Genomic DNA, 72,089 nt, shown 5'->3' with positions numbered 1-72,089 from the left:
GCGCGTTTTGGACCTTCTGGCATCCTAGACAGCTCTTGGTTATTTCTTCGATATCTCCATCAATACCAGGCCACCACACAAACGCTCTGGCTAGGTTCTTCATTTTCACTCCACCCAGATGCCCCTCGTGAAGCTCCTTTAGTACTTTCTGCTGGAGTTTGGGTGGAATCACCACTCTAGATCCACACATCAAGGTTCCTCGGCACACTGACAGCTGTTTTCTTCTGTGCGAAAATGCTGGCAGCATTGGTTCGCCATGTACTGGCCATCCCTCCACCGTTAAATCGTAGACTCGTGAGAGAGTCGGGTCATTTCTTGTTTCCTTTTCGATCATGGAATTTGTTACTGGTAGACATTCCATTATGGTTGAGTGGAACATCTCCACTGGGTCCACTGTAGTCGCCTCTTCTTCCACTGGCAACGGTAGGCGCGATAACCTATCAGCATTTCCATGCTGTTTGGACCTTTTGTATTCGATGTCATATTGGTGTGCCCCTAGTAGAACGGACCACCTCTGTAGCCTTTGTGCTGTCATCGTGGAAACGGCCTTGTTAGGCTTGAATATGGACACCAACGGCTGGTGGTCTGTCAGCAATGTAAACTTCTTGCCCTGCAGGTAATGATTGAATTTCTTTACTCCCCACACAAGGCTGAGAGCCTCCCTATCTATCTGAGCATAATTTCGCTCAGCGGAGGTCAATGATCGGGACGCAAATGCGACTGGCCTTTCCGAGCCATTTGGTAACTTGTGTGAGAGTACAGCTCCAATACCATAAGGGGAAGCATCACAAGCTAGACGAAGCGGTAGCGTTGGGTTGAAGTGAGCCAGCACTTCCTCAGAGGTAATCAACGCCTTGCTTCTGCGAAAGGCCTTCTTACAGTCCTCACTCCACTTCCATGGTACTTCTTTCCGCAACAGAGCATTCAGCGGATGCAGCACCGTGGATAGATTTGGCAGAAACTTATGGTAATAATTAATCAACCCCAGAAACGACCTCAACTGTGCTACATTTTCCGGAGCGGGGGCCTTCACGACCGCTTCGATCTTGTCAGGTGACTTGTGCAGCCCCTCTTGGTCAATGACATGACCGCAGTACGAGATCCGTTTCTGGAAGAACTCACATTTCTGGCGATTAACTCGAAGGCCATATTCCTTCAACCTGGTGAGCACCAGTTTCAAATTTGTGAGGTGTTCCTCCTCGTCTTCTCCCGTAATCAGGATATCGTCCAAGTAACACTGAGTGCTTGGAATACCCTGTAAGACCTGCTCCATGGCCCTCTGCCAAATTGCTGGAGCCGAAGCTACTCCAAAAACCAGTCTATTATATCGATACAAGCCTCTGTGTGTGTTGATTGTGAGATACTGGCGTGACTCTTCCTCGACCTCCATCTGTAAATATGCTTGTGCCAGGTCTATCTTGGTGAAGTGTTTCCCGCCAGACAATGAAGCAAAGATATCCTCAATCCGCGGAAGCGGGTATTGTACCGTGTGAAGCACCGGATTAACTGTGATCTTGAAGTCTCCGCAGATGCGGACCTTCCCCGGTCCCCCTGGCTTGTTACTTGATGAAGACTTCATGACGGGAACAATGGGTGTGGCCCACTCACTCCAGTCCACCTTCGACAGTACCCCTGCACGTTCAAGCTCTTCCAGTTCTGCCTCCACAGCAGGTCGTATTGCGTAAGGTACCGATCTGGCTTTGAAAAATTTTGGGCTTGCATGTTCTGCAATCTTGATTTTTGCCTTAATTCCTCTCAGTGTTCCCAGTCCCTGCTGGAATACCTCTTTAGCCTCGTCCAATATTCTGGACAACCGTTCAGGTTTGACATCTTTCTTTCCGAAATCTACCGTCATTGTGTTTAGTGAGTGCCAGTCTATCTTTATTTTCCTGATCCACTCCCATCCCAGAAGTGGTGGACCTCCCTCGGGTAGTACATATAAGTCCATTCCTTGGTGATCTTTGCCCTTGTGTCTCACCTTGACTTTTATCTTTCCGATGGGGTATACTTTATACCCCGTGTATGTCTGTAATACTATCTCCGTATCCCGTAGGGGAATATGTTTGAATAACTTTTTGTAATCTTGTTTATTCATGACCGTCAACGCCGATCCGGTGTCCACTTCCATCTTCACTTGGACTTTTGCAATCTGCAGTGTGACCCAGATAGTTTGTCGGTCAGCTTCTTTACTCACATTGTGAATCCTCAGACTACCCAGTTCCTTGCTGTTGGGGTCTGAATCCGAATTCAGTTCATCTGGACTCTTCACAGTCACCTTATGTACCTTTCTGTACTTCTTCTGCGGTGACTTATTGTTGCTGGTCTTCTTTCCTGACCGGCATACTTTAGCTATGTGACCAAGTTTGCCACATTTTCTACATTCCTGGTTTTTAAACCAGCATTGGTTCTGGTCGTGTGTTGTCTTCCCACAACGGTAACATTTCGTTGTACCCGAAGTCATTTGATCCACACTGAGTACCGCTGTCTTCAGCTGCATTTCCGCCATGCCTCTCGCTGCGGCTTCGTGCGATGCTGCAATAAGGACAGCCTTATCAAGTGTAAGATCGTTCTCTTCGAGCAGTCGCTTTTGTGTTCCTTCCTTCGACATCCCGCACACGAACTTGTCTCTCAGTGCCTCTGTCAGATTTACCCCAAACTGACAGTATTTTGCTAGCCTACGCAGTTCAACCAGGTACTCCGCGTTGCTTTCCTCCTTTAGTTGCGTTCTCCCGTAAAATTTAGCTCGTTCCGCTAACATCAGCGGTGTGGGGTTCACATGATCCTTCAGGACAGCAACAATATTAGCGAAAGACTGATCCGCCGGTTTAGCTGGTGATAGAAGATGCTTCAATAACCCGTATGTCTTCGCACCCATTGAGTTTAGTAAGGTTAGAGCTTTATCATAATTTGCTATCTTATTGACCTTACAATATATCTCGATGCGTTCTACATACGTGGTCCAATCTTCCACATCAGAATCGAATTCGTTGATGTTGCCACGCTTAGGCATCTTCACAATCTTCCTGAGAAACAACAACGAAATTTTTCTTTAACTTTTTTTTTTCCAAAAATGGCGGTTTCCCGCGCTTGTCTTCTTCCCCGCCCACTTTCAAAATGGCGGTTTCCCGCTCCTGTCTTCTTCTCCGCCTACTGGCGGGAGGGGTAAGCTTTTCCCTCGGGCGACGACCGCTGGCTTTCGGGGTTCGCAGCCTGCGCGCCGGCTTCAGTGCGTTCTTTGTTCCCTTTTCTCGGCAGGGCAACCGGCGCTGGGGACAACCCGTTGACGGCGAACAGTTCCAGCCGCTGGCTGAATCTCCTCAATCTCCCTCGCTCGGCTCTGTCTCTCCCGCTCGCTCGGGCTCTGTCTCTCCCTCAGCGGCTTCCAATCGCGCCTCCCCCGGCTGCGGCTGAGTTCTCCGCGGTTTCTTATTTTTATTTCTTCCCGTGCCTTACGATCCTGGTCGCAGTGCCTCGCGGCCTCGGTAGCTGCCCGGCCTTTTGCCGGTCGCGGTCAAGCTGTCTCACGACGCTGTTGCGTCTCCCAGCCCGCTTGTAGCCCGGTCTCTCTCACCGGCTGCGTTCCTGCTGGTAGCCCGGTCTCTCACACCGGCTGCGTTCCCGCTTGCACCGCGGCTTCCGTGCCCCACGCTGCCCCAGTCTCAGCGCCTCTGGGCCCGACTTCTGTCCGGCTCCTTTCCCCCCCGACCGTGGTCGAGTTCACCGCCCTTCCTCCGTTCTTTTTTTTTCTTTTCCCCCTACTCACAGTCAATGTGGCCAACTTGCTTCTCGTGGCTGATCGGCTCACTCACCACCGTGGCAGAAGGGACGATCACTGCCTGTTGCTGATGGAAGGCTTCGTGTCTGAATTCTTCCTTCTTCCTTGCTCTGCAGACTCGAGTCTTCTCTCAGCAGAATGACGAGGGCGGGTGCCTCCTCTCGACGCTCGTTAACTGCTTCGGATGTATCGCTGCCGCAGGGTAAGATCGAACTCATCGCCACTGTAAAGTCTGTGGGTTATATGGTGAATTAATACACAGACTACAAGAGTAACTTTAACAGGACTTTACTATTCGAAGGTCAGGGCGAATCTGCCCAATAAATCCTTACACAGCACTTATATACCGGTGTGGTCACCACCGGTATTACAGTATACAGTAGCCAAGATAAAGTAGTGCAACCCTTAAAATAGTTCTCTTAAAGGTGGAACGTTACATACACTACAAGGGAGTGCTCACTGTCAGAGGAGATGTTAAACCGAGGCTCCGTCTGCTCTCTCAGGTGGGTGTAAAAGATCCCATGGCCCTATTTCGAAGAAGAGCTGGGGAGTTATCCCCGGTGTCCTGACCAATACTTAACCCACAACCAACAAAACAAAAACAGATTATTTGGTCATTATCACATGGCTATTTGTGGGACCTTGCTGTGCGCAAATTGGCTGCCACGTTTCCCACATTGCGACAGTGACTCCACTTCAAATAATACTTCATTGGCTATAAAGCACTTTGAGTCGTCTGGTGGTTGTGAAAGGTGCTGTATAAACTACGACGGCAAATGTGTTTAAAGATATGTTAAAAACAGCAAAAATAAACAAAAAGATATTAATGAAAATTCAACATTTTTTAATGGAGGGAATACTATGGTGCAGTAATTGCTTTGAGCTGTTATTCTCAATTGTTTTTTCCTGTCCTGGGTACTTTTTGTTTTTATTAATTCCCATTATATCTTTTCCCCTATTTACACTTTGTTTTGCTCTAGCACCCTGGTTGCACTGCAGTGTTTGGCTTTGAATTGATCCCATAATGAAGCTGGCAGTATAAATCCTGCCAGGACAGCTGGCATGAAAATATACTATTGTAGTGGTAGCTTTATTCCTGGTTTTGGCTTGAAACCACATCAAGTAAAATGTTGCGTCAGTAAACACAACCCAGCAGGCATGTGCTTTTTGAGGAATTCACATTTAAAATGAAATGCAGAAATTGTAGCATCCTGGAAACTATCAGGCATTATGTTCCCATCTGAGGTTTTTCTACAAAGGATTTCATCCAGTGTTGGAAGTTATGCAATGATAATGGGATCTATTTAAGGCCACTGATATAAACTCCAAGGAATGATTAATATTTCTTGTAAAATTCAGTGTTTCATAGATATACTTCTAAAAATCAAATTTATAAATTAAAATCTAAGCAGGCCTTTGCTTTGATTCTGTTCTGTATATAAACTCCTCGTCTGTAATAGAGATTTACTGAATACCCATCTTAAAAAAAAATCCATCATGGAAAAATTTACGGCCATTAATGAAGTTGCATTCTTAGTGTTTGCCAATTATGCTGAAGGTCTCTCTTGGTTGTAGCCTAAGATATACGGTCTGTTGGAGTGGTATTTGCTGGTCAGTCAGAGAGATATAGAACGCTCTCTGCTCATCTTTATTATTTCCAGCAAGGACGACGACAACTTGCATTTATATAGCACTTTAACGTAGAAAAATACCCCAAAGTGCTTCACAGAGGAGTAATCAAAAAAGTGGACGTTGAGCCAAGAATGAGATTTTAGGAGTGCTCAAAACCCTTGCGTGCTGGAGTTTAAGCTGGGGGTCTTAAAGGAGGAGAGGGAGGTGAAAGGGTTTAGGGAGGGAATTCCAGAGCGTGGGGTCTAGGCAGCAGAAGGCATGGTTACCAAAGGTGTGTAGGGATGAGAGCACAAAATCTGATTGTCCTCTGAGCAATGAGACTGGACAAAGATAGCATGAATGGACTACCCGTTAGTTCTAATCCTTTACTGATTATTGCCCCAGCTTGTTTCCATCAACCCTGTCCTTGCTGTCCTATATTGACTCCCAGTCTTTCAATGTGTCAAATTTAAAATTCTCATCCTCTTGTTTAAATCCCTTTACAGCCTCACCCCTCTGTATTATCCTGAAGTCCCCACCATCAGAGATACCAGTCTTCAGCCAATTCAATTTATTCCACATGACATGAAGAAATGGCTGAGTGCACGGGACACAGCGAATGTTGCAGGCCCTGACAACATCCCAGCTGTAGTGCTGAAGACCTGTGTTACAGAAATGGCCATGCATCTAGCTAAGGTGTTCCAGTACAGCTACAACACTGGCATCTACCTGATGATGTGTAAAATTGCCTAACTTTGTCCTGTCCTGTCCACAAAAAGCAGGACAAATCCAACCCAGCCAATTACTACCATATCAGCCTACTCCCAATCATTAGCAAAGTAATGTCATCAACAGTGCTATCAAGCGGCACTTACTCACCAATAACTTGCTCACTGATGCTCAGTTTGGGTTCCACCAGGACCACTTAGCCGTAGACCTCATTACAGCTTTAGACACAAGCTGAATTCCACAAGTGAGGTGAGAGTGGCTGCCCTTGATATTCAAACAAGTGTGGCACCAAGGAGCTCCAGTAAAACTGAAGTCGATGAGGATCAGGGGGAAAACTCTTCACTGGCTGACTGGTTGGAGCCACACCTGGTACAAAGGAAGATGGTTTTAGCTGTTGGAGGTCAATCATCTTCGTCCCCTACATCACTGCAGAAGTTCCTCAGAGCAGCATCCGAGGCTCAAATATCTTCAGCTGCTTCATCAATGACCTTCCCGCCATCATAAGTGTTAGATCCGTGTGTTAATGGAGACACGGAATGCAGGAGTTGATTTAACAAGTGTTTACTGAACAAAGTCTGGAGGTGAACTAACAACACAAGACGCTACACAGGCTTATATACCCGAGTGGTCACTACTGGTACTACAGTATACAGGGGCTTCAAAAACATAGTTCCTCTTAAAGGTACATACACTACAATTCCTCCCCTTTTAGATAAATAGTACATAACATTTTAAGTAATCATTAAATAACATTTTTACAAGAACAATAATATACACATTTGCTGAAGTTAATCAATTACAAATTCAGTCTCTCTGGAGGCTTCCTGACTCGGTCCAGATAACGCCTCGGTGGTGTAGTAGGTTCTTTTGGCAAGGTCGATTCGGCTTCAATGCTAGTGTCGGGTTCATCTGGTTCCAGTATCACCGGATCGGAGGTAGATACTATGGGTATCTCTGCTTCATCACTAGGCGTATAGAGTTGTGGTGTAGGTTGTCCTTTTTCGGATGACTCTATGATCTGGTCAGCATGGCGCCTTATTATGCTTTCTCCAATGTCCACGGTATACATCAGCGGTCCTAGTCGTGTGCAAATAGTTCCAGGTTGCCATTTCTCGGTACGGTAGTCCCGGGCCAAAACTGGTTGACCTATCTGGAAGGTTCTAGTTGGCCTTTCATTCATGCTTTGAAATTGACGGTTCTCTACGTCCCTTCTGACATTTGGCTTGACCAAATCCAGCCGGCATCTTAGTCTTCTATTGAAAAACATCATGGCGGGGGTTTGGTTTGTAACCACATGTGTTGCATTCCTGTATGCAAACAAGAAGTTATCTACCTTATGTTGTAGATTTATGTCTTCATTACCCATGGCCTTTATGGCCTTCTTGAAGGTCTGGACAAACCTTTCAGCCAATCCATTGGTGGCGGGATGGTATGGGGCGGACGTGTAGTGCTTAACCCCATTGTTTTTTAAGAACTTCCTGAATTCTTCGGATACAAATTGCGGTCCATTATCAGAACAGATCTGTTCAGGCAGCCCATTCCTGGTGAATATGGTCCTTAATACTGTGATGGTTTTTTCCGTGGTGGTGGAGGACATCTTTATTACCTCCGGCCACTTGGAGTGTGCATCCACCGCGATTAAGAACATTGAGTCCATAAATGGACCAGCAAAGTCGATATGTACCCTTTGCCATGGAGATGAGGGCCACTCCCATGGATGTAGAGGGGCTTGTGGTGGGGCGTTTTGGACCTTCTGGCATCCTAGACAGCTCTTGGTCATTTCTTCGATGTCTCCATCGATACCTGGCCACAACACAAACGCTCTGGCTAAGTTCTTCATTTTCACTCCACCCAGATGCCCCTCGTGAAGCTCCTTTAGCACTCTATCCTTGAGTTTGGGTGGAATCACCACTCTGGATCCACACATCAAGGTTCCTTGGCACACTGACAGCTGTTCTCTTCTTTGCGAGAATGCTGGCAACAGTGGTTCGCCATGTGCTGGCCATCCCTTCACCGTTAAATCGTAGACTCGTGAGAGAGTCGGGTCATTTCGCGTTTCCTTTTCAATGGTAGAATTTGTCACCGGTAGACATTCCACTATGGTCGAGTGGAATATCTCCACTGGGTCCACTGTAGGCGCCTCTTCCACTGTTGGCAATGGTAGGCGCGATAACCCGTCAGCATTCCCATGCTGTTTTGTTCCTTTGTACTCTGTCATATTGGTGTGCCCCTAGGAAAAGGGACCACCTCTGTAGCCTTTGCGCTGTCATAATGGGAACGCCCTTTTTAGGGTTGAATATGGAGACGAGGGGTTGATGGTCAGTCAACAAGGTAAACTTTTGTCCGTGTAGGTAATGGTTGAATTTCTTCACCCCCCACACCAGGCTGAGTGCCTCCCTGTCGATCTGGGCATAGTTACGCTCAGCTGAATTCAATGAGCGTGACGCAAAAGCTATCGGCCGCTCCGAGCCATCAGGGAATCTATGCGATAATACCGCTCCCACGCCGTAAGGGGATGCATCGCACGCCAGTTTGATTGGCAGTGATGGGTTGTAATGAGCCAACACTTCCCTGGACGTGATCAAGCCTTTGCATTTATGGAAGGCACGTTTACAGTCTTCGCTCCATTTCCAAACTACTCCCGTTTGTAGCAGTGCGTTAAGCGGGTGCAGAACCGTCGACAAGTTTGGTAAAAATTTATGATAGTAATTTACTAATCCCAGGAACGACCTTAATTGTGAGACACTTTCAGGCGCTGGGGCCTTTACGACCGCTTCAATTTTTTCAGGTGACTTATGCAACCCTTCTTCGTTAATGACGTGGCCACAATATGATATTTGTTTCTGGAAAAATTCGCATTTGGGGCGATTTGCTCGTAGGCCCCGTTCTCTCAGCCTCGTGAGCACCTGCTCCAAGTTGGCAAGGTGCTCGTTGTCGTTTTCTCCTGTTACAAGGATGTCGTCTAGGTAGCATTGAGTCCCCGGAATCCCTTGCAGGACTTGCTCCATAGCTCTTTGCCAGATAGCTGGAGCTGATGCTACTCCGAAAACCAGTCGATTGTACTGGTACAGGCCTTTGTGTGTGTTTATCGTGAGATGCTTTTTAGAGGCCTCCTCAACCTCCATCTGTAGATATGCCTGTGCTAAGTCAATTTTGGTGAAACGTTTCCCTCCGGATAGTGAGGCGAAAATATCTTCTATCCTCGGAAGAGGATACTGTACTGTGTGAAGAACTGGGTTTATAGTCACCTTGAAGTCCCCACAGATGCGAACTTTTCTCTGTTCTTCAGATTTATCATTATTCAACGTTTTCTTCATGACCGGGACGATGGGTGTTGCCCACTCGCTCCAATCTACCTTGGATAACACGCCTGCTTTTTCCAAATTCTCCAGCTCTGCCTCGACGGCTGGACGAATTGCGTATGGCACCGGCCTTGCCTTAAAAAACTTGGGAATTGCCGCATCTTCCACTTTTATTGAGGCAGTGGCGCCTTTCAGGGTTCCTAGTTCCTGTTGAAACACTTCTTTGGCGTTAGCCAAGATTTCTTTTAATCGTCCAGGTATGACGTCATCATCGTTTTTTTTCTTACTGGTCACCGTCAGTGCCTGAATGGAGTGCCAGTCTAAATGTATCTTTCTGATCCATTCACGTCCCAACAACGGTGGACCACCATCTTGCAGAACGTATAAATACAACTTCTGTATTTCCTTGCCGTTGTATACAACAGGCACCCTTATTTTCCCTCTGGGGTATACTTTCTGCCCCGTATATGTCTTCAAGACAATGGATGTGTCTTTCAAAGGTATATGCGAAAATAGCCGCTCGTAATCCCGTCGACTTATGACGGTCAGAGCTGATCCTGTATCTAGCTCCATTTTGACTGGGGACCTCGCTATCGTGAGGGTAACCCAAATGGTCTGGTAATCTTCTTTGGCAATTACATTATGTAATTTGAGACAGCTTAGTCTCTTGTTTCCGGAGTCGCTATCGCTCTTCTGGTCTTCGGAGCTACTGTCCGTCATCATTTGTACCTTTCTGTACTTTTCCTTATTGACCTTTTTACTGTCAGCAGATTTCTTTCCAGATCTGCATACACGTGCAATGTGTTCCATCTTTCCGCATTGCCTGCATGCTTTGTCCTTGAACCAGCAGTCCTTCTGGTCATGGGTGGATCTGCCGCAGCGATAACATCTCTCGAAACCCCATGTCATTTCATGGGTGCCGAAGTCCTGTGGCTTTTGCTGTATCTCTGCAGCTCCTCTTGCTGCTGCTTCGTATGATACAGCCACACTGAAAGCCTTGTCCAGTGTCAAATCTTTCTCAGAAAGTAGTCTTTTCTGTGTTCCTTCGCTTAGGAGACTGCAGATGAATTTGTCTCGTAGAGAATCTGCCAGTCCTGCCCTGAATTGGCAGTGCTTTGACAACTTTCATAATTCGGTGAGGTAATCAGCGTTACTTTCATTCTTGTGCTGATTCCTCCAGAAGAATTTGAATCGTTCCACTATCAGCAGCGGTGTTGGGTTTAAGTGCTCCTGTAAGGTATCAACAATCTCCTTAAAATTCTTGTCCATCAGTTTGGCTGGAGTGATCAAGTTTCGTAACAGCCCGTATGTCCTTGTGCCCATCAGATTTAGAAGTACCGATGCCTTTTTATCATCCGCTCCTTCATTCGCCTTGCAATATACCTCCACTCTTTCCACATATGTGGTCCAATCTTCTATATCACTATCGAAAGCAGTAATATTGCCAGTCTTCAGCATCTTGAAAATCTAAAATGGCGCTTCCCGCGCTTTTCTTTCTTCCCCGCCGAGTTAAGATGGCGCCTCCCGCGCTTTTCCGCCGCTGCCGCTGCTGCCAACGCTGTTGCTGGCGATTATGGCGACGCACTATGGTCTTTGCGCCTCCCCAATCGCTGCTGCCAACGCTGTTCTCCGCGGTTCCCGTTGCGACCTGCAGCTTTTCGCGGTATTTCTATTTTTTTTATATATCACTTCAATAGTTTCTCCGTTACTTGGAGAACCGTTCCCGTCGTGGAGCGGACCCTCTGGGGCTTTCCCCTCCCTCTGCTCGGTCTGAACGCCGACTTGCTTTGCAGCACCGGCCGCGCCCTGAGTGCTCCACCCTCTCTCTCTCTTTGCTTCTGCTTCCCGACTCGCTGCCCGGCCCCGTTGCAGAGCCACCCAATCGAGCTCTAGCCCGCCGCAGCCCAGGAAGGATCAGTGCACTACCTGCCACCAGCCCGTTTAGCTGGGGAAACCACAGACTGGAGACCAAGCCTGGCCCTCGTTTTCGAGTTTCTTCGAGTTATTTTTTTTTTTCTTGCTTCTGGCTTCGACCTTCATCTGAGGAATCGATCCCTTTGAGGTGCTGCCGAATTGCAGGTAAGTTTGTTTCTTACTCGTCGCCACTGTTAGATCCGTGTGTTAATGGAGACACGGAATGCAGGAGTTGATTTAACAAGTGTTTACTGAACAAAGTCTGGAGGTGAACTAACAACACAAGACGCTACACAGGCTTATATACCCGAGTGGTCACTACTGGTACTACAGTTTACAGGGGCTTCAAAAACATAGTTCCTCTTAAAGGTACATACACTACAATAAGGTCAGAAGTGGGCTATTCAGCTCCATTTGTAATTCCTCAGATAGTGAAGCAGTACATGACCATCAGAATTTGGGGTGATAAGCGGCAAGTGCCAGGCGATGACCATCTCCAGCAAGAGAGAATCCAACCACCTCCCCGTGACATTCAATGGCACTATCATCACTGAATCCCCCGTCAACAACCTGGGGGGTCACAATTGACCAGAATTGCACTTAAATACTGTGGCTACTTGAGCAGGTCAGAGGCTGGATATTCTGTGGTGAGTGGCTCGCCTCTTGACTCCCCAAAGGCTCTGCACCACCTACAAAGCACATGTCAGGAGTGTGATGGAATACTCTCCACTCGCCTGGATCGATGCAGCTGCAACAATACTCAGGAAGTTGGACACCATCCAGGACAAAACGGCCCACTTGATCGCCACCTCATCCAGCACCCTAAACATTCACCCTCTCCACCACCGGTGCACCATAGCCGCAGAGTGTACTATCTATAGAATGCATTGCAGCAACTCGCCAAAGCTGCTTCAGGAGCACCTCCAAAACCTGCGACCCCTATCACCAAGAAGGACAAGGGCAGCAGGTGCATGGGAACACCATCACCTCCAAATTTCCCCTCTCAGTCACAAACCATTCTAACTTGGGCATATATCGCCATTCCTTCCTTGTTGCTGGGTCACTATCTGGAACCCCCCAGCTAACAGCATCGTAGGAACACCTTCACCACACAGACTGCAGCGGTTCAAGAAGGCCCACCACCACTTGTTAGCGCAACTAAAGATGGGCAATAAATGCTGGCCTTGTCATTGACGTCCATGTCACGAAAATTAATTAAAAAAAAGAGTGAACAGGGAAAGACTATTTCCTCTGGTTGGGGAGTTGGTGATGAGGAGTGATCATTAAGATTCAGGAAAGCCATTAATGGAGCATGGAATGTTTTACTACAGGGAGTGTTTCAATCAGAGATCATTACATATTTTAAGAGAAAATTGGCTAAATATTTGAAGCAGAAGAAGATACAGAGTTATGAGGCGACTGCGGGGTAGTGTGATTAAAAGAACTTGCATTTAGATAGTGACTTTCGTGATATCGCAAAGCACTTCACAGCCAATGAAGCACATTTGAATTGTAGTCATTGCTGTAATGTAGGGAAACACAGCAGCCAGTTTGTACACGGTAAACAGTAATGCAATATGAGACCAGATAATCTGTTTTAGTGATGTTGGTTGAGAGATAAATGTTTGCGAGGACAACTCTCCTGCTCGCCTTGAAATTGTGGTATGGGATCCTTTGCAACCACTTGAGGGGGCATCGGTTTAACAACTCAACTGAAAGACGGCAACTCCAACAGTACAGTACTCCCTCAGTACTAAAGTGTCAACCTAGATTATATGTTCAAGTCTCTGACGTGGAGCTTGAATCCACAAAAAGACCAAGTCAGAGGCAAGAGTGCTACCACAGAGCCAAGGCTGACTCTAGTTTAGAATTGCTCTAACAAGGAGCCTACACAGACACGATGGGCTGAATGGCCTCCTTCTGTGTTGTAAACTTCGATGGGTTTTTGTAACAATCTGGCTGTCTCCGTGGTCATTTTTGTTTCTGATGTTAGCCCACAAATGACCAGATTTATTGAATTTAATGTCACCACTTGCCATAGTGTCAGGATTTGAACTCCCAACCTCTGAATTGCTAGTCCAGTATTGTAACACCGACAATACAGTATTGTGTTATAGCGACGAAGCCTAAAGATTTTAAGGACTGCATTCCTTTTGTTAAAGGTAGAGGAGTCCTTTTTCCTGGTAACAATGTTGTTTGTGACAACCATGATAGGAAGTCAGATACCCAAAAACCTCAGCTAGTAAAAGCTTGTAAACAACATTGGCATCTTCTTCATGAGAAGAATTGTTCAGTCTCAGTAAAAAACAGCTGGTGCAGGTAATGGGAATATCCATCGTGAGTTATTGTCTGAAGGTAGGGTCAAGGCAAGCTGCTTGGACAGTGCAGAAGAATATTCGTTTTCCTCAACCGAGGATTCCCCTCTACTATGGTTGACATGGCCCTCGACCGTGTCCGTTCTATTTCCCGCACTTCTGCTCTCACCCCTTTCCCTCCCTTCCAGAACTGTGATAGGGTTCCCCTTGTCCTCACCTTTCACCCCACCAGCCTCCACATTCAACAGACCATCCTCCGCCATTTCCACCACCTCCAGCGTGCTCCCACCACCAAACACATCTTCCCCTCCCCTCCCCTTTCAGCATTCCGAAGGGACCGCTCTCTCTGCAACACCCTGGTCCACTCCTCAATGACCCCCAAAAGTCCCTCCCCTCCCCTCCTCACGACACCTTCCCGTGCAAGTGCAGGAGATGCAATTTCTGACCTTTTACCTCCTCCCTTCCCACTGTCCAGGCCCCAAACACTCCTTTCAAGTGAAATAGCGATTTACTTGTACTTCTTGTAATTTAGTATACTGTATTCACTGCTCATGATGCGGACTCCTCTACATTGGGGAGACCAAATGCAGATTGGGTGACCACTTTGCAGAACAGCTCCGTTCAGTCCATAAGGGTGACCCCGAGCTTCCGGTCGCTTGTCACTTTAATTCTCCGCTCCACTTCCACTCTGACCTCGGCCTCTTACACTGTTCCAATGACGCTCAATGTAAGCTCGAGGAACAGCACCTCATCTTTCGATTAGGCACTTTACAGCCTTCTGGACTCAACAATGAGTTCAACAATTTCAGACTATAACACCGGCCCCTACTTTTTCAGGCGGCAGCTGTTGATGATTCTACCATCCCCATTTGTAACATTTCACCACTCCTGCCTTTCACCTTATCACAGATTAAAATCTGTTACATCTCCAACTTTTTCCAGTTCTGACGAATGGTCACAGACCTGAAACATTGGGCTGAATTTTGTCAATGGGGAGCTTTTGGAGGCGGGACTCCCACTTGTCAGGTTTTAGTCCCGCCTCCATCGACTTGTGGCCAGCCCTCGCTATTTTCCCTTGATTGACCTTGTTAAGCCCGCCCAGCCGACTTAGCAGGCCAATTAAGGGAAAGCTGGTTACAGGTGATGTCAACGAGTGACGTTTCATCTGTCGAGAGCTTTTGACAGATGAAATGTCAGCGTTTGACGGCTCTGTGAAGCTGTCAAACACTGACAATCTGTCTTCTAAGTTGAGCCCTTCCACTCAGGCTCAGTTAGAGAGCTCTCCAGACCAGAAAGCAGAGGCTGCAGCTTTTGACAGTTCAGCGGCCATTCTGCTTTCTGTGCCGGTGAGCTGAGGGACTCCCGAGACCTGAAGGGAGGAAGCCTGTAGGAAGAAGTAAAGGTAAGTAAAACTTATTAAAACACTTTACACTCACCTCACACACTCACCTCTCCAGACTTGCGCCCATCACTCACCTGCACACCGGACATCTCGGCCCCTCCGACCCCCGCAGACCGACGGCCCGCCTCGCTGACCCTGCCGTGGTTCAGAGCCGTCGGGAAGCCCACACTTCAGGGCTGAAAATAAGGATTCTCAAAAAACCTGCCTGTTAACTACCTGTTAACAGGCAGTTAATTGGCACTAATCACCTTCCTGCCTCGAGGAGACTGCTCCCAGCGCGGGTCGGCTACCCGCTGTAGTGATCAATAGCATGTCATTCTATAGTGGACACTAGGTGGAGCCGTAGAGCTGTATATAGCTGTATGTATAAGACTACACTACCCAGCTATATATTATATTAAGACTACATTACCCATGAGGCTAGGCTACCCACAAGGCAGCAGTCAAGATGGAAGCCTCTACAAGATGCTGTACAATTCCACATGTGCTCAATAAAAGTAGCTAGCAAAAGCTAGCTGTGTTCATAATAAGTGTCTATTTATTAATGAACATAACATGGTACCAGGGTGGTGAAGATCTGCTGAAAATTGTGAAAAGCGACATGGAGAATTTGAAGACACCAGAGCGTTTGAAACCCACAGAAAAAATTGACTACAATTGGCAGACTTTTAAACAGCAATTCGAACTCTACATTGCAGCCATCGGATTCGGTACGAAGCCAGACGCAAGGAAGATAGCGTTGCTGCTTACGGTTGCAGGCCCACAGGCGATAGAGGTATTTAATACATTTGTATTTAATCCAGCGGAGAACAGAGACAAATTAGACGATGTGCTACAGAAATTTGATGCACATTGTTCTCCCAAAAAGAATGAGATGTATGAAAGATACATCTTCCGTTCTCGGACACAGCAACAAAATGAGACTTTTGATAGCTTTATAACTGATCTGAAACTGAAAGCACAGACATGTAATTTCTCTGAGCTCAAAGCAGCCATGATTCATGACCAGATTGTGTTTGGTATTCATGATAAAAATGTCAGGGAACGTCTGTTGAGAGAAACCGAACTAAATTTGGAAAATGCGGTGAAAATATGCCAAGCCAGCGAGCTAGCTCGAAAGCACGCGCAGACTTTCAGTGAAATCAATAATGAAAAGCAATCGAAGGATGAAATTTTTAATTGTAAACGCTGTGGTTACAAACACCAGTTAAGACAATGCCCAGTGTTTGGAAAAATGTGCACAAAGTGTAATGGAAAGAATCACTTTGCCAAACAATGCTTTTCAAAAGTACAAACTAAGAAAGGACAACGAGTTAATGTAATTGAGGACACTGATTTAAGTGAGACATTTTTTGTAGGAATGGTGTCATGTGACAATATCAAAAAGGATACAGAAAATGTGCAGCCCTCAGAAATGGACAATGCTGAACATAAAGTTAATGCAGTAAAAGAGGACAAATGGATGATCCCACTACAGGTAAATGGAGCATTAGTTACCTTGAAACTAGACACTGGGGTAAAAGCAAACTTAATCAGTATGAGTGACATTAACAATATGAAAGAAAAGCCCAAAATACAGAAAAAGTCAGTACTACTGAAGGACTATAATGGACAGAAAATAGATAGCTTAGGTGTATGCAGACTTAAAGTGACAGTCAAAGACAAAGTGCATCATCTCATGTTTTCTGTTGTGGCTGAAAGGCTTGATTCACTACTGGGTGACAAAGCTTGTGAGGACTTAGAACTGGTCAAAAGAGTCTACCGTATAAACTGTGCCATAAGCAGACCAGATGACTCAGTGGATTCTGTAGTGAATAATTTCCAGGATGTGTTCAAAGGATTTGGAGTTCTACCATTCACTTACAAGATCCAGCTAAAGCAGGATGCTCAGCCAGTGGTACATGCTCCACAAAGAGTTCCAGCACCCCTGCGTGACCGGTTCAAGAATGAACTGGACAGAATGACCACACTAGGAGTCATCAGGAAAGTCGAAGAGCCAACAGACTGGGTTAGCTCCATGGTATGTGTAAAGAAAAAGAACAATGATCTAAGAATATGCATGGATCCAAAGGACTTAAATGCAAACATAAAACGTGAACACTACCAGATTCCCAAGTGAGAAGAAATCACCAGTGAAATGTCAGGTGCCAGATACTTTACAAAGCTCGATGCCTCACAAGGATTTTGGCAACTAAAACTGGATGAAGAGAGCACCAAATACTGTACCTTCAACACACCATTTGGCAGGTATTGTTTCCTCAGAATGCCTTTTGGGATAATATCTGCACCTGAAATCTTTCATAGAGCGATGGAACACATAATTGAAGGTCTGGAAGGAGTTCGGGTCTATGTTGATGACATCATCATCTGGGGCTCCACACTGAAAGAACACAATGAGAGACTGACTAAAGTGCTACAGAGCATACGCCGGAATGGACTGAAGCTCAACAAAGCCAAGTGTCAGTTTGGCGTCCAGGAAGTCACTTTCCTAGGAGATAATCTATCTGGTAAAGGAATAGAGCCAGATATGGAAAAAGTAAACGCCATACTCAAAATGCCCCGACCCACTGACAAAAAAGGAGTGCTACGCATCATGGGGATGATAAACTTCATTGGAAAGTTCATTCCTAACTTGTCAGCCAAGACAGCCTGTCTGCGAGACCTGCTACATAAAACAAATGAGTTCGCATGGACAGAAAGACATGAACAAGAGTGGATAAACCTCAAAACAGTGCTGACAACCACACCTGTACTCACCTTCTTTGACCCAACCAAAAGAATCAAAGTGTCAACGGATGCATCAAAAGATGGCCTAGGTGCGGTCTTGCTACAAGCAGAGGGTGAAGATTGGAAGCCTGTTGCCTATGCCTCCAGGTCTATGACTGACTCCGAGTGTCGATACGCCCAGATTGAAAAGGAATGTCTAGGCTTGGTAGTTGAACTAGAAAAGTTTCATGGCTACATATATGGACTTCCCACCTTCACAGTTGAGACAGACCACAGCCCTCTGGTTGCCATCATAAAAAAAAACCTGAATGAGATGTCTCCAAGGATTCAACGACTCATGATGAAGCTGCAAAGATATGACTTTGAACTGATCTACACACCAGGCAAATACATAGTGTTAGCAGATGCACTATCCCGAGCACCCACAATGAGTCATGGGAGCTCTACTGAAGAAGACGTGGATGTTCATGTGAGTATGGTCACTGCTGCGCTGCCCGTGTCAGACACAAAATCAAAGCAAATAGCAGAAGAAACAGTAAAAGATACAGTATTACAAACAGTAATAGAGAACATTCATCATGGTTGACCAAAAGGTTCCTGTCCAAAATATTTTCACATAAGGTCAGAATTGAGTGTCGCAAGTGGACTATTACTAAAACAGAACAGAATAGTCATTCCACAGGCTCGACGTCAAGACATGCTCAAAAGGATTCATGAGGGACAGCTCGGAATTGAAAAATGCAAAAGGAGAGCAAGAGACACTGTTTATTGGCCTGGCATAAATAAGTACATTGAGAACATGATAGGCAAATGTGAGACATGTCAGAAACACCAAAACAAACAAGCAAAGGAACCAATGATAGTAGCTGACATACCAACAGCAGCATGGCAAAAGGTTGGTATGGACCTTTTTCATTTAAATGGTAAAGACTATCTAATAGTGATTGACTACTATTCTAACTATCCTGAGATGGCGCTGCTCTCAAGCACCACAGCAAGCAGTGTCATAATGCATGTGAAATCCATCTTCGCCAGACATGGAATTCCCAGGATTGCCATTAGCGACAATGGTCCGTGCTTCAACTGTAAGGAGTGGCAACAGTTTGCAGCACATTATGACTTTCAGCACATCACATCCAGTCCTTTGTATGCTCAGTCAAATGGTAAGGCAGAGAAAGGTGTTCAAGTTCTCAAGCAGCTACTGAAGAAAGTGACAGAAAGCAAGTCTGATCCTTATCTCGCCCTGCTGAGCTACCGAGCCTCACCTTTAGACTGTGGTTCTTCACCTGCTGAACTACTAATGGGTCGCAAGTTGCGCACCACGCTACCCTGCTGTGCAAAAGAACAGCAAAGTGAGGAACTGAGACAGAGACTTCAACTGTTAAAGCTGAATCAGAAATCATACTATGACAAGTCATCCAAAACTCTAAAACCATTGACAAAGGATGACGTTGTCAGGATTGAGGATCCAGATGCATGGAACAGGAAAGCTACAGTCCTTGAGGAAGTAGGGCCAAGGTCATACACTGTGAGAACTGAGGAAGGACAGATTCTCAGGAGGAACCGCCGTTCCCTCCTAAAAACACAAGAGACTATTCAAGACCAGATTGATGACAATGCTGCAACTGCATCTTGTCATTCACTGCCAGAACAATCTCATGAAGACACATCAGACTTACCCGTGTTGAGAAGATCCACACGTGAAGTAAAAGAGCCTGATAGACTTAATCTTTGAGTACAATGTAAAGCTTTGAAAATGTGTTGACTGTTTTGAAAATGTTTATGTTTATAGAGCACTAACAAAAGTGTTACTGATATTATCTTTATTGTTTTCTTGAAAGTTGATTGATATTGATTTTGTTAAACCTCAAAGAAAGGGGGATGTAGTGATCAATAGCATGTAATTCTATAGTGGACACTAGGTGGAGCCGTAGAGCTGTATATAGCTGTATGTATAAGACTACACTACCCAGCTATATATTATATTAAGACTACATTACCCATGAGGCTAGGCTACCCACAAGGCAGCAGTCAAGATGGAAGCCTCTACAAGATGCTGTACAAGTCCACATGTGCTCAATAAAAGTAGCTAGCAAAAGCTAGCTGTGTTCATAATAAGAATGGCTATTTATTAATGAGCATAACACCCGCCTCCTGGGAAGATGGCTTGGGGGTGGGATGGGTACCCACCCCCTAGATTCTGCCATTTTCCCAGCAGTCCTGCCTCTCCCAGGGCTGGCAAAATCACCCCCATTAACTCTGTTTTTCCTCTCTCCACGGATGCTGCCTGGCCTGCTGAGTGTTTCCAGCATTTTCTGTTGTTATTTCAGAAGAGTCTCTGCCTCGTATCTGATCCATTCTGTACTCGATCTGGGAATGTTGGACACTGAAACTGGGTGCAAGAAGTGAAACAAGTTCCCTTGCCTGAACAGTGACGTTTCTCTAGGACAAAATTCACCACAAATTACTATTGTATTTGTTAGAAATGACTAAATATCGATTTTTTAAAATAGATCCAACAGTAGTCATTCTTAAACAGAAAATGCATCTAGGCCTGGACTCATACTATGTGTGTATACTTACTGAGAGATCCTTGCACATTTTTCAAAATGTGAATTCATTTACTTATAATTAAACAAGTATCTGATCATCATACAGCCACAAATAGATTCCTGAAGTCTTTAATAGGACCCATGGTACCTCAGCTGCCTATTAGGAGCAGAAAGGGGAGGGAAATATCTGGAATGGTTTCCAAGCTGGTTCCAGTAGTAGCTATATTTAAACAATAATTAGCAGTACCAGCACACTACAGGGGAAGCATGGAAACCGGACTATCTTAATGATGAAACCATCATGTTGAACTGTTGGCCAATTCGCTTCAAGGAGCAACAGTTAACCATTCGTGTAATTAACTTTAGCAGTAATTAGACTGCTCTAGTATCTTAAATAAACCAATTCCCTTTTGTAAGAGTAAGATTCTGCATGGTATTTTTAATCACTGTACACAAAGTAACTGTGTACGCCATCTACTGGTGAAACTTGCAGCAAAAGCAGCACATGCATACTAGATCCCATTCTTGGAAATTCACTGTGCAGGTTTTATGACCGATTTCAAGGTCCTGCTCCAAAACTGATATCAACGAGTAATCTTTGTAATTTTTGTGCCAAAACAGAACATTAATAGCTGGGCTGGAATTAAAACCAGCTTTTAGAAAGTCACTGGAGCTCTTTCTAAGGTCAGTGAGTAGCCCCAAGTGAGGATGACTGTCTGTGACACTGATTTAACGGATAAGGACCAAGATTGTAAAAGTTTGTAACAGGGCAGAGTCTTCTTGTTCTCTATTCACATTACACACTCCTTTTGCTGCGGTGGGTTTTCGCAGATTATACATGCAAAAAAGCTTGGCAACACTCGCCTGGTCCCATCTACCCAGCGTAACTTTACTGCTTACAGAGGTTAATAATAAACAGAGGACATTTATCTGTTGGGATAGACCCAGGAAGAGATCAGCCTTACCCTATGGTTTTACTGTGTAAACCATAACACTGTTAATTAACAAACCACTGATTAACATTAAGCAACCTTCATGGAGCAAAGAATATCAAGATTAAAATTTTCAAAAACTAAGGGTACTGTAGAAATTAAAAAAAAACACGTTTGTTCAAGATATTTTTTCTTTAATAAACTCTGAGCTGTCCTTGGCAAACAGATGTCTGAATGTCAGGGGGGTTCGTCATTACCACGAGTAATAAAACTTCTGCCTGGGTCATGTCAAGACAAAGTGTGCTTGCAGTTTTTTTTCCCTACAAATTAGATTATACTGATTTCGTTTGGTTCCAATTGTTACTGCTCCTCCTCCTCTGAAGATGCTGGGGTGAGGCACCTTTTGGTATGATCTTTCTGAAACACTTCAACACCTACCCAGGCTGCACGGATCTCGTATCTCGAGCAAACGTCCGAATTAAAATTGCATTCACTCTCCAGGCACGCAAAGCGTAAAGGGGTGGGTTCCACACAGCACGTCACCAGCACAGACTTACTGGATAGGCTATGGAGCGGAAGAAACATGGAAGGGAAACCACAGCAACATCTCTCCTCCTCGCCTCCTCCGCCGCCGCCGCTCTATCTCATGTCCTGGAAAGCCTGCAACTTCTGCATGGCTTTCTTTTTTGCCCTTGCCGCTTACGTGCAGGTAGGTTTCCTGCTACCCGCTTGTGGTCTGGTATTAGCGGGACGGCAAAGTTCAGCCTCGATTCGACTTCCAGTGCATTGAGAGAAGGGCAACATGCCAAGGTCCAACTTTGGGTCCCGATTGTATCACTTAAATGGTGCTCCAGATTTTTGGGACTGATATTCTCATTTTCACAGTAATTAACAACAGTGTTTGAAAAACTCAGCCAGGCTGGTTTGTGCTTCTGTGTCCACTTTGTTCAGTCCAAGTTATTTACCATCGTCCTCAGTTAAAGATCATCTCAACTCCCTTCATAGGTCCATTACCAGTAGGCATCAAGATAATGGCAAAATGAGAGCATTAACATTTGAAATTAAAAGTTTGGAGACACAAAGATAACCGATCCACTTTGTAAGAAATGGATTTAAAGAGATGCTTGTCTTCAAGAAAAATTGGCAAATCTTTGGGGAAGAGCCCTTGTCATTTTTATCATGTTGGCAGCAGCATGAGAGGGGGCTGCGCAATGTTTTAGACTGGCAGAATTACTGAAGGTCCAAGGGGCTCTAAGATTGCCCCTGCATGTTCCCTTTCACTGCAGTTACCTATCTGTATAGGAAGGATTCTACCCTCTGAATGTTCAGCTCGTTTATAACCATCAGCTCACTTCCCTGGCAAATGTCACTATGTCTTCATTTTAAAGCAGTTCACCATTGAAGCAACATTTTTTTATTTGTATGTGGGATGTGGGTGTTGCTGGCAAGGCCAGCATTTATTGCCCATCCCTAATTGTCCTTGAGATGGTGGTGGTGAGCCGCCTTCTTGAACCGCTGCAGTCCATGTGGTGAAGGTGCTCCCACAGTGTTGTTAGGGAGGGAGTTCCAGGATTTTGAACCAGTGACAATGAAGGATCGGCGATACACTTCTAAGTCAGGATGGTGTGTGACTTGGAGGGGAACTTGGAGGTGGCGGTGTTCCCATGCACATGCTGCCCTTATATACTTCTAGGTGGAAGAGGTCGTGGGTTTGGGAGGTGCCTCCGAAGAAGCCTTGGCGAGTTGCTGCAGTGCATCTTGTAGATGGTACACACTGCAGCCACGGTACGCCGGTGGTGGAGGGAGTGAATGTTTAAAGTGGTGGATGGGGGGCCAATCAAGCGGGCTGCTTTGTCCTGAATGGAGTCGAGCTTCTTGAGTGTTGTTGGAGCTGCACTCATCCAGGCAAGTGGAGAGTATTCCATCACACTCCTCACTTGTGCCTTGTAGATGGTGGAAAGGTTTTGGAGAGTCAGGAGTGAGACACTCGCCACAGAATACCTAGCCTCTGACCTGCTCTTGTTGCCACAGTATTTATGTGGCTGGTCCAGTTAAGTTTCTGGTCAATGGTGACCCCCAGGATGTTGATGGTGGGGGATTCGGCGATGGTAATACTGTTGAATGTCAAGGGGCGGTGGTTAGACTCTCGCTTGTTGGAGATAGTCATTGCCTGGCACTTCTGTGGCGCGAATGTTACCTGCCACTTATTAGCCAAAGCCTGAACGTCGTCCAGGTCTTGTTGCATGTGGGCATGGACTGCGTCATTATCTGAGGAGTTGTGAATGGCGCTGAACACTGCAGTCATCAGCGAACATCCCTATTTCTGACCTTATGCTGGAGGGAAGGTCATTGATGAATCAGCTGAAGATGGTTGGGCCTAGGACACTGCCCTGAGGAACTCCTGCAGTGATGTCCTGGGACTGTGATGATTGACCTTCAACCACCACAACCATCTTACTTTGTGCTAGGTATGACTCCAGCCAGTGGAGCGTTTTCCCCCCGATTCCCATTGACTTCAGTTTTACTAGAGCTCCTTGATGCCACACTCGGTCAAATGCTGCCTTGATGTCAAGGGCAGTCACTCTCACCTCACCTCTGGAATTCAGCTCCTTTGTCCATGTTTGGTCCAAAAAGTCAAGTTTCAGGGTGACTCCAGGACGACTAAGGCTATCCTCCTGATATCTCTGGTATCCAATGATGCCAGATAACACCGGTATAATAAGGTGCATCAACAATCACCAAGTTCACCGTTGACGTTATTTTATTACCATTTTAATTACAATCTCCTTTTCTTATTTTGTCTCTTTCTATTCTTTATTTCTGAGGAAATGTGGTGATCATGAGCCTCTTGAACATCCTCTATTATAATCGCTCCACCATTGGTGGCTGTGCTTTCAGCTGCCGAGGCCCTAAACTCTGGAATTCCCTGCATAAACCACTCCGCCTCTCTACCTCTCTTTCCTCCTTTACGACACTCCTTCAAACCTACCTCTTTGACCGAGCTTTTAGTCATCTGTCCTAATATCTCCTTATGTGTCTTGGTGTCAAATTCTTTCTGACAACGCTTCTGTGAAGCACCTTGGGATGTTTTACCATGTTAAAGGCACTATATAAATGCAAGTTGTCATATAGGAATAAAATCTCGTGGTGAAATCTGGAGCCATTGTAGATTAGTGTAGCAGGCAACAGAAAAAGCAGCACATCAACTGCTTAATGTTCCTGTTATTTTTATACAAAAAACTACAACTAACATTCAAAATCAAAATTATATAGCTAACGCATTAAACAATAGTAATTCTACCATCAACATCTTGTGTTAAGTGATCTCAGCTGGAGAAGCAGTTGTCGTGCTACAGTTGGCCTCAGCAACTCTGAGTGTGGTGGGAGGGGAGAGGAGGGAATGGGCTGGGGTTCTGTCTCCTACTCCCTATTCCAAGAACTACTGCTGCAAAGTGCTGAAACCCTCATCCATGCTTTTGTTACCTTCACACTCGACTATTCCAAAGCTCTCCTGGCCGGCCTCTCACTTTCCACCCTCGATAAACTTAATCTCATCCAAAACTCTACTGCCCATATTCCAACTCGCACTAAGTCCCACTCACCCATCACCCCTGTGCTCGCTGACCTGCATTGCCTCAGATTTAAAATTCTCATTCTTTTGTTCCAATCCCTCCATGGCCCTGTCTCTCCCTATCTCTCTAACCTCTTCCAGCCCCACAACCCCTGCGCTCCTCCAATTCTGACGACTTATGCATCCCCAATTTCCGTCGCTCCATCATTGGCGGCCGTGGCTTCAGCTGCCTAGGCCTTAAGCTGTGGAACTCCCTCCCTAAACCTTTCCGGCTCTCTCTCCTTTTAAGATGCTCCTTAAAACCTGCCTCTGTGGTCAAGCTTTTGCTCACCTATCCTAATATCTCTTTATGTGGCTCGGTGTCAAGTTTTGTCTGTGCTCCTGTGATGTGCCTTGGGATGTTTTACTATGTTAAAGGTGTTGGTGTTATGTGTGCATATAAGTAAGGACAAGACAGGATTCTATTGTGATGCCCCCCCATGTTAAAATAGCCTGCTAACACTAGGACTAGCCACTTGGCGGAGGTACCAGTGGGCTGCCAGCTGCTATGGAACTAGATCCACAGAATTAGCAGGAGAAAATTAGAGAATAAAAAGGCTGGTGTTTTTGTACCTGTCCATGTAAATTTATGATTTATTTGGAGTTTTAGTTCAGTATACAGAGTATAAATTTCTAAATGCAAAGTTGTTGTTAGAATTTGGACTGAAGAACGTGTACAGGGGCTTGCAACAAAGCCGGAAATACAGGACAGTAATTAATGCAATATGTGAACAGGATGGTGCAGGCACATTTGGTGGGGGGAAGGGGAATTGTGCTATTTCTGGATAAAACTAGTTTTTTATACAGCTGTATTTTTTGAAGAAAGGATTATTAATGATGGTGACACCAAGGTCAATTCACTTACATTATTTGCAGTTCAAAGTCTGGTGAATAGAGAGCTTCTAAAATAAATACTGGCTTATCAGCTCTTCTGCAGCATGTCCAGAATGTATTATAAAAAGGCTGCATAACGTTACATGCACTTAGACTACAGGCTTAATTTATACTGTAACAAGGTAGCAGTCGTATCTTTTAATACAGTGTCAGCTGTGGCTCAGTTGGTAGCACACTTGCCTCTGAGTCAGAAGGTTGTGGGTTCAAGTCCCACTCCAGGGATTTGAGCACAAAAGTCTGGGCTGACACTCCCAGTGCAGTACTGAGGGAGTGCAGTGCTGAGGGAGTGCTGCACTGTCGGAGGTGCCGTCTTTCGGATGAGACGTTAAACCGAGGCCCCGTCTGCTCTCTCAGGTAGATGTACAAGATCCCATGGCACTATTCCGAAGAAGAGCAAGGGAGTTATCCCCGATGTCCTGGCCAATATTTATCCCACAAAAACAGATGATCTGGTCATTATCACATTGCTGTTTGTGGGAGCTTGCTGTGCGCAAATTGGCTGCCGCGTTTCCCACATTACAACAGTGACTCCACTTCAAAAGCGCTTCATTGGCTGTAAAGTGCTTTGAGACATCCGGTGGTCGTGAAAGGCGCTATATAAATGCAAGTCTTTCTTACACATTTTAATTTTTTTAATTCCCTTTTTTTTTTGCCAATGCCACTCCTTCACTGCTGCTAGGAGGCATCGGGATGGAAGTGGGGTCCTTTCCCCGCTAACTGTTTCACCTCATTTTGCTGAGCTGTGTTGCCCTTCTGTTTTTGCTCATAGTTACAACAGACTTGCTGTCTACAGGGAATCACAGATACAAAAACTCACGATACCGTTGTGCTGTGCCTGGACTGCCACAGAGTTAATACAACCTCAGCATGAAGCTTTCTGTCAGGGTTGATTTTATGGTAAAGTGAAGGCAGATTTGAAAACCCCTTTAATACAGGAAATTTAGTCACTGTAGAAAATCAGCCGAAGACCACATATTTTCAATATGCTTTTTCCTTATTGATCTTAGTCTGAGCTGTTTTAAAGTTAAATAACGAACTTACTTTTGTGATATAAAAATTGTAGCAGTAAGGAAAAGGCCACAAATTGTGTCGTCATAATTATGGTTGTAACACATAAGTCATAAAAGTGTTTCAAGTGAGTCAACAACAGTTTAAGTTAGCAAAAATGGTAACCTTTAAGCCATAATGATTTCCCAATTTTCTCTGTGGGAATAAACATTTGTCTTTATTTGTACTAAAAGTATGTTGGTGCACTAAACTGAGCACACAATGGGCAACCTTTATGCAACCCATGAGTACATACGAATTAGGAGCAGGAGTAGGCCACTCGGCCCTTCGAGCCTGCTCCGCCATTCAATAAGATCATGGCTGATCCGATTACTCCACATTCCTGCCTACCCCCAATAACCTTTCACCCCCTTGCTTACCAAGAATCTATCTACCTCTTCCTTAAAAATATTCAAAGACTCTGCTGCCACCGCCCTCTGAGGAAGAGAGTTCCAAAGACTCACGACCCTCTGTGAGAAAAGATTTTTCCTCATCTCGGTCTTAAATGAGCGACCCCTTATTTTTAAACAGTGACCCCTAGTTCTAGATTCTCCCACAAGAGGAAACATCCTCTCCACATCCACCCTGTCCAGACCCCTCAGGATCTTATATGTTTCAATCAAGTCACCTCTTACTCTTCGAAACTCCAGCGGATACAACCTTTCCTCATAAGACAACCCGCCCATTCCAGGTATTAGTCTAGTAAACCTTCTCTGAACTGCTTCCAATGCATTTACATCCTTCTTTAAATAAGGAGACCAATACTGTACACAGTACTCCAGTGCCCTGTGTAACTGAAGCATAACCTCCCTACTTTTGTATTCAATTCCCCTCGCAATAAACGATAACATTCTAATAGCTTTCCTAATTACTTGCTATACCTGCATAGTAACCTTTTGCGATTCATGCACAAGGACACCCAGATCCCTCTACATCTCAGAGCACTGCAATCTCTCACCGTTTAGATAATATGCTTTTTTATTCTTCCTGCCAAAATGGACAACTTCACATTTTCCCACGTTATACTCCATTTGCCAGATCTTTGCCCACTCACTTAACTTATCTATATCCCTTTGTAGCCTCCTTATGTCCTCTTCACAATTTACTTTCCGACCTATCTTTGTAGAGGTAATTGATTATTTGGAATCACATTATTGATTAGTATTATAACTTTAATGTCAGTATGTTCTTATAGAATGGGAAATGTTTCACTATTATTACAGTAATCTAGGTGGGTCATGGAGGGGAGCCTAGGCCCTAAGCTCTGGAATTCCCTGCCTAAACCTCTCCACCTCGCTACCTCTCTTTCCTCCTTTAGGACGCTCCTTAAAAATGACCTCTTTGACCAAGCGTTTGGTCACCTGCCCTAATATCTCCTCATGTGGCTTGGTGTTTTGTTTCATAATGCTCCTGTGAAGCGCCTTGGGACGTTTTACCACGTTAAAGGTGCTATATAAACACAAGTTGTTGTTGTTTGGGCGATTTAGTACTGTGGGAGAACAGATGCAGTCATAGGAAATCCCAGAAGTCAAAATTAAACATCAATATTGGCGCAATTATGTGAAGTATTTCAGATATTTGGTCTGTCATGCCATCAATACCAGCAGCACGTATACTGCAGTACTTTGCATGTAATGAGGGCTTCCTCACTGTAAGGTAAACAGCGCACCCTACTGTTTCCTGTCGTGTATTGTCTAGATGCTTGCTTCTTGACATTTGATTGTTAACGATGGTCTAATTTTATGCAAATTCTAGGAAGTGTGCGGTTAGCAGAAATTTGGAAGCAGATTTATATTCTGTTGAGTTTGTATGTATATTTAAACCACACTGACACAAGTCACTCGTCACCACATTGAAGAACCTCCACTGTATTGGCTGTGTAGGAAAACACTTAACAGGTTTGCTAAATGGGTTTTGACATAACTCCATCTTAAACGTAAATGCAACTGGGCACCTTGTACTGTACACCTGATTTTCCACACTTCAGGAGAATATTAAATGGCTTGAACAACAAACAATTCTGAAATTCCATCTCAAGACAAAGTTTTTTAAATGTAATCTTTCCTTTTTAATTGTCCACAGATTAATGATCCAGATGCAGGAATATGGATCGTAAGTATGTTTAATTACAGAGTGGACTCTCTAAAACATGTTTAGTAACATTTGGGTTATATGTCGATGTTTACTAAATCACAAAGAAATTTCTCACCACAAAGTCTCCTTTAACTGTTCTCTTTTCACCAACAGGTTGCCTACTTGAACCCTGCTGCATTAACCTTTCTCGTTGGCCTGAATCCACCAATCACAGGTAGAAAGCACATTGTCACCGAGTCAGTATCTCCTTTGGGTTGTATTTACTGCTGAATCCAAAAGATAATTGTCTGTAGATTGTCATCCTTGTTTTCAAATCCCTCCATGGCCTCGCCACTCCCTACCTCCGCAACCTGCTCCAGCCCTACAACCAACATGTCCCGTAATATTTTTACGCATGCGCATTTTTTTCAATTTAACAGCCGGCTCACCAGCTGCACGGGAACCCCTGGTGCTCCACGCAGCTTAAAGGGAACATTGCCTACAACCCTCCGAGATCTCTGCGCTCCTCAAATTCTGGCCTCTTGCGCATCCCCGATTTTCATTGCTCCACCATTGGCGGCCAATGCCTTCAGCTGCCTAGGCCCTAAGCCCTGGAATTCTCTCCCTAAACCACTCCTTCCTTGTAAGTCGCTCCTTAAAACCAGTCGCTCCTTAAAACCTACCTCTTTGACCAAGCTTTTGGTCATCTATCTTGATATCTCTCTCTGGTTTGGTGCCAGATTTTGTTTGATTACACTTCTGTGAAGCACCTTCGGACATTTTACTACGTTAAAGGTGCTATATCAATGCAAGTTGTTGATGCACAATATTTTAATCCTGCCTAGACTAATGGGGTGAATGTCCAGCCACTCTAATGGCTGTAAAAGGGATCTATGTGTGATTAGGTTGAGAAGTCTACTGATCAGAAGTCCTCAGGAAAAAACTGCCCATACTTTGTCACTCAATTGGCAGTCTCGCCCTGAAAAGCTGTAAATATGGCCGGTGTAGAAAATGGAAATGTCATATTTCTGCAGAAGGGATGCTGTTCTGAGGTGTGGACCTTTGCTGGGGCAGAGTACGGTGAGTTTAGGCCCAATTTTAACTGGCTGCAGTTGGCGTTAACGGCCTCAAAATGGGATTGGTAGACTTACCGCCCTGTTAATGCTGATGCTCCAACCACCTGCCATTTCTACTGGGTGGCTGAAGCACCTGCCAGCTTCAGGCAGCAGGCCCTTTTTAAATATGCAAATTGGGGTTCTATGACATGCATAGGACCCCGATTGCCATTTTAGGACAGAACTGGTCAGGGTATGTGCCATGCACTCTCCTTCCTGATGGTGCAACCAAAGGGGCCCCAAAAAGCTCTAAGTTTTGAAATGATTATCTCTGGGGCCAGGTGGAGCAGGAGTGCTCCTCCGGGCCCCACAAAAATAATCTGGGTCACTGTTACCCTGGACTCTTTCCCCCCCCCCACCACACCCCCCTACAATCCCCACTACTCCTTCCCCCTCCCAGAATTTATCTGGCTGCTGGCCAGGCAGCCTCTGCACCGCCCTGAATTCAGCAAGCTGCAGTGAGATGCCCGTTTGGTCGGTTCTATTTAAATGAGGCCCGGGCCTCAAAATGGCACCAGCCTCTTTGGTGCTGCCATAGGCAGGCAGCAAACCCATCCTCCCCACCCCCCCCTTCCCTTCCCCGGCCGGTCGGCTGCCCAGAAGTTAAAACCTACCCTGTTTGCTCTGCGTGCGGTCTTGTTGTGCTTGTTACTGGATGTGCAAACAGTGTTCGACCCTTCAGCACTGATAACCCTCACCTTAAGCAGCACAATGATCCGACCCACCAAGAAATTAAATATCTTAAATTAACCTCCACCCCCTCCCAGTTTCATTTGATTTTTAGACCATATTTTGCGGTTTGATGTTCGAGAAAGTGACCACCTTCCAGGCCTCTGCCAAAGAACAAGCTTTTTTAAAATTTGTTCATGAGATGTGGGCATCGCTGGCAAGGCCAGCATTTATTGCCCATCCCTAATTACCCTCGAGAAGGTGGTGATGAGCCGCCGCCTTGAACCGCTGCAGTCCGTGTGGTGAAGGTGTTCCCACAGTGCTGTGAGGGAGGGAGTTCCAAGGTTTTGAACCAGCGACGATGAAGGAACGGCGATATATTTCCAAGTCAGGATGGTGTGTGACTTGGAGGGGAACTTGGAGGTGGTGGTGTTCCCATGCGCCTGCTGCCCTTTGTCCTTCTAGGTGGTAGAGGTCGGGGGTTTGGGAGGTGCTGCGACCTACCTGATCACCCCATGCTCAACAACCAACATATTCTGATAAGTTCATCACGAGTATTATCAGCTCCCTTCTTTCTCTTTATTCTGAATGATGGAAGCTCAGAACATGCAGTCTTTCACTACATGGGAAATGATATTTTGTAGGAGTCTATGCACTCCTAACAAAAACACTGTGAACTAAACTGGTAGTTAACAAACTTAGTTTAATGCACTGAAAGTATTACAAAACAAGAAACGCAGGAGAAACTCCAAACAGGTCTGTACACTAGCTCACTCCACGAGGACCAACTGGAAACGCCCTCCAACCCTGACGTCATCACGTTTCCCACCGTTGGGAACGTCACGTGTCCTACGTGATGACGTCATCGCGTCAGATCGCGATTTTATCGATCCCGCGCTGTTTAAACAGGGCAAACATTAAAAGGTAACAATAATGATTAAAGACAATTGTACAAGTTACTGTGAGAGTCTCTTTGGTGGCTTTGCCACATACGCCCCCCCAGAATTGTCTTTAATGAGGAAAGTCAATCGCCGAGGAGGTCGGACAAACCTGTTTGACCGACTCCTAAATTCACGGAGAGGAAAACGCTGAACAGGTGGCGAGCCGGCAGGTAGCACGGTGCGGTTAGGCGGAGGGGCGGCCGGCCCCAGCGCGGAGGCTGCGCCAGTTCGACCGGCTGTTCGAGGTCCAGGTGCGCAGTTTTGAGGCGATCAACGGAGATGTGATCAGGCTTGCCCCCGACGTCGATCACAAAACTCTTGTCCCCGGTCTGTAGAACCTGGAACGGACCTGCATAAGGAGGTGCGAGCGGGGTACGGTGGCCGTCTTGGCGCACAAAGAAGAACTTGGCCTTTGACAGCTCCCCAGGGATGTTGGAAGAAGGCAAACCGTGCTGTGAGGTCGGAACTGGGCGGAAACACTGAGCCGCGTCCCGATGGGCCTCTCGCTGACTGGCTGCAGACCACGGCCGCGTAGGGGATGGCAGGAACTCACCCAGAACTCGAAGTGGCTGACCGTAAACCATTTCCGCGGCCGACGACTGTAGATCCTCCTTCGGCGCCGTGCGCAGTCCCAGCATCACCCACAGCAGTTTATCGACCCATGCTGCATCCAGAAGGCTGGCCCTGAGCGACGCCTTCAATGAACGGTGGAACCGCTCGCACAAGCAGTTCGCTTGTGGGTGATGAGCCGTAGTGCGGTGTAGTTTAGTGCTACCTCATTCCATAGTTCTGACGAAAATTGCGGCCCGCGATCTGACAAAATATTCGCAGGGATACCAAACCGGGCTACCCATGATGAGATGAAGGCTCGCGCAACATCCGCAGAGGTGGTGGACGTCAGGGGAACCGCCTCTGGCCACCTCGTGGTGCGATCCACCATTGTCAGAAGGTGTGTAAAACCACGGGACGGTGGAAGTGGGCCCACTAGGTCAACGTGAATGTGGTCGAAACGCCGCTCCGGTACCTCGAAGGTGGCCAGAGGGGCCCTGACGTGCCGTTGCACCTTGGCCCGTTGACAAACCACACAAGTGTTCGCCTAGTCGCGGACGTCTTTGCGTATTCCTCTCCAGACGAATTTGGAGACTAGCAGCTTCTGCGACGCCCGCACTCCAGGATGCGACAGCCCGTGTATGGCGTCGAAAACGCCTCGGCGCCAGGTGGACGGCACAATCGGATGGGGTGCACCCAACGAAACGTCGCAGAGTAGAGTGGTACCTGCCGCATGGAACAGTACATCTCTCGGCTGGAGGCTGGCGGGGATAGAACGAAAGGCCTGAGTCTCCGGGTCGGCAGCTTGGTCGGCTGCCATTCTTGCGAAGTCAATGCCTAATTGAACGGCCTGGATGGCGGCGCGGGAGAGGCAATCAGCGATGACGTTGTCCTTGCCGGCCACGTGCCTGACGTCGGTGGTGAACTCGGAGATGTAAGTCAGCTGCCGTTGTTGCCGAGCCGACCGCGGTTCCGCTGTCTTGGCCATCGCGAACGTCAAGGGTTTGTGGTCAACAAACGCAGTGAAGCGGTGCCCTTCGAGGAGGAATCAGAAGTGGCGGATGGCCAAAAACAAAGCTAACAGCTCCCTGTCGAAGGTACTGTACCGACGTTCGTGCCGTTGCAGCTGGCGGCTAAAAAATGCCAGAGGCTGCCATGCGCCGTCGACCCATTGCTCCTGGACGGCCCCCACAGCGTAATCCGGCGCGTCCGTCGTGAGGGCGATGATGGCTCCTGGCAGGGGATGTGTCAACATCATCGCGTTCGCGAGCGCGGTCTTCGTATCCTCGAAGGCGCGACCCATTTCTTGCGACCAAGCCACGGGCTCCTTTCCCGTCTTGCCCCTGAGGGCCTCGTAGAGCAGCCGCATAAGCTGTGCGGCCCTGGGGACAAACCGGTGGTAAAAATTAACCATCCCCAGGAACTCCTGTAAGGCTTTCACGGATTGCGACTTCAGGAACGCCGTGATCGCCTCCACCTTAGCTCGAAGCGGCGATGCCCCTGCGGAAGTTATGCGGTGGCCTAGAAAATCGAGCTGCGCCAGGCCGAAACGACATTTGTCCGGGTTCACAATGAGGCCGTGCTGCTGAAGCCGTTGAAAAAGAACACGGAGATGCTTGAGGTGTTCATCCTTTTTGGTGCTAGCAATCAGAATTTCATCCAAGTAGACGAACAAAAAATCGAGGTCCCGCAGAACCGAGTCCATAACGCGCTGGAACGCCTGCGCCGCGTTTTTAAGCCCAAAGGGCATGCGGAGGAATTCAAAAAGTCCAAAAGGGGTGATGACCGCCGTCTTTTCGACATCCTGGGGGTGCACTGGAACCTGATGGTACCCACGGACGAGGTCGACCTTTGAGAATATTGACTTCCCCGCCAAATGCGCAGAGAAATCTTGTATGTGGGGGATGGGGTAACGGTCGGGCGTCGTTAACTCATTGAGGCGACGATAGTCGCCACAGGGCCGCCATCCCCCGCCGGGCTTTGGGATGATGTGGAGCGGTGAAGACCAGGGACTACTGGACCGGCGAATAATCCCCATCCTCTCCATCGCGGCGAACTCCGCCTTCACCGCCGCGAGCTTGCTGGGCTCCAAACGCCGCGCCCTGGTGTAGACGGGAGAGCCGGTTGTCGAAATATGATGCTCCACCCGATGCTTGGCGGTCAAAGCTGAAAAGGTGGGCTTTGTCAGCTCGGGGAAGTTCCTGAGAAGGCGGGAGAAGTCGTCGGGAGGTGGCCGCGCGCAGGAGACTGAGTGCGGCGCAGCCGTGCTGTGCGCACCTGAAATACCGTCGAGCGTGGCGGCGTGAACGAGGCGTCAATTTTTCACATCCACCAACAGGCCGTTGGCGCCTAAAAAGTCGGCGCCCAAGAGGGCCTGCGAAATTTGAGCGGTGACGAAATCCCAGATAAAGCGCTGGCCACCGAAACAGACTTGCACCCATCGTTTCCCGCAAGTGCGGATCGTACCCCCGTTGGCAGCTTGGAGGGGGGACCCCGTCCGCCAGACCGAAGGTCGAGGACCGAGGCGGGAAGTATGCTGCACTGTGCCCCCGTGTCACACAGAAAACGATGGCCCGAGATGGAGTCGGCTAAATACATGAGATTCCCGGAGTCGCTGATTGCCATCGTGGCCGCGGGGGACGCACCGGATCCGGTGTTCTTGACTCGCGGTGGTCTGTTCGACGGTCTGGGCACGAAACTACACGGTGGTCGGCAGCAGCGGGCCTTCAGGCCGAAACGAGTGTGGTAGTAACAGTAACCGTCCGCCGGAGGCGCCAGGGCTGGGGCCGGGCCCCTCGGGGCGAGGCGTTGCGCAATGGCGCAGTATTGTTGCCGGACCGCGTAAATTTTATCCGCCTCTTCGGCGAGTGCGATGCAGTCCCCAGTGTCTGATCTGGCGAGGGCTGCCTGGACGTGTTCGGGCAGCTGCGTAAGGAACAGCTCACTTAACAGGAAACATGGGGGTTCGGACCCCAGGAGCGTCAGCATGTGGCTCATTAGTTCCGAGGGTTTGGAGTCACCTAACCCTGGTAGTGTCAGTAAGCGGCGAGCGCGCTCCGCCTTGGTAAGGCCAAATACCTGCAGCAGCCGAGTCTTGATGGCTACATACTTGTCAGTATTCGGGGGGTTCTCCAGAAGGCTGATGATCCTCGACGCCGTCAAGCTATCGAGGGCGGAGACCACGTACAAATATCGGGTCTGGTCCTGCACGATGTTGCAGAGTTCAAACTGCGCCTCGGCCTGCACAAACCAGGAAGGCCGCCTGTTGTTCCCAGAATTGGGGAGGTTCAAGGCCACAGCGTTGGCATCCATCACTGGCCTGCGTTCCGTGTCCACCGCGAAAAACGATCGCGAGGATTCGGGGTCACCAATGTAGGAGTCTATGCACTCCTAACAAAAACACTGTGAACTAAACTGGTAGTTAACAAACTTAGTTTAATGCACTGAAAGTATTACAAAACAAGAAACGCAGGAGAAACTCCAAACAGGTCTGTACACTAGCTCACCCCACGAGGACTAACTGGAAACGCCCTCCAACCCTGACGTCATGGCGTCATCACGTTTCCCGCCGTTGGGAACGTCACGTGTCCCACGTGATGATGTCATCGCGTCAGATCGCGATTTTATCGATCCCGCGCTGTTTAAACAGGGCAAACATTAAAAGCTAACAATAATGATTAAAGACAATTGTACAAGTTACTGTGAGAGTCTCTTTGGTGGCTTTGCCACAATTTCTTCACTTCCTGTAGTATTTGTGACTCGACAGTTGTCAGATCTCCCCGTGACGAAGGTCACATTATTAAGAGCAGTTGTTTTCCTTATTCTGTGATCTATTGAAGCAAACCCCCTCCCTCCAAAAAAAAATTTTACGACTCTGGTTGACAGTAAATCAGTGAGTGGGCTATATTGCACATTCAAGTTGGGCTTCTGCCACTTTCACAACCCATCTGGCCTTCGCGTGTCAGAAACAACTCCAAAGCAAGTGCATTTGCAGTACAGGGTTTCTGTTTCCGTTCATGTGGTGTTTTTTCAGTACTGCTCTTTGCACTAGCAGGAACTGTGTACAAAGAAGAATAGAGAATGGTAAATTTTTAAAAAAATGAGCAATGTGTAATCTCTGGTGGAGCAGTATTTAGCATTTGTTGTAGTCCAGACATGGGAGTTTCACCACTGAGAGATGAGGCTCTAACTGGAGATGAACAAAAGCTTAAATTGGCCACCTTTTGGGTGAAATACTGCACAGCCCCAAACAGAATTCTCCAGAGCAAAGTAGTGTAATATGAAGGCAGCAGGAACCAAGATTTTGTTGACTATTGAGATTTCTCATTCCTAAATATGAAGGAGTTGCCTTTAAAAACAATGTAATTCATAAATAGCGTAAACAGCTTCAGTGTAAAAATGTAATTTAGATTTTTTTTAAAAAGGAGAATTTCTATTGCAACTTCCAGTTAGCTGGAAGATCTGATTGATGTTGTAATTCAGCCACTGAAACTCAGGGCACACGAGTGCTGACTGTTGTATCTCTTGTCATTGTCGTTGGGTCTCTAACTAAACTTTCCAGCTTTAGGGCAACAAAAGTGTTCGCTGGCACTGAACCATTTTTTTAACCCAAAGAAATGTGGCCACTGTTGCTGGTCTTTGTAGTGTATGTACTTTGCAGAAGGAACTATATTCTGCAGCCCCTGTATACTGCAGTACCAGTAGTGACCACCCCTGTATATAAGCCTGTGCAGTAACTTTGCATAGTAGTTCCAGTTTTGTCTCCACTCAGTAAACACCTGTTGTAACCAGCTCCTGCAGTCCGTGTCTCATTACACATGGACATAATAGTCTTGGTGGAAGAGAGAATAAGATGGTTATAGTGCCAGCCTTGGCTCAGTGATAACATGTCTTGTCTCTGAGTCAGAAGATTGTGGGTTCAAGCCCCACTCCAGAGATTTGAGCACATAATCTAGGCTGACGGAGGTGCCGCCTTTCAGATGAGAAGTTAAACTCTGTCTGCCCCCCCCCCCCCTCAGGTGGCACTATTTCGAAGAAGAGCAGGGGTATTCTCCTGGTATCCTGAGCAGCATTTATCACTTAACAAACATCACCAAAACAGATTGTCCAGTTATTTATCACATTGTTGTTTGTGGGACCTTGCTGTGTGCAAATTGTTAGCTGCATTTCCCTTCATTACAACAGTGACAACACTTCAAAAGTACTTCCTTGGCTGTGAAGCGCATTTTGGATGTCTCGAGGTCGTGAAAGGCGTTCTATATAAATGCAAGTTCTTTCTTCCATTCTATTAGCAGCTGTGAAAGGAATGGGATGAAATGTGGCAACACGAAGATTTTAAGGAAATCCTGTAAAGCAGCTCATATAGAGAAAGACCACTTGATGTTGCCTGTCTGAATCATGTTTTTTTTCTCAGTTTATCATCACTTTTAACTTGTAATCTTTTGTAGAGAATTTCATCTGGAAGAGTCTGTCAGCAATGCACATGTACATGTGTTCCATGGTAGCGATCCTGTGGGGCTGGTATCTTCATCGAGGTGCAAAGAACAGCATTTTCCACGAAGAGGAGGGACGGTATGCAGCTTCCATTTTAACTGCGTCAGAGACAGTAACATGTCACCGCATGTCAGTCATTCATTTTAAAAGGGCGTATATTTTGTTCACTTTTCTACATTAAACGTGCTGTATAAATGCAAGTAGTTGCTATCTTGTGCTGTCCTTTCATTTCATTTTATTTTTTCCCTTTTGGGTCTTTCCACCTCACCCACCATTCCTTATCCAAGAGGTCGGGCAGAGGTAGATGGCCCCCAGGCCTTGTACCCAGGCTTGATCTTGGTTTCAGCCACTTGCCAATGCATGGGGTAGATCTAGGCTGACACTGCAGTGCAAGATGGATGCAGTGCTGCATTGTCAGAGATGCCATCATTCAGACGAAATGTTGAACCGAGGCCTATCTACCTGGCCAGGGGGGATGTAAAGGATGTTTGTGGGACTTTGCTGTGTGCAAGTTGGTTATTGCGTTTCCCTAAATAACAAGATTGGCTACGCTTAAAGAAGTAATACTTTAAAGTGCTTAGGGATGTCCCAAGGACATGAGAAGGTGCTATATAAATGTAATTTTTTTCATGAATGATGACATGAATTATCGACAAAAGAAGTTCAATTGTCTGTTTTTGCTGTAGATTTTTTTTGGATTGAATTTTTTCCATTTCTTTTTCCATTTCTCAATGTTGTGAAAGGAAATTCCTTTTTGTGTGGGATGTTATTGTATGTGATTTGTCTGTTCAATAATTGCTTTGCAACCTTCAAATCACAGTGCCTTTTTGTGAAGTAACTAAATGGAACCATTTTGATTCTTACTGTTTTGTTTTGCAGGGAATTTTTGGGGTTAGTTATTATTGTTATATGGATGCTTCTGTGTCGACAGTCAGGAAAGTGAGTATAAGACAGTATTTTTCAAACTAATCCATCAGACAGGTAACAACCGTGGATATTTAAGCAAAGAAATAATGCGAATAATCCATAATTTAGGTTCAGTCTCCTTTGTTCATTGTACCTCCAACAACATTCTCTCTGATACTTCTAAGCCCAGAAGCTTTTTGTTTCAATACTGCTGCCCCCAAGCTTGTGCTTTCCAATATAGGACTACCAGAGACGGAGTAAGTAGTTATCTGTCAGTCTGGAAGCTCCTCTCCCTTCAGAGAAATTGGATCCTCGCATTTTACCTCGTCAGTGAACCTTCATTATCACTCTATTGAAAATCCTGTCAGCCTTGTTTGCAAGACCAGTGTCATATACAACCTAGAGGCAGTATTTTGGTTTGATGACAGTACTGTCATTTGTCATGCTAAAGGTCTTAAAGGGACAGGCTAGGTGCTAAACATTACAACTGTGCTTCAGACAGACAGACTACCCAAAGGAGATCCACTAGCCCTTTAAAATTGCCACTACCTCTCCTCCATTTATTTTATGGAAATATTTGAGTTAAATTTTGCTTTTCAGAATATGCAGCTTAGTTGATCATATTTTGATGATGACCTTCTGGTAGTGATTTTGCATAGGATGCAACCATAGCCAGTATAAACAGCAGCGTTAGGTATATTTTTTTTTAAAGAGAAAATTGACTCTTCAATGAAGCATATGCACCCTCAACCTTCTCATTCTTTCTATGTTCTGCCTTCGTCTTATCTCCTTGGCAGCAGACATTGGATAGATGGCCTGGTTCTCCATTCCCTTCTTTGGCTGGAGCCATGAGGCAGCTGATAGTCAACCTGGCAAGGACACCCCAGCCAATCTTCTCCCCCACTCCGCCCCGCCCCCCCCCCCAACCTCCAGGGGCACGCTGCTGCCTTTGCCTTGCACAGCTCAGAATGGATGAATTAAACCTGCGACTTGCTGCTCGTTAGTGTCCCGACATACAGTGCCATCTTGCTGCAATTAATTTTAACTGCACTTAGGATAGCTCGCTCAGTGATTACCAGCGTTTAACTGTTAAATTGCAACAACTCATTGTATGGAGTATTATCATTAGCTGAAGTTAGTGCCACTGTTAAAAGTAAATATGTGAGGCGCTGCCAAATAGTAACAATTTTTCACATCTTGTCACTCATAGTCCTGTGGATTCCCAAACCTGTAGACAATCTGTCAGACAGCATTTTGCAGGGCTCACTCCCTGACGGGATTAATTAAAAATGTCCTAGTAAAGGATCCCCTTGGAATGAGTGACCATAACATGGTTGAATTCCATATTCAATTAGAGGGAAGAGAAGGTTGGATCTCAAACAAGCGTGCTAAGCTTGAATAAAGGAGACTATGAAGGTATGAGAGCGGAATTGAGTAGAGTGGATTGGGAAAATAGATTAAAGGGTAAGACGATACATGATCAGTGGTGTACATTTAAGGAGTTATTTTACAACTTCCAAAAAAAATATATTCCACTGAGAAGAAAAGGGTGTAAAAGAAAAGACAGCCACCCGTGGCTAAGTAAAGAAATTAAGGATAGTATTCGACTAAAAACAAGGGCATATAAGGTAGCCAAATCTAGTGGGAGGATAGAGGATTGGGAAAACTTTAAAAGACAGCAAAAAATAACAAAAAGATTGATTAAGAAAGGGAAGATAGATTATGAAAGTAAATTAGCAAAAAATATAAAAACAGATAGTAAGAGTTTTTATAGTTATATAAAAAGAAAAAGGGTGGCTAAAGTAATAATAATAATTCAACTTTATTGTCATTGTACAATGCATAAGTACATGAACAATGAAATGTGATCTTGCAAGCTCCCATGAGTCCAGTACAAATAACATTAACATTAAACGTAAATAGCACCGTCCTGGGAGAAGCAAAGCCGCTGCGTCTGTGCGCGCCGCCATTCCATTTCCACCATTCCTCCTGTCCGACAATCTTCAGCCCAACGCCCGGGCCTGCTCACCAGCCGCCCATCCCGGGGCTCTTTCCGTGACCTTCTCACCAACCGCCCCTCCTCGGGGCTCCTTCCGTGACCTTCTGCACCTGGTCTTCCCTGATGGTCACCCCTCCAGGTACTAACCAGGCCTGGCTCTGCTTAGCTTCCAAGCCTTGCCAGTGACCCTGTAAATGTTGGTCCCTTAGAGGATGAGACCGGGAAATTAATGGTGGGAAATATGGAGATGGCAAAAACACTGAATGAATATTTTACATCAGTCTTTACAGTAGAAGACACTAAGAATATCCCAACACTGGACAAACAGGGGGCTAAAGGGGGGGAGGAGCTAAACACGATCAAAATCACTAAGGAAGTGGTACTCGGTAAAATAATGGGACTCAAGGCGGATAAATCACCTGGACCTGATGGCTTACATCCTAGGGTCTTGAGGGAAGTGGCGGTAGGGATTGTGGATGCATTGGTAATAATTTTCCAAAACTCCCTGGACTCGGCAAAGGTCCCGGCAGACTGGAAAACTGCTAATGTAACACCCTTATTTAAAAAGGGCAATAGACAGAAGGCTGGAAACTATAGACCGGTTAGCCTAACATCTGTGGTAGGTAAAATTTTGGAGTCCATTATTAAGGAGACAGTAACAGGACATTTGGATAATCATAATTTAATAGGACAAGGTCAGCATGGTTTTATGAAGGGGAAGTCATGTTTGACAAATTTGCTGGAGTTCTTTGAGGAAGTAACGTATAGGGTGGATAAAGGGGAACCAGTGGACGTAGTGTATTTAGACTTCCAAAAGGCATTTGACAAGGTGCCACACAAAAGATTATTGCTTAAGATAAAAAATCACGGGATTGGGGGTAATATTCTGGCATGGATAGAGGATTGGCTATCTAACAGAAGGCAGAGAGTTGGGATAAATGGTTCATTCTCAGACTGGCAATCAGTAACTAGTGGTGTTCCGCAGGGGTCAGTGCTGGGTCCCCAACTCTTTACAATCTATATTAATGATTTGGAGGAGGGGACCGAGTGTAACATATCAAAGTTTGCAGATGATACTAAGATGGGAGGGAAAGTAGTGAGTGAGGAGGACATAAAAAACCTGCAAGGGGACATCGACAGGCTAAGTAAGTGGGCAGAGATTTGGCAGATGGAATACAATACTGGAAAGTGTGAGGTTATGCACTTTGGCAGGAAAAATCGTAGAGCAAGTTATTATCTTAATGGCAAGAAACTGGAAAGTACTGAAGTACAAAGGGATCTGGGGGTCCTGGTGCACGAAACTCAAAAGGTTAGTATGCAGGTGCAACAAGTGATTAAGAAGGCCAATGGAATGTTGGCTTTCATTGCTAGGGGGATAGAATATAAAAATAGGGAGGTATTGCTTCAGTTGTACAAGGTATTGGTGAGACCGCACCTGGAATACTGCGTACAGTTTTGGTGTCCATACTTAAGAAAGGACATACTTGCTCTCGAGTCAGTACAAAGAAGGTTCACTCGGTTAATCCCGGGGATGAGGGGATGGACATATGAGGAGAGGTTGAGTAGATTGGGACTCTACTCATTGGAGTTCAGAAGAATGAGAGGCGATCTTATTGAAACATATAAGATTGTGAAGGGGTTGGATCGGGTGGATGCGGGGAAGATGTTCCCGATGATGGGTGAAACTAGAACTAGGGGGCATAGTCTTAGAATAAGGGGCTGCTCTTTCAAAACTGAGATGAGGAGGAACTACTTCACTCAGAGGGTGGTAGGTCCATGGAATATGCTGCCCCAAAAAGCTGTAGAAGCTACATCATTACATAAATTTAAAACAGAAATAGACAGTTTCCTAGAAGTAAAGGGAATTAAAGAGTTACGGGGAGCGGGCAGGAATTTGGACATGAGTCTAAGTTCGGATCGGTCATGGCCCTGTGGGTAGCGGAGCGGGCCCAGGGGCCGTGTAGCCTGATCCTGCTCCTATTTCGTGTGTCTAATTCTGTTAGATTCAGGAGATGGTTCTGTGATAGTGGATTGGCGGTTAGGATCAGATCAGCCATGATCTTATTGAATGGCGGAGCAGGCTCGAGGGGCCGATTGGCCTACTCCTGCTCCTATTTCTTATGTTCTTATGTTCTTTCACTGTAGTCCAGTAAACGTGGCTTCAGTTCTTTGCCTCACTTCAGGATCACATTGTGCTAACACAGACCAGACCTAAATGACCAAGCTTTGTAGGTGTACACTTATAGCACCAGTGCAGGATGATCAGAAAAGGACAACCACTAACAACCGAAGGTTGCCTTCGGTACCTCTATGAACAATCCTGAACTGGGCAAACTGGCTCAGTCCTGCAGTATAGAAGGCCATGATATCGAACATTGTCTGTGATTATCACCCTGGTAAAGACACAATTTTTATGATTTGCTGTTGCAATGGCCATGAAGCTACCTCTTTAGAATAGTCGTCAGATTATTTGGTTTCCATGTGTGGTTGGAGAACCTTCTCTCCTTGTGGTTTCCGCAGCCAGCTAGCTGCCTGTCTCATTTCCTGAGTACTTCTTGATGTGTTTAATGTATATTAAAGAAGAACAGTAACGTTGAAGGAAATACTTTAAAAAGCAAAGTGCTTCTCCATTAACTTGAGAGTGTGGAAGCCTATGAGAAGGAGCGTTTATGTGAACACAGTGATTCATATCCATGAGGACCCAAGGTTTTATTTTGGGTCATGGTATTGTCTGCTGCTCATGGTGAACTAATTAACAAATCGCCACCCAAAAATAGATTGACTTCCTTTACCCAATAGGTAGGATTTATTTGTATTATATATTTCAATTTAACAAAGGGCAGTGCATTACCTAGAAGGTCAAGGCACATGGGATCACCATCACCGCCAAGTTCCCTACCATCCTGACTTGGAAATATATTGCCGTTCCTTCATCGGCGCTGGATCAAAATCCCGGAACTCCCTCCCTAACAGCACTGTTGGGAGTACCTTCACTACACGGACTGCAGCTGTGCAAGAAGGCAGCTCACCACCACCTTTTCTCGAGGTCAATTAGGGATGGGCAATAAATGCTGGCCTTGACAGCGACGCCCACATCCCAGGGACGAATTTTTTTAAATTACTTTGAAAGTGCTTTATAGTACTATTCCATTGTTCAATCTCAGTTGCTGATGAATTTAATTGGATTTTGTTATTATTTTCCAGGTATCTTAATGGTTACAGACTTTCCATTGCAGTTTCTATTACAGCAATGCCATTCATAACATGGCTATATTACTACATCAATAAAGAGCTGCGAGCATCTTGGCCAGACCACTGCAGGAACACTATTTAGGCCGGGTGTAAGCCAACAATGGGACCAGGAGAAAGGCCTCAGAACTAGACTGAGGTAGATTAATTAAAAAAAATACCTGATCCTGCAGTTTTTAATTGTTATTTAGAGCTGCTATTCCAGATAATTTGGGTTTGTGAAAGAAGCCTACTTTGATTTCAAGCACAGTTTTCTGTTTAAATAGTATAATTTCTGAAGAATTAACTTTTACATAATATGAATTATGTTAATTGTATATTTTGACATCTGAGTTAGAAGGTTGCAGATTGAAGCTCCACTCGAGGTCTTGAACATTGAATCTGGGTTGAAACATTTGTACAGTGAAGTTTTCATGGCCTTAGTGTTAAACACATTTATGTTTGACATAGTGGGCAGCAATAAGTCTTAGAAGTTGAATTTCTAACTGCAATCATAAGATGAATTTTTAGGACCAGAAAAAGATTATTAGGCTTAACAAGCCATTTTGGCAGGTGCCATTGATCTAGCAAAAAGGGGCAGGCTTGCTGTGACTCATGGACTTTCACTGCTCCCAAAAAAGTGATTTTTTTTTGTTGCATATCTTGAGTGGAAAATAAGTACGTCGGTACTGTTATTGTGAAGTAACTACTTTTGAGTTAAGACAGCAGTTTTAAAACAACATACAATACAGTGGAAACTTTTTAATGAGGAAGTAAGCTTTGAGCTTAAATGAACTTTGCTGACATTGTGACGCAACATTGCGTCTTTACACAGCCTTGCAGTTGCCAGACTCGTATCAACACTTCTGGCTCATCAAGTTTAATTTATATTGTAAATGGTGCAATTCAGTTACTTGCACATTTTGAAAAATTTACTGTGCAACAGATGTGCGCATTCTAGTGGGGTCCAAGGCTAGGCCGAGACCGACTCAAATGTAAACTATACAAAAATTAATTTAAAATTTCTGTCTGAACACATTGGGCTGGAAATTCGGTGCATTTGCACCTCCTGGTAGCTCCTCCAGGGGGCGCTAACGGGGCACAAATGACTTCACCCGGGCGCAGCGCCGCTAACGACTCCCGCTAAATTCAGCGGGGGTTTAGCGCCTGCTCCACTGCGCAGGCGATGACGACATCATCACCGTGCGCAGTGCCCCGTTTACGCCCCACCTGCAAAATTGGCCCGCGCCCCCTGAATCTGTGCTGGGCGATGACAGCGATCGATTCGGGGGCGGGAACGGAGCGGCAGGAGGCTCGCGGGGCGATAACTAAAGGGGAGGTGGCGGGCGGGGAAAACAAATCGTCCGACTTACTTGTCACGGCCCGTTACGTCTTTGAATGCAAGGTCCGTGCCACGATCTGGCAGACCGGCGCTCCGAGTGCCAGGCTGTTGGCACGGCACCCCGTTCCCTGGTGGTCCAGGTAGGGCCCCGGAGAGTCATCAACTTGTGGCCTCCCTTTTAATGAGGGGAGGAGCCCTTCCATGTGGCAGCGTTACGTGGCCCAGTGCGTTGTGCTGCGGAACGCAGCGCCCCGATATTCGGGGTAAGCGCTCTAAGAGGGAAGTGGAGCGCTTGATTTAGCACTTCACCTCCCTCTTGGGGCGCTAAAACTGAATTTAGCGATCGTCGGCGCTATATTTTGCCGGGCGCTAAATTTAGCACCCAGGCAATGTTAGCGACCCGAAAAGGTTGCTAATGAATTTTTCCCCCATTGTTTTTACATTGATTCCCAAAGATCAGAGCACATTTTTCTTTGGTATTAACTTTACAGGAGATCATACTCTGAACACAAAAATCATTAAAAAAAGAAATCAAAATGCAGAAATAAAAGTACCCACAAAGGGAAGTGAAAAGAAATCACCTTCCATTCTAGCAAATAAAGGAAGAACTTGCACCAACGTAACACTTTATCTCAGCCTTGCACATCCCAAAATGCTCCGTGGCAAATAAATTACTTTTTTGAAGAACAGTCATTGTTATTAAGTGAGCAAGTGTGGCTGAGTTTGCCTGAAATTAGGTTCCACAAAAATAAACTACATGATCAGTTTAAATGTTTGTGGTGATGTTGGTTGAGGGAGGACTGTTGGCTCAGTCACTGGGAGTACTTCTGCTTTCCTTCATATCGTGTCTGGAGATCTTGAACATTCACCTGAACCACCAGAACTGGCAGACAGCACCTCTTTTCTAAAAAAAAAAAACCCGATATATATAATTTATTATATGTAAACCTTGTTCTCATAATTCCTCGCAATTGCATTTGTAATTATTATATAGACTGAAGGATTCAAAATTCAAGAATGCCTTGGTGAATACTTTGTTATAATAAAGAAATCTATATTTGTATGAAACATTGTGTATCTCAGTACTTAAGGGATGGTAAAAGGTAAGATTAAAAATTTCACTTTTGGAAAGGTTTCTTTCAACCTCTTTATGGTGTGGAATTATGTTTTTCCATATTCTTGGGTAAATGGGCAGAGATTTAAGGTATGAGGAGTTTAGAAACACTTCTCTTTTTCTGTGGCAATGCATTCAAGCAAAGTATTACACCTTGGGTAATGATTTAGGGGCTGTGATTCTGCTCCTGTGCCCCAGCAGGGCGGGCAGGCGAGCGAGCGCAGGGGCCTTGCACTGCAATCGTGATGTCCGGGTGTTCCACCCAGCCATTGTTAGGGGAGGAGCAGGCTCGCGCTGCTCCACAGAGCAGGCCTCATTTAAAGGGCTGAAAAAGTACTAATGGAGGGAGCAACTTTCCAGCCCTGGCCTTTTTGCTGGTTTGGGCAGAGAGTTAGCCATCGTGGGGCTGCGTCCTTAAAAAAGGCTCACAGAAATCGGCAGCAGGCATACAGGCAGCAGAAAGCATTTCCTACTTTTCTTAAACTATTTGTACAGTCACTTGGTGAGTTGTCGGGGCTGTCTTGATTTTCCTTTTGTTGCGTTTACGTGGGTTTTATTTTGCATTGCACTTCAATTTAATTTTTTTTTTTACCCGCCATCTACCAGTCAAGGAAGTTTCATTATCACATTCAATAGAATGAGCACTTCTTCTACAGTCCTCTGGCCTTCAGGGAACCAGTGGAACAGCAAGGATTTCAAGAGGATTCGTCAGCAGGAGATCGGCTTTACCTGAGACAGGTTGCTCAGAACCATCATTACCCACATCGGTGATGCCACAGACCCTGCCAGGGCTTCACTACTCAGTCACTTTGCCTCCACATTGGGTTTCCCTTTCACTTATTTTACGCTTGTTCCTTACTGCCCCACCCCATTCTCAGTTTTGGCTGAGATTGGACAAATATTTGAAACTGATTTTGAAGCTTGTTGAATATTTGTTTCTGTTTGCAGACACTTGTCTTTAGTTTGGATCTGCTGCTGAGAGTTTCCACTTGCCCCATAAAGTGATTGCTCCCTGCACGAGGACAAAACAGAATAGTTACTTATGAAAGCAGCAAATGAGCTGCTGGAAAATTTGAGATAGTGGGCTCATTGCTGCAGTGGCACCAGGATCAATGGTGTTAAAATTGGAATTGGGGGGCACTAATTATCTATTACCACCCTATTCTGAAGCACAAGTCTTTCACTGGGTTTACATTTACACTGGGTTGTCAGCCCCTCCCCCAATGGGAAGGGTTCACTTTTCTCTCATTGTGGGGGGGAGGGGGGTTTCATTACAAACCTATCTTTTATTGGCCCTTTTTAAAATGTGGGTCAGCAGTTCATTAGTAGAAATTCAGCTGCCAATTCAATATTTTAAGCGCTGATCCACATTATTGGATACTTTTCAATTTGAATTTGCTGGTTATCCTTCTCAATCTATACTGCTTGCATTACCAAACAAACAATGGCCTAATATTAGGAAAAGAATAGACTTATCACTACACTGCAGAATGAGGTAAATTACCACATGAAAAACAAAATTAATATATATTATCAGGGATGAGCAGCTAGAGCTATGCACTTTTTGTTTGACTTACCCACCCCCCCATTCCCTCTTCAAAAAAATATACATTAATAAAGAGTTTGCTTTTAAAAAATGTTTTACTTCAATTGCCCTCTTGGGGTTGCCTTGCTGCTGGATCTCTTTGCTGACGTACTGAAAGAGATGTCAAGTACAAGCGTGGTCATGATTATGAATCAGCCCGAGAGCTGATTGGGAGTCACTTATAAGTGGAACCCTGGTGGCCATTTTAAACAACATTTTAAAATTTCTAGGGAAAGGAAAGAACTTGCATTTCTATAGTGCCTTTCATGACCTCTGGCTGTCCCAAAGCACTTTACAGCCAATGAAGTACTTTTGAAATGTGGTCACTGTTTTAATGTAGGAAACACAGCAAGATCCCACAAACAGCTAATAATAATAATAATTCAACTTTATTGTCATTGTACAATGCACAAGTACATGAACAACAAAATGTGATCTTGCAAGCTCCCATGAGTCCAGTACAAATAACATTAAACGTAAATAGCACCATCCTGGGAGAAGCAAAGCCGCTGCATCTGTGCGCGCCGCCATTCCATTTCCACCATTCCTCCTGTCCCACAATCTTCAGCCCAACACCCAGGCCTGCTCACCAGCCGCCCCTCCCGTGGCTCCTTCCGTACCTGGTCTTACCCTGATGGTCACCCCTCCAGGTACTAACCAGGCCTGGTCTCTGCTTAGCTTCCAAGCCTTAGACCAGTGACCCTGTCCCTAGTCCCAGGAACAGGTCAGTGTTTAGTGATGTTGCGTCAGGGATAAATAGTGGCTAGGGCACTGGAAGAACTTTACTGCTCTTCGAATAGTGCCATGGGATCTTTTACATCCACCTGAGAGGGCAGACAGGACCTCGGTTTAACGTCTCACCCGAAAGGCAGCACTTCCAACAGTGCAGCGCTGGTACTGCACTGACTTGTCAGCCTAGATTGTGTGCTGAAGTTTATGCAGGGGACTTGAACCCACAACCTTTTTGATCAGTGGCAAGAGTGCTATCACTAAGCCAAGGCTGACACCTAAGAGGGCAAGAAACCTGGAAAATGTGGGACAAAATTTGAATATTAAGAATGCAAGGCCAGGAGTCGCATACTACTTCTTTCATAACTGTTCACATGACCTTCAAATAAAGACACAGATTCTGACACCTAACGAATGGACAGCATCGGACTTGCATGATCTGAGAATTTATTCTGTATCTTCTTCTACTATTGGTGACAGATCATAATCTAATTTTGATCACACCTACCACTTTTCACATCACATTCATATGGTACAGACTCTTAATGTGTACGATGTAGTCTATAACTTGATTCAGATTTTCCTGTAGTATAGAATCCTGTCCTGAATCCTGCCCCGTCCCTTTAAAATCATTCTGTCATCGTATACATAGATAATTCCAAACGCATGGCTCTCTGGTGATGTTTCGATCACACCTTCAAAGGTAAGATGGTGAATTCCATGATCGTCCAAGTAGTAGCCACCATCGTGATCATGTCCTGCTATAAAACACACTACACTAGTGTGTGCGTGCAACACAGAGGATCTCATCATAGTTCCAGGCAACACCTTGTGAATTTGTAGAACACGGATGGATTGGAACATGAGCTGCAATAAGAAGACAAAGGTTTTATTTGAAATAAAAACAGAAAATGCTGGAAATACTCAGCAGGTCAGGCAGCATCTGTGGAGAAAGAAACAGAGTTAATGTTTCAGGTCGATGACCCTTTGTCAGAACTGGAAAAAGTTGAAGATGGAACAGATTTTTAGCAAGTATTGGGGCAGGAAAAGGGGGAGGGGAGGAAAGAACAAAAGGGAAGGTCTGTGATGGGATGGAAGGCAGGAGAGATTAAGAGAGATTTTATTTGTCTGTTTAGAAGTACAAAATTGTCAGTAGTAAAATCCAACTTACCCTTGATGATGTTGGATCAGATAGTTATGGCTTCAAACATCACACACATAAGCTAAGTGGGTAGTAATTTTCTGGAAGTGTCTGCGTGCATTGGTGGAGCATAGAGACTTCCCAGTACGAAATACTATCCAATACTTTTGCCAACAATCTATAAACTATCTCTCCTAGTGCTCTGCCTCAAGGGTCCAATATAAATTAACGTACCATTTAATGGGGCTATACTTAATTATAATCAAAGTTTTCACTCTGACCAATTGTTAAATAGGACCACATAGAAATGACATTCCACAATGAATAATATACTGTTGTAAAGAACAATATACAGTATGATAAAAATGTACAACGCTATTAGAGACCAATTGTAGTTTTTGTTCAATTAGGTGAAAATCAGTGCTGCCCAATTCTGGGCTCAGTCTGTGGTGTTCAGTTCTCTAACTGGGCAGCAAGTGGAAGATCTCATCCACACCAGGTGAGAGCTTCATTACTGCATGCAAGTTCCACGCGCGCTCACCTGAAGGATGCCAAGTGTCCAGGGTTGCGAAGACCAACAGGTCAGGCGGGAGTTCATTTAAAGGTTACAAAATGGAAGGTTAAGTGGGGAGGGGCATGGGTTTCACTGGACAAGGGATTGTTTTTTCTTTTTTTCCACTGGGGCTTCCCCTTCAGTCTTCGATCCAAATAAGTGCTGTGTAGCTGTAAGATTCTCAGATTCTCCAGGTGCATTATGGAAATGCCCCCTCATTTTTTCCCCCTCTGGGCCATAATGAGTCCTATGCACAGTATGTGCACAGGCCCTTTAATGCCAGGCATCATGAGCACGTGGCAGGCTTCTTCACCCGACAAGTCTGGGCGCTTTAGGTGGCCACCATTGCTTTATTGGCCTCTATGAGTTTTGGAACATTTCCTCTATGCTGTGTGTAACAAGGTCATAACTTATTTACAAAGAATGTGTTTACAATTTCATTACACGGAGGACATCGCCACCGCCACCCCCCCCACCCCCACATCGTGATATCAGAAAACTGATAACTTGGGGAAGCTGGAAATGTATGTTGGGAGTGACTAGCCCAGTCCCAATGTAAGTGTCAATGAAAGGGGATAATCAAATAGCTTTGAACTGTTGGTGAACAATTTAAGTACAAACTTTTCTTCCCCATTAAATACTATGCAATATTCCTCGTGAATACATTTAATATTTGAGCCAAATCTTTGAATAAGATGCTGTACAAACAGATACTGCTATCCCAGTGTGTCTATTTTTGATTCTGAACAAATCTATAATATTGTATTATTGATACTGTCTTTTAGACATATATTCTGAAATATAAGTTTTGTGCTTACAAATACTGTATTTTGCTAAACCATCACTTACCAGCAACAGTAACCGTCTCCTGGTTATTATCGGAGAAAGTTAGTACTTTGTTTAGCCATTCCAACTGCTCCTGACTGAAACCTCCATTGAATGCCACAAAGCGTTTATCCAGCCCAGTGAGGCCTGTTAATTAAATATTTTAGAACTTTTCAATTATCAAGTCGTAACGATTTTAAACATTTGAAAACACTGCAAACATTTTTAAAATGCTACTAGGAGATGCACAACAATTCAATATTTTTTTTATATACCTTGGCCTAGAAATTGAGTTGACGCCGCGCCAGGGCTTTAGCGCCGGAAATTTAGCGCCGGCGCTAATTCCCTTGCGCGCGCCAAAAATTCAGTAGCGCCGCGCCCAGACGGCTGCCGGCGCTACTGGCGGGCGTGAGTGCCTCCCAATGGGCGCTGAGTGCCGCATTGCGGCGCTAATCCGGCGCTGCGGCACCCGATGCGGTGCAGCAGGCTGGGGAAGTGCAGGCCTCCTCCTCCCGTTAAGGAGGCGCTGCCTTCACCCGATCGCTGGCCGTTTGATTTTTTCAAAAATGAGCCCGGCACCTCGGACAAGTGCCGGGCTTGCAGGCCAGATGCATCTGTTCCGCGGGGGGGGGGGGGGGGTGGAGGAGTCCGGGGAGGGAGGTGCGGGCAGGCGGCCGGCGGGAAAGCGGCCGGCCGCCGCGCGACCTTAATGCGCCGGTGCTAACTTGTGTAAGACTCGGTTGCCAGAGTCTTAGTTGCGGCTGCCACGGGCGAGGCGGCCGCAACTGAATTTCGGCGTTCGGGCGCGTTGCCACGGCAACCGGGACGCTGCGCAAACCGATGACGTCATCGGTGCCGGCGCAGCGCAACCGGCTAACGCCGATGGCAGCGCCGAAGTGAATTTCAGAAACGGCTATCATTGCGGCGCTAGGCCCTCTAGCGCCACAAAATGGGCGCTAACCCTACTGAATTTTCAGCCCCTTGGTCCTTCCCCAATTTTTACACATTTGCCCACATGAAGTCATTAAGCATGGTGCTGCAAGAGCCATCGTTATTTCATTGAAATTTCAGAAGAGTTGATCGCTCTTCGATATTTCTGAGACTGAACTTGAAAAAGACAATGGGGCCAAAATTCCATGGCCTTCCATATTCACACCCTGGCAAGAGTGAGAGAGAGGGGCTGGAAAATAGCCCGAGACTCTGATATGCCATATACTGCTTTTCGTCTTACCATTTTACCAACAAACACACAAAAAGAAAGACTTGCATTTATATATGACCAGCGGACGTCCCAAAACGCTTTACAGCCAATGACGTTATTTCGAAGTGTAGTCACTGTCGTAATGTAGGAAACGTGGCAGCCAATGTGCGCACAGCAAGCTCCCACAAACAGCAATGTGATAATGACCAGATCATCTGTTCTAGTGATGTTGATTGAAAGATAAATATTGGCCAGGAATAGTGCCATAGGATCTGTTACATCCCCTTGAGAGAGCAGTTTAAAGTTTCATCCAAAAGACGGCACCTCCGACAGTGCAGCACTCCCTCAGCACTGCACTGGAGTGTCAGACTAGATTTTTATGCTCAAGTGTCTGGAGTGGGACTTGAACCCACAACCTTCTGGCTAGGTTAAAGTACATGTGCATATGTTGTATGAATATGAATATTGAGATCACATGCCCCGTATCTGTAACTCATTTTTTATTTACTAATAAGAAAAGCAATTAGCCACACGTGGCTAGCATATTGGATAACACTGCTGTACAACAATAACCCAATTAACAGCAGGCAGCATGGATTCAGAAGGAGAAGGTCATGCCTGACCAACCTCCTCGACTTCTTTGAAAAACTGACAACCCAAATGAAGAAGCCATATGACGTGGTACAATTTAACTCCCCACGAGAGACTGTTAATTAAACTAAAGGAGATTAAGGGTAAACCATGGGAATGGGTAAGAAACTGGCTGAAGGATAGGCAGCAACAAGTATTTGCAAAAGGAATTATGTCATAATGGAGGTGGAGGTGGTGGGGGAGGGATATTGAGTGGGGTGACTGCTGGGACCAAAACTAATTCTAATTGACAGAAGTTAGCTGGGTTCAGAAACCCAATGCAAAGTCGTCAAATTTGCAGATGATACTAAACTAGGGAGAGGCGAAGGGGAATCGGAGGCAGCTCAGAAATTACAGAATGAGTCGGACAAGATATATAAGTCAGCAGAACAATGGCAGATGGAATTGAATGCAGACAAGTGCAAAGTGCTACATGTAGGAAAGAAAAATAGATGACAAGCATAGTCCACGAATGATGTTGAAACAGATAAGGATGAAGACAAAAGAGACCTAGTAGACGTGACACCAAACATGTCCAACCAATGCAGAACAACAAATAACAAAGCCAATAGGATGTTGAACTACACAGCTAAAACAGTAAAATATAAGCCAGAGGGGACAGTGATCAAACTGGACACTGCTCTGGTCAGACTGCACCTTGAATAATGCGTTGCGGTCACCAAGAAACAAGGGAAGCATTCAAACATTGAAGGTACCGAAGAGAAGAGCCACAAGACTGATCCCTACTGTCGGGTCTGAGTTATGAGGAAATACTGGAGAAACTTAGGCTTTTCATCCTCGAATGGAGGTGTCTGAGAGGTGATCTTATAGAGTTATATAAAATTGTTAACAGTATAGCAAGGGTTACCCTAGAATATTACAACTGCAAGAACAGAACAGGGGACACAAGTTTAAGTTGGTAAAAGGTAATTTTAGGACTGATATCAGGAAATGTTTCTTCACACAAAGAGTGATCAACACATAGAATAGACTCCTAGATAGAGTAGTGGAGGAAAAAAAAATCCTGGAAGTATTTAATACGTAATTGGATGCTTTCGTGGAGGAAAACATTAAAATCTCTCTGGCTAGATGTATTATGATGGGCTGAATGGCATTCCTTATCAATAATTATCATGTGATCGTGACCGGAACTCTGCTCCAATATGTACGCACGCATAGTCAGAACTTCTCCTGGACCTGACAGTCTAAATTTTGCCCAAGCAGTATTAACAACCTACTGTGACGGCAAATGGACAGATGCACACAATCTGAAATCAGAAAGTGAAAATTAACTACATGCCAAAAAGGAAAGAGTCCAACCAACAGACCAAAATTAACCTGTAAAATACCTAGATGATTCTGTAAAAGATAAAACTTAACACAAAAAGCCCTTAGGAACATTGGAACAGGAGTAGGTCATTCAGCCCCTTGAGCTCGCTAATCTGTATCGTAACTCCATCTACCCACCTCTGTTTCGGAGCCCTTAATGTCCATGCCTAACAAAAATCTATATATCTCAGTCTTGAAGTCTCCAATTGGCCTAGCATCCAGAGGCTTTTTGGGGAGAGAGTTCCAGATTTCCGTTTTGTATCAAGGAGTGCTTCCTGACATCACCCCTGAACGGCCTTGCTCTAATTTTAAGGTTATGCCCCCTTGTCATGGACTACCTCACCAGAGGAAATAGTTTCTCTCTGTCTACTCTATCAAATACTTTTATCATCGTGAACACCTCAATTAGATCCCCCCTTAATCTTCCATACGCAAGGGAATACAGGAAACTTTCTGGTATCCGGCACGGACGGGACCGACCTAGTGCTGGTCCATCAACAATGCCGGATAACCGAACGCTATAGTAAAAGATACGGAGCTCAAGCAACAAACCCTGTTGCTTAGCAACAGCTTCAAAACAATCGGCACAAGTTGCAAGCGTCTCTGTAGCTTAGCAACAGCTTCAGCTACATGCTTGCACAGCCACAAATGGAGTAAAAAAAGTAACTAAAAGTAAAAAAAGTTATCTGAACCGACTCCTGAATTTTGCCAGTGGATAGAGCGTTCCGGTTATTTAGTGGCCGGTTAATCGAAAGTTTCCTGTACAAGCCTAGTCTATGCTACCTGTCCTCATAATTTAACCCTTTTAACCCCAGTATCATTCTGGTGAATCCGCGCTGCACCCCCTCTGCCTCCCTGAGGTGCGGTGCCCAGAGATGAATCCAGTACTCCAGATGGGGTCTAACCAGAGCTCTGTACAGCTGTAACATAACTTCCACCCTTTAGTATTCCAGCCCTCGAGATAAAGGCCAACATTCCATTAGACCTCTCAATTATTTTTTTGAACCTGTCCACTAGTGATTTCTGTTCTTGGATCCCTAAATCTCTCTGCTCCTCCACAGTTCCAAGCTTCTCACCATTTGGAAAATACCCTGATCTGTCTTTCTTTAGGTCCAAAGTGGATGACCTCACACTTTCCCCACATTGAACTCCATCTACCACGGTTTCACCCACTCACTCAATCTAGCAATGTCCCTTTGAAACTTTTGGCTCCCATCTACACTATTTACTGTGCTACTTCTTACTGGGTGAGCAGAAACAGCATTACGAGAAAGATAGAGTGTTTTTTTGGCATGATAAGCGGCTGAAAGTGGAGTATTTCTTTGTGCCACTTGGTTCAGCTTTATCCTCCATATTCCTGAAGGTACAGTAAAGAAATACAATCAAACATTAAAGGCAACTACTCTGGCATAGGTAGGTTTCCCATGGAAATTATGCATTTCCTACATAATTATTGCAGAAAATTAATATTACTCTCCAATGTATTACTCCTGCAATTTATGATGTCTCAATCAATTATTAGTTATTGGCCCGTATTTTCTGATGCCTACGGGTGGGTACGCGCATGCGCTGAAAACCAGTATTTCCGATCTGTCAAGAATGCTCTTGACAGTTCGGACGCCTGCCCTGGAGAAGGGCCCCTGCGGGGGGAGAGTTCCGCTTTCTGGAGAACCTCCGCCCGCAGAAAACCCTTAGAAATCTTACGCCTGGTAAAAGCAGTAAGGCCTGCTTTTACCAGCATAAGAGTTGAAAAAAGTAAAACCAAAAAAAATTTTTTTCACTGATTTATAATTAAAAAATACTTTTTTAAGAAAGGTAAGTTTATTTTTAGCCCCGTTAAAAAACTTTAATTTTTTTTTTCAAAAAATTAAATTTTTGTTTAAAATATTTAATTTATTGTCATTTCAACTCATTTAAAAATTTTGATGTTTTTAAAAATGTATTTAATGTTTTACTGTGTTTTTGGGGCGATCTCCATTAATATATTTGACAGGGTCGCTTGCGAACTGCATGCGCCTCTGGGATACATGGGCCTTGCGCATTTCGAGTTGGAGAGGCCCAGGATCGGAAGTGTCCGGACCTCGGGAGCCCTCAGGTAAGTCCGTAGATTTTTTCCAGATCGGAGGCCTCCGCACGCAGGAAGCCTCCAATCGGAAAATATGGCCCATTGTCTATTAACACTTTAAAGATTATTGCCCTAAATATAACTTTACTAAAATTTCAGTAACACAGCAGCTGTATGATGTGCCTTTTATTAACAGACTATCACAGAGCCAGAAATTTTAAGACTGAATGCTGAACACAGAAAGATAACCCACTCATGGTGTTCAAACCAAAATAGGAAGTTTCAAACAGTGAATTATTAAGAAATACATTATGAATTACATTCCCGGCCTTAAGAAAAATGCATGAAACATAAGTTATGATTGCCAAGGAAATTTTAAAAAAGAGAATGAAAGCTGGTGTTGTTTTGAATAATTCATTCTGGAATATAAAATAACATTCATTAGAGGGTCAAAATTAATATTATAATATTGGAAACCAAAAAATAAAGATACACTCCTGTATATGGACAACCTTAAATTACCTTTTGAGCTATTAAGATCTTCATTTTTGTTGTATGACTTCAGTATCTCCATTGAATCATGGTGTTTCTTGGTGGAATGTTTCCTTCCCAGAATGCTGAGATCATATGTGTCAGTTATTATGAATCGAAACTTAGGAAAAGGGCTAAAATGGTAACCATAAAATACCTCAGGATCATCAGGGTTGAACGCCGTCTTAACGCTGCAACTGTCAATGTTTTTGGAGGTTATGTCATTTCCCAAGTGCTTGCTATTGAGAGCTGATTTAAATAATAGCTCCCTGTTAAAATTATACAATTCGTGGTTTCCCCAGATATGGTGCACGGGAGACGTACAGTTTGCAAATTCATTTATTACTGTTTGAATCGCATGTTCTAAGGACTTTAGCTGTGAATTGCGTCCATCAATGATATCGCCAAGCTGCAGAATAAACTTTGGTGTGGTAGGTTCTTCATTCCATCCCTTGACAGCACTGCGCAGCAGATGCAGGCTGTTCCTATAGTAACGCCTCTTTGTGCGTGTGTCATTGTAACCATTATCTGCATTGGCATATTGAATGTCTGCTATGACGCCAAATGTAAAATCCACTTGTTTACTCTCATCTGCTTCAGTCGCCATTCTTTCAAAAGCTTAAGTTCCACATACCTTGCCAGTTGCCACCGTCTGAAAAATATAAAACTTAGATTTGAAAATTACTCATTTAATCATTATTGTTAAGTTTTCTTTGTTCATACCACCTGACAATATTGTATTGGTGAAAGATCTACAGATAATCTATTGCTCTGGTAACAGAGCCACATTTACAAAACACTTCCCTCCATCTTGAGACCCAGTTCCATAATGCTGCTCCATGTGACCAAACTCACTCCTTTCCAAGAGGCTTTCCTATGTCCATGTCTTATTAAAAGGCATTTGATATGGTGACACATAAGACACTTATTATGAAAATTAAGACACAGGGCATTAACGGGAATGTATAGAGGAATGGCTGGGGAATAGAAAGCACAGATCAGGGTAAATGGATGTTTCTGGGATTGCAGGATGTAGATAGTGTTGTACCACAGGTATTTGTGCCACAACATTTTTTTAAATTAAATTAATGATCTGGACATAAGTACAAGAGGAATAATATTGAGGTTTGTTCAATTAACCAAATTAGAGGGCATGGTAAACTGTAGCAAAGAATGCAGAAGGTTGCAGGTCTTAGACAGGTTAGGGAAATGGGCAGATAGGTGGCAGATGCAATTCAATGCGCAAAATAAAAAATGAAGTGCTACATTTTGGAAAATAGAAAAATGAAAGCATATTCTAAACAGCAGGATTCTTAACATAAGGAACATAAATCTGGAAATACAGATAAACAGATAAAGGTGGGATGTGCAGGTAGAAAAGACCCTAAAAAGGAAAATAGGAATTTGGATTTTATATATTAGGGACACTGAATACAAAATTAATTTCTACAAGACTGGTTAATCTGGTACTTGTCAGAGTACTATGTGTAATTCTGGACACCCATTACAGGAAGCACAATGGAAACATGGAAAGAGCACAACAAAGATTCATTGGGATGATTATCAACATGAAAGGTTATAGTAATGAAGTAAGGATTGAAAAATTGGAGCAGAGAAGGGGAACAGAAGTTTACAAAATTATGAAGGTTTTTGAGAGGGTAAATAGTGAAAGGCTTTTTCCGCTGGTTAATAAAATGGTAACGAGGGGCAACAGACTCAAGATTATCATTAGAAGAATAAAGGGGGAAAGTAGAAGAATGTCTTTCACACAGAGGGTTATTAGAACATGGAATGCTCTACCCAGGCACTCCACAAATTCAGATTTCTGTTTTGTCACCAGATGTTTGTATTTTTTTCTATATTTGTTGATTTACTGACACATTGGGGTAGGCCAATCGGGCAGTCGATCCCCAATGCCGGTTTTACCCCTGGGTGGCAAGTTGAATATCCTATTATATCCTATTATTTCTGTTGCTGGATACCGATTTAAAACACAACCTTCTGCAACAATAGCACTGATTTTGTTTGGGTAGCTGACACTGCCTTTTGGAATGTAAGAGAGGAAAGTCCAAAAACGACCATACTATTGGGAACCAGTGCCTGCTTAGAGCAATGCAGAGCTGGCTGTCTGAGCTCACCTCACTCTTTCAGAAAGAAAAATGAGGCTCTGTGCATATAGTTGACTGCTTTACACCAGCACACGTTATTTTAAAAAACCCAGTCAAATACAAGAGGGCATTGTAATGATCAGTAACATGTCATTCTAGAATGGTACACTAGGTGGAGCTGTATGTTTAGTAGTGGGCTACCCACAAGGCAGTAGTCAAGATGGATGCCTGTACACTAGTCCACATGGCTGAATAAATGACTAGCTCAAGCTAGCTGTTCATAATGAAAACGTCTATTTATTTATGAACATAACATGGTACCAGGAGTGGTAATATCTGCTGAATATTGTGAAACGCGACATGGAGAATTTGAAGCCACCGGAGGGTTTGAAACTCATGGGGAATGTCGACTGCAATTGGTGGACTTTCAAACAACAATTCGAACTGTACATTGCTGCCATCGGGTTCGGTACGAAGCCAGACGCAAGGAAAATAATGTTACTGCTCGCGGTTGCAGGCCCGCAGGCGATAGAGGTATTTAATACGTTTGTATTTGATCAAGAGGAGGACAGAGAAAAAATGGACGATGTGCTAAAGAAGTTTGATACACATTGTCCTCCAAAAAAGAACGAGACCTATGAGAGGTATGTGTTCCGTTCACGGCCACAGCAGCAAAATGAGACTTTTGATAGCTTTGTGGCCGATCTGAAACTGAAAGCACAGACATGTAATTTCTCTGAACTGAAATCATCCATGATTCGTGACCAGATTGTGTTTGGTATTCATGATAAAAAGGTCAGGGAACGTTTGTTGAGAGAAACTGAACTAACATTGGAGGATGCTGTGAAAATATGCCATGCCAGTGAGCTAGCTCGGCAGCACGCAAAGACTTTCAGTGAAATTAATAATGATGCGACTGTAATGAGTGACTGTGCTGCTGTCGGTGCTGTGTCCTACAAGGGGAAGAAACATGGGCAGAACAGAAATGCAAAGCAATCGGAGGATAGAATTTTTAATTGTAAACGCTGTGGTTACCAGCACCAGTCAAGACAATGCCCAGCATTTGGGAAAACGTCCACAAAATGTAATGGAAAGAATCACTTTGCCAAACAATGCTTTTCAAAAGTAAAAACAAAGAAAGGGCAACAAGTCAATGTGATTGAGGACACTGATTTAAGTGAGACATTTTTTGTAGGAATGGTGTCATGTGACAATATAGAAAAGGATACAGAAAATGTGCAGCCCTCAGGAATGGACAATGCTGAACATAAAGTTAATGCAGTAAAAGAGGACAAATGGATGATCCCACTGCAGGTAAATGGAGCATTAGTTACATTGAAACTAGACACTGGGGCAAAAGCAAACTTAATCAGTATGAGTGACATTAAAAATATGAAAGAAAAGCCCAAAATACAGAAGAACTATAATGGACAGAAAATAGATAGCTTAGGTGTATGCAGACTTAAAGTGACAGTCAAAGACAAAGTGCATCATCTCATGTTTTCTGTTGTGGCTGAAGAACTTGATTCACTACTAGGTGACAAAGCTTGTGAGGACTTAGAACTGGTCAAGAGAGTATACCATATAAACGGTGCCATTCACTTACAAGATCCAGCTAAAGGAGGATGCTCAGCCAGTGGTACATGCTCCACGGAGAGTTCGAGCACCCCTGCGTGACCGGCTCAAGAAAGAACTGGACAGAATGACCACACTAGGAGTCATCAGGAAAGTCGAAGAGCCAACAGACTGGGTTAACTCCATGGTATGTGTAAAGAAAAAGAACAATGATCTAAGAGTATGCATGGATCCAAAGGACTTAAATGCAAACATAAAACGTGAACACTACCAGATTCCCAAGCGAGAAGAAATCACCAGTGAAATGTCAGGTGCCAGATACTTCATAAAGCTCGATGCCTCACAAGGATTTTGGCAACTAAAACTGGATGAAGAGAGCACCAAATACTGTACCTTCAACACACCATTTGGCAGGTATTGTTTCCTCAGAATGCCTTTCGGGATAATATCTGCATCTGAAATCTTTCATAGAGCGATGGAACACATAATTGAAGGTCTGGAAGGAGTTCGGGTCTATGTTGATGACATCATCATCTGGGGCTCCACACTGAAAGAACACAATGAGAGACTGACTAAAGTGCTACAGAGCATACGCCGGAATGGACTGAAGCTCAACAAAGCCAAGTGTCAGTTTGGCATCCAGGAAGTCACTTTCCTAGGAGATAATCTATCTGGTAAAGGAATAGAGCCAGATATGGAAAAAGTAAACGCCATACTCAACATGCCCCGACCCACTGACAAAAAAGGAGTGCTACGCATCATGGGGATGATAAACTTCATTGGAAAGTTCATTCCTAACTTGTCAGCCAAGACAGCCTGTCTGCGAGACCTGCTACATAAAACAAATGAGTTCGCATGGACAGAAAGACATGAACAAGAGTGGATGAACCTCAAAACAGTGCTGACAACCACACCTGTACTGACCTTCTTTGACCCAACAAAGAGAATCAAAGTGTCAACAGATGCATCAAAAGATGGCCTAGGCGTGGTCTTGCTACAAGCAGAGGGTGAAGATTGGAAGCCTGTTGCCTATGCCTCCAGGTCTATGACTGACTCCGAGTGTCAATACGCCCAGATTGAAAAGGAATGTCTAGGCTTGGTAGTTGGACTAGAAAAGTTCCATGGTGACATATATGGACTTCCCACCTTCACAGTTGAGACAGACCACTGCCCACTGGTTGCCATCATAAAAAAAAAACCTGAATGAGATGTCTCCAAGGATTCAACAACTCATGATGAAGCTGCAAAGATATGACTTTGAACTGATCTACACACCAGGCAAACACAGTGTTAGCAGATGCACTATCCCAAGCACCCACAATGAGTCATGTGAGCTCTACTGAGGAGGACGTGGATGTTCATGTGATTATGGTCACTGCTGCGGTGCCCGTGTCAGACACAAAATCAAAGCAAATAGCAGAAGAAACAGTAAAAAATACAGTGTTATAAACAGTAATAGAGAACATTCATCATGGTTGGCCAAAAGGTTCCTGTCCAAACTACTATCACATCAGGTCAGAGTTAAGTGTCGCAAGTGGACTATTACTAAAACAGAACAGAATAGTCATTCCACAGGCTCTATGTCAAGACATGCTCAAAAGGATTCATGAGGGACACCTCGGAATTCAAAAATGCAAAAGGAGAGCAAGAGACACTGTTTATTGGCCTGGCATAAATAAGGACATTGAGAACATGATAGGCGAATGTGAGACATGTCAGAAACACCAAAACAAACAAGCAAAGGAACCAATGATAGTAATTGACTTATACCAACAGCACCATGGCAAAAGGTTGGTATGGACCTTTTTCATTTGAATGGTAAAGACTATCTATTAGTGATTAACTACTATTCTAACTATCCTGAGATGGCGCTGCTCTCAAGCACATCAGCAAGCAGTGTCATAATGCATGTTAAATCCATCTTTGCCAGACATGGAATTCCCAGGATTGCCGTTAGCGACAATGGTCCGTGCTTCAACTGTAAGGAGTGGCAACAGTTTGCAGCACATTATGACTTTCAACACATCACATCCAGTCCTCTGTATGCTCAGTCGAATGGTAAGGCAGAGAAAGGTGTTCAAGTTCTCAAACAGCTACTGAAGAAAGCAACAGAAAGCAAGTCTGATCCTTACCTCGCCCTACTGAGCTACCGAGCCTCCCCTTTAGACTGTGGTTCTTCACCTGCTGAAGTACTAATGGGTCGCAAGTTGCGCACCACGCTACCCTGCTGTGCAAAAGAAAAGCAGGGTAAGGAACTGAGACAGAGACTTCAACTGTTAAAGCTGAAACAGAAATCACACTATGACAAGTCACCCAAAACTCTGAAACCATTGACAAGGGATGATGTTGTCAGGATTGAGGATCCAGATGCATGGAACAGGAAAGCTACAGTTCTTGAGGAAGTAGGACCAAGGTCATACACTGTTAGAACTGAGGAAAGACAGATTCTCAGGAGGAACCGCCGTTCCCTCCTGAAAACACAAGAAACTATCCAAGAGCAAATCGATGACAATGCCGCAACTGAATCTTGTCACTCACCACCAGAACAATCTAACACAAACACACATACAGGCTCTCATGAAAACACATCAGACTTACCTGTGCTGAGAAGATCCACACGTGAAGTAAAAAAGCCTGATATTTGAGTACAAAGAAAACTATAATAAAAGAATGAAAAGCTTAGAGTTCATAAAGTAAAGCTTTGAAAATGTGTTGACTGTTGTGAAGATGTTTATGTCGTTATGATTGATTGATACTGATTTTGTTTAACCTCTAAGGAAGGGGGATGTAATGATCAGTAACATGTCATTCTAGAATGGTACACTAGGTGGAGCTGTATTTTTTAGTACTGGGCTACCCACAAGGCAGTAGTCAAGATGGATGCCTGTATACTAGTCCACATGGCTGAATAAATGACTAGCTCAAGCTAGCTGTTCATAATGAAAACGTCTATTTATTTACGAACATAACAGGCATCACAAAGCAGGGGTCAAGATAGCAGATACAAACTGTTTGAAGATGCCATCCGAATCACAAAATGCAGAGAGTCGAGTTGCAGAGAGAAGAGGGAGCAACTGCCCCTTCAGTGTTGTAGTGTATGTACCTTTAAGAGAGAACTACTTTTACAGCTCCTGTATACTGTAGTACCGGCAGTGACCACACCTGTATATAAGCCTTGAGCATGCCTCTGTACCCCAGTCTTGAGATGGCCCTACTCCAGTAAATACCTGTTGATTGTTAAGTTACAGCATCCGTGTGGTTATTGAAAAACATCATACTCTCAGAATCACGGATCTAACAGTGGCGACGAGTGTCGATTCGAATCTACCTGCAACTCTGCATTTCCCTTCGAGGATTCGCTCTGGGAGGGCGGTGGAAGAAAGTAGAGGCCAGAAACACGGGCGTCGACCACGAGCAGCCGCCCAGTCGTCCGGCAAAGAGTGAACATCGCAGGGGAGGCTGTGGAGAGCCGGGCTTGGTTCCCCAGCCACGACGATCAGCAATAGGCTGACGACAGGTACAGCGCAGACCCTTCCCGGACAGCGGCGGCTGGAGCCGACCGACGACGGAGAGAAAGCCGAGCAGCATCGACGGGGTAAGACAGAGGGTGAAGCGCACAGGGTGCAGCCGGGGGTTGAAAACTGAGCGGCGTCGAGGAAAAACAAAATGGAGAGAGAGAGGGTAAAGCAACAGCCGGGTTCAGGACCGAGCGGCGGAAACGGGAAAGGTGCACAAAAAAAAAAGAACGCGCAGGGCACAGCCAGGGCTCAAGGGCTGAACAGTGTCCATGGGGAGAAGAAGGGACAGCGCGGGAGACGCCATTGAGCTGCGGAGAAGAAGGAAGCGTGTGGGAGACGCCATTTTTAGAAGCCGCAGTGGAGAAGAAGGGCGAGCGCAGGAAGGAAGGAAAGCACGGGAGACGCATTTTGTGCCAGCGGAGAAGAAGGGGAAGTGCGGGAGACGCCATTTTTGACAGTTAAATCACACCCAGGGATGCCGAAGAGTGGCAGTATCTCTACGTTCGACAATGAAGTCGAAGATTGGGCGACATATGTGGAACGTATTGAGGTGTACTGCAGGGCGAATGAAGTGCCAGATGCTAGGAAAGCACTGGTTTTGTTAAATTCCATGGGTGCAAAAACTTATGGGTTACTGCGAAACCTAATAACCCCAGAGAAGCCTGTGAACAAGAATTTTGAAAGCATAGTAGAAATCCTACAGGATCACTTAAACCCCACACTGCTGCTGATAGCAGAACGATTTAAGTTCCATAAAAGGAACCAACACAAAGATGAAAGCAATGCTGAGTACTTAACGGAACTGCGCAAGCTATCGAAACACTGCCAGTTTGGAGTGGGACTAGCAGATACGTTAAGGGACAAGTTTGTGTGTGGGCTGCAAAGTGAAGGAACCCAGAAACGGCTTCTATCAGAAAAGGATCTTATGCTGGACAAGGCTTTCAGTATGGCAGTATCACACGAAGCAGCCGCAAGGGGCGCTGCAGAGATATAACGGAGACCGCAAGAATATGGCACCAATGAAATGTCCTATGGAACAGGGAAGTGCTATCGCTGCGGCAGAACAACACACGACCAGAAGGATTGTTGGTTCAAGGACCAAGTGTGCAGACAGTGTGGAAAAGCAGGACACATAGCAAGAGTCTGCAGGTCTGGGAAGAAAACCAACAGTAAGAAATTTCCACAGGAGAAGTACAAAATGGTACACCAGGTGATGGACAGTAGTTCAGACGAACAGAAAAGTGACACAGACTCCGGAAGCAAGGAGCTGGGTTGTCTGAAACTACATAAGGTAACCAAAATGGAGGATCACCAGACTATCTGGGTTACACTCAAGATAGACGGAGTCCAAGTGAAAATGGAATTGGACACAGGATCAGCCCTAACAGTCATAAACCAAAGGGACTACAAGCGGCTATTTTCACATATACCCTTGAAAGCTACAGAGATTGTCTTGAAGACGTACACGGGGCAAAAAGTCTACCCCAAAGGAAAAATAAGGGTGAAAGTGATATATAAAGGCCAGGAAATACCTAAAATGGATATATATGTATTGCCAGATGGAGGACCACCATTGCTAGGACGTGAATGGATCCGGAAGATACAATTAGATTGGCATTCCATACAGGCACTGAAGGTTGAGGCCAAAAAGGATGACGACGTCACACCTGGACGACTGTCAAAAATGTTAACTGACGCAAAAGAAGTGTTCCAGGAGGGACTCGGAACACTAAAAGGCATAACAGCTACGATTAAAATAGAGGAAAATGCAAGCCCAAAGTTTCTTAAGGCCAGACCAGTGCCTTATGCGATCAGACCAGCTGTCGAAGCAGAGCTGGAAGGGTTGGAACGTTCAGGAGTACTGTCCAAAGTAGACTGGAGTGAGTGGGCTACACCCATCGTTCCTGTAATGAAGAGGTTGTTGAGTAATACGCCTGGGGAACCAAAGAAGGTCCGCATCTGTGGGGATTTTAAGGTGACAGTGAACCCAGTCCTTCACACAGTACAATATCCGCTTCCACGAATTGAGGATATTTTCGCCTCGCTATCTGGAGGTAAACGCTTCACCAAAATTGATCTAGCCCAGGCGTACTTGCAAATGGAGGTAGAAGAAGCCTCGAAACAATACCTTACGATTAACACTCATAAAGGTCTTTATCAATACAACCGGCTGGTGTTCGGGGTAGCATCGGCTCCGGCTATTTGGCAAAGGGCGATGGATCAAGTCCTGCAAGGGATTCCAGGGACCCAGTGTTATTTGGACGACATCATGGTCACGGGCGAAAATGACAGTGATCACCTCGCCAACTTGGAGAAGATGCTCACCAGATTAAAGGAATATGGGCTATGAGCTAATCGCCACAAGTGCGAGTTTTTCCAGAACCAGATCTCGTATTGTGGCCACGTCATCGATGAAGAGGGGTTACATAAGTCCCCTGAAAAGATTGAGGCAGTAGTCAAGGCTCCAGCACCGGAAAATGTGTCACAACTGAGGTCGTTCCTCGGGCTGGTAAACTACTACCATAAGTTCTTAACAAATTTGTCCACGGTATTACACCCACTGAACGCCCTACTGCAAACAGGGGTACCATGGAAGTGGAATGACGAACGTAGACGAGCTTTCCAGAAGTGTAAAGAATTGATCACATCAAAAGAGGTGTTGGCCCATTTCAACCCAGCACTACCAATTCGTTTGGCATGTGATGCATCACCCTATGGTATTGGAGCGGTGCTGTCACACAAATTCCCAGACGGGTTGGAGAGGCCAGTAGCCTTTGCGTCTCGGTCACTAACCTCAGCCGAGCGCAACTACGCCCAGATTGACAGGGAGGCCCTCAGCCTAGTATGGGGAGTTAAAAAATTCAACCACTATCTGCATGGGCAGAAGTTCACCTTGCTGACTGACCACCAACCACTTGTCTCCATCTTTAATCCTAAGAAGGGCGTTCCAGTGATGACGGCACAACAGTTACAAAGATGGTCCCTGTTTCTAGGGGCGAATCAATATGAAATAGAATATAAAGGCACGAAACAGCATTGAAACGCTGATGGGCTATCGCGCCTGCCACTGCCTACTGTGGAGGAAGCACCAGCAGTGGACCCTATCGAGATACTTTATTCGTCAATAATTGAATGATTGCCAGTAACGAACGCGGATATAGAGAAGGAGACCCGCAATGATCCGACGCTGTCTCGGGTATATGATTTGACGGTGAGGGGATGGCCAACACATGGCGACTCACTGTTGCCAGCATTCTCATCCAGAAGAGAACAGCTGTCAGTATGCCAGGGGACAGTGATGTGTGGATCCAGAGTGGTGATTCCACCCAAGTTAAGGGAGAGAGTGCTAAATGAGCTACATGAAGGTCATCTGGGGGGAGTGAAAATGAAAAGCCTTGCTAGGGCTTATGTGTGGTGGCCGGGAATCGATCAACAAATCAAAGACCTAACCAAGAGCTGCTCAGGATGCCAGAAGGTCCAAAATGCACCACCACATGCCCCTCTACACCCATGGGAGTGGCCCTCCTCTCCATGGCAACGGGTGCATATTGATTTTGCTGGTCCATTCATGGACTCAATGTTCTTAATAGCAGTGGATGCTCATTCGAAGTGGCCTGAGGTGATAAAAATGTCCTCAACCACTACAGAGAAAACGATTGCAGTCCTACGGACCATATTTGCCAGAAACGGCTTGCCAGAGCAGATTTGCTCTGATAATAGACCACAGTTTGTGTCCGAAGAGTTTCGAAAATTTATGAGAAGGAATGGGGTAAGGCATTACACATCCGCCCCGTATCATCCAGCCACAAATGGATTGCCTGAGAGGTTCGTACAAACCTTTAAGAAGGCGATAAAGGCCATGTGCGACAATGAAATTCCACTACAGCATAAGGTGGACAATTTCTTATTAGCCTACCGAAACGCGACACATGCAGTTACCAACCAGACCCTGGCCATGATGTTCTTTAACCGAAGGTTGCGATCTCGGCTGGACTTGCTTAGACCAAATGTGCGAAGAAATGTTGAGGATAAACAATTCCAGCACATCAATGAAAAGCCAACAAGGAGCTTCAATGTAGGACAACCAGTCTTGGCCCGTGACTACCGAACAGAGAAATGGCAACCCGGAACGATATGCACACGGCAGGGGCCATTAATATACACAGTGGATGTCGGGGAGAACATTGTGAGACGCCACGTTGATTAGATCTTAGCGTCACAGGAACGAGTCAACCCCATGTCTTGCGTACCTGGGGATGAACCTCCGAACCAGTAGCAGTGGAACCCGATGAACTAACCGATGAAAAGGGGCCAGAATCGCCTCCGCACCAAGAACAAGAACCTCAGGAAAGGCGCTATCCCGAAAGGATCAGGAAGCCGCCCCAAAGACTGAATCTATAAATGGACTGTTGTTGTTTAATGTACATGTTAAAGTGTTAATTGTTATTTGAATATTATGGGTACTACTAATCTAAAAGGGGAGGAATTGTAATGTATGTACCTTTAAGAGAGAACTACTTTTACAGCTCCTGTATACTGTAAGTACCGGCAGTGACCACACCTGTATATAAGCCTTGAGCATGCCTCTGTACCCCAGTCTTGAGACAACCCTACTCCAGTAAATACCTGTTGATTGTTAAGTTACAGCATCCGTGTGGTTATTGAAAAACATCATACTCTCAGAATCACGGATCTAACAAGTGTTATATCAGGTAAGTCCAATTGGCTCCTGCTCCACGGAGTATGATCCAGGATGATCCAAAATGTAGCCCCAGGGTCACATGCAGCCTTCAAGGGAGGAACTCAGTCCTACTTGTAGTGTTTCAATTTTGCAACATTGGGGGTTTGGAAAGCACTATTCTTAGTAATGTTGCCTTATTAGATTAATTCATATTAGAACACTATGATCTAGTGCTTTCTGAAGTTTGCGATACATGCCAATTAATGAGTGCATGGATTTAAAGGTTATGGGGCCAATTTCCCGCTTCAGCACCTGGGTATAAAAGATTGGTGGGCGGGAGCCTGCATTGCAACTTTGGGCAAAAGCTGCCTAAGTTTTTTTTTATTCTTTAATTTTAATGGTGGAAAATCATGAACTGCTTGTGCCTGGATTGGTAATAAGTGCTATCGCCCCCTCTGTGCTGTTAGGTCTGGCTACTGAAAAAGAAAATTTGCCCAAATAGGTGGCCCGAGGACCCGTGTTGTGGCACCTGTGTCACCCACCAAGAGTTTGGACACCTCGATCCATAGGTTTACTTACATAAAATGCTGCATTCCCGACATTAAATGCTGCACTCCCAGTACTGCACATCCTACATAAAATACTGCACTCCCAGCTGTTCCAGTTCAGCTACAACCCTGACATCTACCTGACAAAGTGGAAAATTGTCCAGGTTTGTCATGTCCACAAAAAGCAGAACAAATCCAATCCGGCCAATTGCCGCCCCATCAGTCTACTCTCAATCATCAGTAAAGTGATGGAAGGTGGTGTCGACAGTGCTATCCAATGGCACTTACCAATAACCTGCACACCGATGCTCAGTTTGGCTTCCACCAGAACCACTCGGGTCCAGATCTCATTAGAGCCTTGGTCCAAACATGGACAAAAGAGCTGAATTCCAGAGGTGAGGTGAGAGTGACTGGCCTTGACATCAAGGAACCCTAGTAAAATTGAAGTCAATGGGAGTCAAGAGACTCTCCACTGGCTGGAGTCCTACCTAGCTCAAATGAAGATGGTTGTGGTTGTTGGAGGTTAATCGTCTCAGCCCCAGGATATTGCTGCAAGAGTTCCTCAGGGCAGCATCCTAGGCCCAACTATCTTCAGGTATTTAATCAATGACCTTCCCTCCATCATAAAGTCAGAAGTGGGGATGTTTGCTGATGATTGTACAGTGTTTAGTTCCATTCCCAAATCCTCAGATAATGAAACAACCCATGCCCGCGTGCAGCAAGACCTGGACAACATTCAGGCTTGGACTGATAAGTGGCAAGTAACATTTGCTCCACACAAGTGCCAGGCAATGACCAGCTCCAACAAGAAAAAGTCTAACCACCTCTCCTTGACATTCAATGGCATTACCCCCACCATCAACATCCTGGAGGGTTACCATTGACCAGAAACGTAACTGGACCAGCCAGATAAATACTGTGGCTGCAAGAGCAGGTCAGAGGCTGGGTATTCTGCAGCGAGTGAGTCACCTCCTGACTCCCCAAAGCCTTTTCGCCATCTACAAGGTACGAGTCAGGCGTGCAATGGAATACACTCCACTTACCTGGATGAGTGGAGTTCCAACAACACAAGATCATCGACACCTTCCAAGACAAAGCAGCCCACTTGATTGGCACCCAATCTACCACCTTAAACATTCACTCCCTTCACCACCGGCGCACCGTGGCTGCAGTGTGTACCATCTACAAGATGCACTGCAGCAACTCACCAAGGCTTCTTTGGCAGCACCTCCCAAACCCACAACCTCTTCCACCTAAAAGGACAAGGGCAGCAGGCGCATGGTAACTCCACCAAGTTCCCCTCTAAGTCACACACCATCCTGATTTGGAAATATATCGCCGTTCCTTCGTTGTCGCTGGGTCAAAATCCTGGAACTCCCTAACAGCACTGTGGGAGTACCTTCACCACATGGACTGCAGCGGTTCCAGAAGGCAGCTCACCAGCACCTTCTCAAGGGCAACTAGGGATGGGCAATAAATGCTGGCCTTGACAGCAACAACAACTTGTACTTATATAGTGCCTTTAACGTAGTAGAACGTCACAAGGCACTGGAGTATTTTAAGACAAAAAATTTGACACCGATCCACATAAGGATGAATTAGGGCTGATGACCAAAAGCTTAATCAAAGAGGTAGGTTTTAAGGAGCGTCTTAAAGGAGGAAAGAGAGGTAGCGAGGCGGACAGGTTTAGGCAGGGAATTCCAGGCAACACCCACATAAATGAATATAAGAAAAAACTCTCAATTCTGCACTCCCTACATAAAATACTGCACTCTTGGACCACTTCATCCTGTGAAGTGCTTTGAATAACTTCCACCTATTGTTATACCATATTGTATTCCAAGGAAGGGTCATCGACCTGAAATGTTAACTCTATTTCTCTCCCCACAGATGCTGCCTGACCTGCTGAGTGTATCCAGCATTTTCTGTTATTTCAGATTTCCAGCATCTGCAGTATTTTGCTGTTGTGTTGTTTACTAATTAGTTTTATACTGGTAGAGCGCAGTCTTAATTTAAACAAACCTGAGAGTTTCATTGAAAACCAGGAAACGTGACCAGCTGTACAAACATTAAATGCTCCTTGCGAACGACATATATAGGAGCGTGCCCCACTCTATGAAGTGTACCTGCTGCAGAATGACTGTTGGAGGAATAACTGGCGGTCCGATAACGGCACAGTTCGCAATCTCTAATGGGAACAGTAATTCCACTGCAGAAATCTACATCAACGAAGTTCCCCCCATACAAGGTTATAGAAACTCACGCGGTGATCCTTCAGCGCTCACCCAGGCAAGGAGCTGTCCGTGCCACCTTATAGACACAGTATCAGCTCCAGCGTTTCCATTGATTCCATTGCAGTGATCTTACGAGGGAAGCCCGGGTACATCATTTCCGCCAGCTGGACAAATTGCAACAAACTAGGATCCTCAAAATGCGTTTTCTTTCCTGATGGGAGGGGGTTGACGGTGGTGCATCATTCTAAAAGTCAAATAAATACGGCGCAGTTTACCGACACTGTTGGATTTCAGATTAAATACTTAAATTTCATTTTAAAGATAATAATTTGCATTGCACGCATACATACAAAACCCCAAAAGGATGACCAACAGCTTAAATAAAATGTGACCCGTGCCCCCACCCACCCAAAAAATAGCTGACAACTTTTTTTTAAATCTCTGGGTAAAGGCCTGCTTGAAGGTGACTAAATAAGTTAAATTCATCTTTATTTAGTCCAAAGATGTGCGGGTTAGGTTGATTGGCTATGATAAATTGACCCTTAGTGTTAGGGGGATTAAATACGTGGGGTTACGGGGATAGGGTGGGATATGGGC

General features: G+C 45.2%; 1 protein-coding gene and 1 pseudogene across 2 annotated transcripts; one reads left to right on the top strand and one right to left on the bottom strand.

The window, feature by feature from the left end:
• Positions 1-21,714: 21,714 nt before the first annotated feature.
• On the top strand, positions 21,715-46,193 carry tmem220 (transmembrane protein 220). Its single transcript, XM_085963389.1, has 6 exons — positions 21,715-21,968; positions 28,893-28,922; positions 29,058-29,118; positions 37,605-37,728; positions 38,530-38,589; positions 43,760-46,193. The coding sequence occupies exons 1-6, from the start codon at positions 21,843-21,845 to the stop codon at positions 43,887-43,889; spliced, it is 531 nt and encodes a 176-aa protein (XP_085819515.1). The 5' UTR covers positions 21,715-21,842; the 3' UTR covers positions 43,890-46,193.
• Positions 46,194-48,208: 2,015 nt separating this feature from the next.
• On the bottom strand, positions 48,209-71,835 carry LOC147102678 (manganese-dependent ADP-ribose/CDP-alcohol diphosphatase-like; annotated as a pseudogene). The gene is made up of 4 exons (XR_015073173.1): positions 71,544-71,835; positions 56,820-57,480; positions 51,097-51,219; positions 48,209-49,420 (listed from the first exon to the last, which is right to left on the bottom strand). The product of XR_015073173.1 is annotated as a manganese-dependent ADP-ribose/CDP-alcohol diphosphatase-like (transcript).
• Positions 71,836-72,089: the final 254 nt, after the last annotated feature.

The sequence above is a fragment of the Somniosus microcephalus genome, chromosome 21, assembly GCF_052327205.1.
Source record: "Somniosus microcephalus isolate GS21.2 chromosome 21, FLI_Smic_1.0, whole genome shotgun sequence".
In the NCBI taxonomy this organism is placed as follows: Eukaryota; Metazoa; Chordata; class Chondrichthyes; order Squaliformes; family Somniosidae; genus Somniosus; species Somniosus microcephalus.
Note: the sequence above shows the minus strand (reverse complement) of the source record. Positions and strands in the feature narration are given on the sequence as shown.

What these genes read in the sequence shown, in the direction of transcription:
- tmem220 (XM_085963389.1), top strand. Translation starts at nt 21,843, where the DNA reads ATGGAAGGGAAACCACAGCAACATCTCTCCTCCTCGCCTCCTCCGCCG. An exon ending in CAGATGCAGGAATATGGATC is followed by an intron (nt 28,923 to 29,057) that starts GTAAGTATGTTT and finishes TTTCACCAACAG; the next exon opens with GTTGCCTACTTGAACCCTGC. An exon ending in TTCCACGAAGAGGAGGGACG is followed by an intron (nt 37,729 to 38,529) that starts GTATGCAGCTTC and finishes TTTGTTTTGCAG; the next exon opens with GGAATTTTTGGGGTTAGTTA.